Source organism: Leucopleurus acutus (assembly GCF_964270905.1).
Source record: "Leucopleurus acutus genome assembly, chromosome: 1".
Classification (NCBI taxonomy): Eukaryota; Metazoa; Chordata; class Mammalia; order Artiodactyla; family Delphinidae; genus Leucopleurus; species Leucopleurus acutus.
In genome coordinates this window covers 59216557-59288645 of record NC_139142.1, presented here as the reverse complement: position 1 = coordinate 59288645, position 72089 = coordinate 59216557, and the positions used below count along the sequence as shown (strand labels likewise).

The window sequence follows — 72089 nt, the reverse complement described above, 5'->3', positions numbered from 1 at the left end:
AGAAGAGAAAACCTGCACGCCACAACTAGAGAGAAGACTGCGCGCTGCAATGAAAGATCCTGCATGCCTCAATGAAGGTCCCGCGTGCTACAAGTAAGATCTGACGCAGCCAAAAATAAATAAATAAATAATAAATAAATCTTTCAAAACATAAAATAAAATTTGAAAATCATAAGTAGCATTTATAACATTATCATCATTAAATGTTGTTCACCAGCAGGCCAAATCATATACAGTTAACCCTTGAACAACATAGGTTTGAACTGTGCAGGTCCACTTATACCCAGATGTTTTTTAATAGTAAATACTACGGTATTACACAATCCACGGCTGGTTGCAATTTGCAGATGCAGAACCTCGGATATGGAGGAACCTTGAATATGGAGGAACTGCGGATAAGGAGTGCTGACTATAGGTTATACATAGATTTTCAACTGCATGGAAGGTCGGCACCCTTAACTGCCCCCCACCCCTGCCACCCACATTGTTTAAGGGTCAACTGTACAAAGGTTGCATTTCCTTCTCTATGAATGCCAGTATCATAATTTCTGGGCCACTCTGAAGAGCCTGTTTTTTAAACATCAGGGTCAAATGAGTAATTTTTTCTTACCTATTCTCTCTTCCCCCGTTTACCAATAATATCCTAAAATAATGACATATTTTGGTTAGTTTTATACTTGGGCCAAGAATACAATCCCCCCGCCCACTTTCCTAATGTAGTTTTTTCCCCCCTCATATTATTTGCCATTATCATACCCTAATTAAAAAAATTCCCTTTCATATCTTTTCTGTTGGATATATTATTCTATATGCATTTGTTAAAGACTTTTATTTTGCAGGCCTTTGTCCTCCTGCTGCAAACCACACTGCCTGCTCTCTAGGCCTGGGAATAGAGCCTGCGTTTTAACTGATTTCTTGGGGTTGCTCCTGTTTTATAAACCCTCTATCTTGCCGTTTTTTAAATTTAAGTCTTTTGTTTTGCTGGAGTTCACAAGTAATTTCCTAGGAAAGGATGTAGGGACTGTAAAATTTGTGAATCCTTGCATGTCTGAAAATTCAGCCCTCCAACCCCTTTTTTGGGGTTAGTTTATATGGGTATAGAATTCTGTGTCAGAATTTTGAATGTATTGTTCTTTTAATATCAGTTAATTAGTATCAGTATATTGTAATATCTGTTGTTGCTGATGAGAAGTTTGAAGGGAATTTGATTCTTTTCTCTTTGTTGGTGACCTTTTTCCTGTGGAAACTTTTAGGATTTTTTTCTTTATCCTTGGTATTCTAAAAAATCACAGTTTGATGCATCTACAAGTGAGACTTTTTTCACTCATTTTTGTGTTCAGGTCCTCTGAGAAGCAGATTCTAAGATGTAATTAGACATAAAGAGATTTATTTAGGGAGAACACCTGTGAAGGATTAAGGGGTGAGAATGCAGAATGAGGTGGAGAAAACCTTCAGACTGTGGTTCAGATTGACATCTGTGAAAAGAGAGAAGGGCAGGAAGGAAGGTTGGGTAGGAAGAGCCTCAGATTACAGTGCAGCTCCGAGAAAGCCCGAGCTGGGGCAGTGGCAGTCCCCAGAGCAGAGACGGCCTATTAGAAGGGTTCCTCATTGGGTAGGAATGGTCTGCTCTAGTACCCCTGCGTGTTCTTCCTTGCCAGAAGCAGACACCAGGGAGGACCTGGGTTTGGCATGAATGCTGAAGCTGCATTGGCCAGAGGCTGTCAGCTAACTAGACTCCTCAAAGCAATCTCTCTCCTGGGGGCATATTTGACTTGTGCACTCCTGGCTCCCACATTGTTAGGCACGTAAACTCTGAAGACTCATGTCTCACATCCTAAAACCCTGGGAAATTCTTTATCTTTGGTAAATTCCTTTTCTCTCATAATTTTCCTCTCTCTCTTTCCTTTTTTTTTGTTCTGGAAAATTTTCTTAACTGTGTATTCCACTCATTTAAAATTTTTGTTTCCACCAATGATGTTTAATCTTTAAGAGCATTTTTTATTATACCTCTTTCCTTTTTCTTAGATTCTGTCTTTTTTGTAAGGATCTAATACCTTGAATTTCTCCATAGTAAATTAGAGGTTTCTAAAAGCGCTCTTCTGAATTATCTGTTTTCTCTGACGTTAATAGTTTTGTTTGCTTATCTTGGCCTTTCTCTCCTTATATGCCTCATAAAGTCGTCCACGTTTAATAAAGATGAACTGATCAGCTGATTGTAGTTTAAACCTTTTTGTATGTAAGAAAGACGGTTTTCTTGTTAGATCTCTTTCTTGAGTGAGGATTCAGACTGGGAGATCTTTGTGTGGAGGCAGGCAGGAGTGGAGACAGGGCATCTGTGACTGACGAGCTTTGTCTTAGGATGAGCAGATAGGGATCTGGCTGACTGTGTGTAGGCCCTCCAGATACCAGAATTAGAAGGGCTTCATCTAGGACACCGCCATTCACACTAGACGCTTTTGCTTGTTCCAGACAGTTTAGTATCTTTAGGGAATATCTATACATTATTTTAGCTGGAGCCAAATCTTGGCTTACTACCTTGTGCTTGGGATTGTGTCAGGGGAATGGCGGTAGCAACTATTAGTTATCTGTATACAGATTTTCAGCTAATCTCCCTGTTTTCACACTCATACCTCGGTTCTATACATAGTATATGGACTGGCTCTGAGCCCAGCTTCAGGTTCTATCAGGCAGACTGACTCCCAGCCCCTGATAACATCAGGACAGCATCTGAAGGGATAGTTAAAGGGATAAGGCAACATTCAAGATATTAAACGGAGCATTATTTTGGACAGATATGCAATAGGTTTGGACATTTCAAGAAAGAATGCTTCTTGGTCCTGGCTGGATAACTTTCCCCTGTGTATAATATTTTAAATAGAAAAGTAAAATGTGGTCCTATAAGAAAAGTTAGAAAATGTTCAAAAGCCGACGAAAAAACAATCATCCAGGGTCATCACCAAAACAAAATCACTTTTTGCCTTTATGTTGTAGTTTGTCAGGCCTTTTATCCTTCAAGTATCTTTTGTATTGTTGTAATTATGTCTATAATTTTATATTCTTAAATGTAATCTCCTAATATAAATAATTTTTATGTAGTCATGGTAAAGCTCATTTTTAATGGTTGTCTAAGTTTCCCTTTTGTGAATATAGTTTACTTGACTATTCTTGCTGAGCACTAAAGCTGTTTTCTTTCTTTTTCTCTTTAGAATTTTTAAAGAATTATATATGATAGTATAACATCTAAGAAGTATATACACTCTACCCATGCCCCCCGCCCTGGATTTAGGATAATTCTTTAGGGATATATTTTTAAAATATATTCTGGGACCAGTATTTGGGGCAGGGGAGAGAGGATAGTTAAGAGGAAGGATCACATTCTTTGGAACCAGGTTGGTTGAAAAAAAAATTGACTTTTTTTTTTTTAAACCCAGACAATTTGTAGATGTGGTTAGATGCTATAAAATTATTTTATGAGTATAGTTGGTGATTTTTAGTCTGTTTCTGCAGGTGTGGTTCAGGGTTCATCATGAGTTTACTTAAATAAGCATCTAGCTTGATAACCTTTTCAAATTAAATCTCCTGTTTCTTTCGAAGTAGCAGCTACTTTGACAGAATTTGATACAAGTGCTACAAAAGAGATGGTGGGTTTTTTCGTGGAACATGATAGCTCTCTGATAACTGTTTCTCTATATATTATATATATTATATATTCCTTCATCTGTCTATGGACACTTAGGTTGTTCCATATAGAGGCTATTGTAAATAATACTGCATGAACATGGTGGTACTAAAATCTCTTCAAGATACTGATTTCGTTTTCTTTGGGTATATACCATGATGTGGGGATTGCTGGATCATATAGCAATTCTACTTTTAATTTTTTGAGGGACTTCCTCATAATTCTTCCATAGTAGCTGTACCAGTTTATAGTCCCACCAGCAGTGTACACGGTTTCCTTTTCTCCACATCCTCACCAGCATTTGTTATCTTTTGACTTCTTCATAATAGATAGCCTAACAGGTGTGAGGTGGTATCTCATTGTGGTTTTGATTTGCATTTCCTTGATGATTAGTGATACTGAGCATCTTTTTATGTATCAGTTGGCCATTTGTATGTCTGGAAAAATGCTTGTTCAGGTCCTCTGCCCACTTTTCAAATTGGGTTATTTGTTTTTTTGCTATTAAGTTGTATGAGTTCCTTGTGTATTTTTTATATTAACTCCATATCAGATACATGGTTTGCAAATATTTTCTCCCATGTCATAGGTTGCCTTTTTATTTTGTTGATGGTTTCCTTTGCTGTGCAGAAGCTTTTCAGTTTGATGTAATGCCACTTGCTTATTTTATTTTATTAAAAAAAAATTTTTTTTTTTTTGCCGTACACGGGCCTCTCACTGTTGTGGCCTCTCCCGTTGCGGAGCACAGGCTCCGGACGCGCAGGCCCAGCAGCCATGGCTCACGGGCCCAGCTGCTCCGCGGCATGTGGGATCTTCCCGGACCGGGACACGAACCCGTCCCTGCATCGGCAGGCGGACTCCCACCCACCGCACCACCAGGGAAGCCCCCACTTGTTTATTTTTTATTTTGCTTGGCTTTGCTTTTGGTGTCAAATCCAAAAAATCATTCCGAGGACCAATGTCAAGAAGCTTACCACCTGTGTTTTCTTCTAGCTTTATGGCTCTAGGTTTATGTTCGTCTTTAATCCATTTTGAGTTGATTTTTATGTGTGGTGTAAAACAGGGTTCCAGTTTTATTTGCTTGCATATGAATATCCAGTTTCCCCAACACCATTTATTGAAGAGATTATCCTTTCCCTGTTGTGTATACTTAGTGCCTTGTCAAAAATTAATTGGCCATATATGCATGGGCTTATTTTTCTGGGTCCTCTATTCTATTCTATCAGACTATGTTTTTGTTTTTTTGCCCATACCATACTGATTTGATTACTATAGCTTTGTAATGCAGTTTGAAATCTGGAAATGTGATGCCTCCAGCTTTGTTCCTCTTTCTCAATATTGCTTTGACTATTCGGAGTCTTTTGTGGTTCCATAGAAATTTTAGTTCTTTTTTTTTTTCTGCTTCTATGGAAAATGTCATTGGAATTTTGAATAGGAATTGCATTAAATCTGTAGATCTCTTTGGGTAGTATGTACATTTTAACAGTACTAATTCTTTCAACCCATGAACATGGACTATCTTTCCATTTATTTGTGTCTTCCTCAGTTTTTTCATCAGTGTCTGATAGTTTTTGGTGCACAGATCTTTCATTTCCTTGGATAAGTTTATTCCTAAGTATTTTATTGTTTTTGAGGTTGTAAATGGGATTGTTTTCTTAATGCTTTCTTAATTTCCTTTTCAGGTAGGTCATTGTTAATGTTTAGAAGTACAACTGATTTTTGTATATTAATTTTGTGTCCTGTAACTTTACTAAATTTTTTTTATAGTTGTAACAGTTTTTTGGTTCAGTCTTTAAGGTATACTATACAGGCATACCTTGCAGATGTTGTGGGTTTGGTTCCAGACCTCTGCAGTGAAGTGAGTATCACAATAGAGTCACATGATTTTTTTTGTTTCCCAGTGCATATGAAAGTTGTTTCTATTATACTGTAGTCTATTAAGTGTGGAATAGCATTATGTCTAAAAACAAAGTACACACCATAATGAAAAAATACTTAATTACTAAAAAATGCTAACCATCACCTGAGCCTTCAATAAATCATAATTTTTTGCTGGTGGAGGGCCTTGCCTCTATGTTGATGGCTATTGGCTGATCAGGGTGGTGGTTGCTGAAGGTTGGTGTGACTGGAAATTTCTTACAATAAGGCAACAATGAAGTTTACCACATCAATTGACTCTTCCTTTCATGAATGTTTTCTCTCTAGCCATGCAACACTGTCTGATAGCATTTTACCCACAGTAGAACTCCTTTCAAAATTAGAGTCAATCCTCTCAAACTCTGCTGTAATATTCTAAATCCTTTGTTGTCATTTCAGCAATCTTCATAAGAGTAGATTCCATCTCCACTTTCTTTGCTCATCCATAAGAAGCAACTCCTCATCTGTTGAAGTTTTATCATGAGATTGTAGCAATTCAGTCACATCTTCAGGCTCCACTTCTAATTCTAGTTCTCGAGCTGTTTCCACTACATCTGCAGTGACTTCTTCCATTGTAGTCTTCAACCCCTCACAGTCATCCATGAAGGTTGGAATCAACTTCTTCCAAACTCCTGTTAATGTTGATTTTTTAAAAAAATTTCTTTCTTTCCTAAATATCTCAATTTTTAAAGTAATTGCCCTTAGGGAATTTGAGTCCTTTTCATGTAATTCTTATATATATATATATATTTTAAAATAATTTTTATTTATTTATGTGTTTATTTTTGACTGCTTTGGGTCTTCATTGCTGCGTGCGGGATTTCTCTAGTTGCGGCGAGCAGGTGCTACTCTTCCTTATGGTGCGTGGTCCTCTTATTGCGGTGACTTCTCTTGTTGCAGAGCACGGGCTCTAGGTGCGCAGGCTCAGTAGTTGTGGCTCACAGGCTTAGTTGCTCCATGGCATGTGGGATCTTCCTGGACCAGGGCTCGAACCCGTGTCCCCTGCATTGGCAGGCGGATTCCTAACCACTGGGCAACCAGGGAGGTCCTAATGTTGGTATTTTGACCTCTTCCCATGAATCATGAGAATGTTCTTAAGGACATCTAGAATGAAGAATCCTTTCCAGAAGGTTTTCACTTTACTTTGCACAGATTCATCAAAGGAATTGCTTTCTATGGCAGCTCTACCTTACAAAATGTTCTTCTTAAATAGTAGGACTTAAACGTTGAAATTACTCCTTGATCCATGGGCTGCAGAATGGACGTTGTGTTAGCAGGCATGAAAACACATTAATCTCATTGTCCATCTCCATCAGAGTTCTTAGGTGACCAGGTGTATTGTCAATGAGCAGGAATATTTTGAAAGGAATCTTTTTTTTCTGAGCAGTAGGTCTCAACAGTGGGCTTAAAATAGGCAGTAAACCATGCTGTAAACAGAAGTGCTGTCATGCAGGCTTTTTTGTTCCACTTATAGAGAATAAGCAGAGTAGATTTAGCATAATCTACCTCAGGACCTTAGGATTTTCAGAATGGTAAATGAGCGTTGGCTTCAACTTAAAGTCCCCAACTGCATTAGCCTCTAGCAAGAGAGTCAGCCTGTCCTCTGAAGCTTTGAAGCCGGGCATTGATTTCTCTATAGGTATGAAAGTCCTCTATGGCAGCATCTTCCAACAGAAGGCTGTTTCATCTACATTAAAAATCCTTTGTTTAGTGCAGTCACCTTCATTAATTGTCTTAGCTAGATCTTCTGGATAACTTGCTGCAGCTTCTATATCAGCACTTGCTGCTTCACCTTGTACTTTTATGTTATGGAGATGGCTTCTTTCCTTAAACGTTATGAACAAACCTCTGCTAGTTTCAAACTTTCTTCTGCAGCTTCCTTTCCTCTCTCAGACTTCCTAGAATTGAAATTAGTTAGGGTCTTGCTGTGGATTAGGCTTTGGCTTAAAGAAATGATGTAGCTGGTTTGATCTTCTTTCCAGAGCACTAAAACGCTCTCTATTACAGCAATCAGGCTGTTAGCTTTCTTATCATTCGTGTATTCACTGGAGCAGCAATTTCAATTTCCTTCAAGAACTTTTCCTTTGCCTTCACAACTTGGCTAACTGTTTGGTCCCAGGAGGCCTAGCTTTTGGCCTATCTCATCTTTCGACATGTTTGATTTAAAGTGAGAGATGAATGACTCTCCCTTTCACTGGAACACTTAGAGGACTTTGAGGCCTATTAATTGTCCTAATTTCAGTATTGTTGTATCTCAGGTAATAGGAAGGTCTGAGGAGAGGGAGAGAGATAGGGGAATAGCTGGTCTGTGGAAGAGTCAGAACACACATTTATCAATTAAGTTTGCCATCTTTTATGGGCACAGTTCATGGCACCCCAAAACAATTTCAATAGTAACACCAAAGATCACTGATTGCACATCACCATACAAATATAATAATGAAAACGTTTGAAATATTGTGACAATTACCAAAATGTGACACAGAGATACAAAGTGAGCAAACGTTGGAAAAATGGCACAGGGTTGCCACAAACCTTCAATTTGTAAAAACTGCAGTGCCTATAAAGCTCAACAAAGTGAAGTGAAGAAAACAAGGTGTGCCTATATATAATGTCATGTCAATGCAGAGTATTCTTCCTTTCTGATTTGGATATCCTTTATTTCTTTTTCTTGCCTAATTGCTCTGGCTAGGACTTCCAGTACTATGTTGAATGGAAGTGGTAAGAGTGGGCACCATTGTCATGTTTCTGATCTTAGAGGAAAGATTTCCACTTTTCACTGTTGAGTGTGATGTTAGCTGTGGGCTTGTCATGTATGGGTATTTTAAAGTTGAGGTACATTCCCTCTAGTTTTGCTTGGTTGTTCCAATTTTTAGCATATGTTCTTTCATTAACCTATAATTATATTGATTCTCCTTTATTTAGAAATGATATAAATGATGTTCTAAAACTTTTATTACCACTTCTTTGTTGGAACTTGTCATTTTGAATTATGGTTATTTCAACCAAAGTTAACTGATTTTCTCTCAACTTAAGTTCAAGTCCTTTTTGATAGTTTTTCAAATTGCTAGATATTTATGTTAACTTTATGTTTTGAAATAGTTTGCCCTCAGAGTCTGTTTTATTTTAGTCTTTAAACTTATATAAAGAAATCTTAAAGTCTCACTTAACTAACTGATACTTTCATAAAGTTATACTTATTAGTATAATAGGAAGTATTATCAAAGAATGCACTATGATAAAAAGAGAACTTAATTTTCTTTTTTTGGTGAAAGGAGTCAGGTAATTACCTAGGTCTGAAAAATTTGGATCTGTGAATTTGTTGACCCCTTGGATTACAAAATGTCCAAATACTCTGTTGATTTTATTAATTTAATGGAAAACATGATCAAATCATTGAACTGATAATGTGTTAATTACCTGGTTAAAATCATGCTTGGCACACAGTAAATATTCTCTGTCAGTCATGATATTTCTTAGCTAATTTATCTGTGTTTTCTCAGAAAATTTCACTTAAATGAATGTTTCTTGATTAACTAAAATCCATTCTTTTAAACACAAATATTTATTTTAACCATCTTATGTGAAAAGATTTCTAAGATGTATTAAATGCTCTGTTAACTCATTGCAGAGATATTTTGAATATACTTTCCTGTTGATTCAGGGTCATTACAAACATTTATCATTGCTGTGTATTTCAAGCTTGTTATAGGGGTATTTAATTCTGTTTCAAGTTCCTTTACAAATGGCTTAAGATTAGTTATGTTCTCTTTTTAGGATTGTAAACTTCTATGCCTTTCAGTCACCTCTCTCCATTTCTAATCTACTGGAGACTGAGAAACAAGACGAACAGGCGTATTAGAATTATGCTGAACATAAGAATAAATGAGCTAAAAGGAAACAAGTGGCTGTTCTGAATTTGATGCCTTTTAAGCATTAATGCAGGGAATAATCTGGTTCCACAAGCCTTTTTTACTTACTTGTGTATTCTTGGCCACACCCCAAATAGCTGAGGTTTTTTCCTGTAATGTTTTCTGTAACAAAATAATATAAAGAATACTCTTTTACTTATTACCTAGAGAGCAAATTTAACATTTGCCTTAATTTTTTTCAAGAAAAAACATTACAGATAGTTGTCCTCATGCTGCAGAGGTAAGTACTCTTGTGAAAACGATGTGAATATTTTTTGTCTCCTTTAGAAGTCAGCTTTTTTTACTCAACATTTTTTTGAGATCCATCAAAGTTAAGAAATGTATGTCAAGTTAGTTCATTCTGACCACTGTGTGGTATTCCACTGTGTGGCTTTGCCACAATAACTTTATTCTGTTATTAATGGTCATTAGGTTGCTGCTGACTTTTTGTTATAAATAATGTGGAAATAAGCCTTTTAATATTTGTCACAGAAGCAGTTTTCTAGAGCTGTAGTTTTCAAAGTGGGGTACACCCCCTCAGAGTATGCAAAGAATTTCCGAGCAGTATACAGGTATGCTTCTAGGAAAATTCACAGAATTTCACCTTCCATGTATATTCTTCTTCAAAGTTGTTCTGCCTAAGGAAGAACTTGTGAACAAGGTGCAGATTCTCCTTTCCTACTGTTCATTTTGCAGTTACCCTTCTCGCATGTATAAAATGAGCACACACCTTTAACCTGGTCCTAGTCTTATGATGATGCATCATACTAAGGTGTGTAAACCTCTGGAGCTCAAGAGACAATATGAAATATTGGTGTCAGTGCTGAGAAAGTGAATAACTCTAGTGATTGCTTTCAACCAGTTGACTTATCTAAAATAATTTTTGGTAATAGACCAGTGCTTTTTTTGGTCCTAAAAGCTCAGAAGTTCGAAGAATGGGTGACATTGCTGTAACAAAACTTTCTCTTCTCATCTACTTTATGTGAAAAAGCTTTTTAGCACTTGTTTTTATAAAAATGAAAATAGGAATAGAATGAATGATGGACCTGACTCATGTCAGGAACAAGTAATATTCATCCATGGAATATGAACTATTTGGGTAAAAAAAAAAGATGGAGCCTTATCCATTTCATTAAGAAATGCAGTTCTAATAAGTTTCTTTATACTAATTTAAATTTATAATATTTTTGATCAATTATATTTAATATGTATAAAATCTAGTAGGAGAAGAAATTTAACATGGCTTTTAAGAAAATAATCACACATTTAAAATTCTATGGGGTTTTTTTGCAGAAAATATGTAAGTAATCAATGAAAGACTAACAAAAAGCATTACATTTGCATAAAAAGCTGTGGGATAGTTGGAAAGGATATATGTAGCAGTCTGGGTCAAATCAGGAGACAAAGCACACAGTAGTTCAAACTGGGAAAGTTTAATATAAAGAATTATTAACTGTGGTAAGAATAATTACAAAATGTGAGGAAACTGTATATAACCCCCTAGAGCTGAGGGAGGTCACTCATGGTAGGACAAACTTGGAAGGGGTTCAGCCCTCTTTGGTGAAGGTGTACTTCAACTCCCAGGATAGCAGAGAAGATCGCTGAATCCACAAGGCCTGAGCTGGTCTGGAGATGCTGAGCAAGCAATAGGCACTGGCCAGGGTGCACGTGGGGAGCAGGTGAACAGCAACCGTTGGCACTGGGTGTGCAGTGGGAGTGTGGATGCCAGGGATGGGGAGGTCTTCAGAGCCAGTGGGAGGGCCACACATGACATGCAGGCTGCTCAGGGCAGGGAATGGGAGTCTAATGCAGGCAGGAGGCCTTCAAAGCATATGAGCTATATAGCAGCTCTAGTTTCTGTGTGAAGGAAGGTCAGGCTGAGGCTGCAAGGTGGCAGAGGGACCATGGCTGGGGGAGGCTCCACCGCAAGTCTTATATCCAGGCTGCCTACCCTGGCCTACCTTGGCCTGCCCTGGGAACTACAGGAGAACCTCTGCCTTCTACCATATCCCCCATGGCCCTTACTGAAAAAACTTAACATTGTGCTGACTTTAAAGGTGTGTTACTTAAAGGAGTTCCATTATTGGAGGGAATATATTGAAGGGTGACTTCAGAGCTGAGGCAGTAAATTAATAATTGATACAATATATGGGTTTAAGGAGGAAAATGATATAAAATTTCCAAATGATCAGGAACTTATTGCATCTTTAAAATAGATGATCAGGAGCTTAGGGCATCTTTAAAATAGATGAATGGTAGTAAGTATGGAATGACTATGGCAATGTAATCATAAGTGTACCAGAGTGATGTGTACTTGTAATTGTACCCAGGCACTCACTTCTCCCTTGCCAGATGCAGAGTGTTCCACTGTCCATCGTGGACAACGGGGGTCTATGAAGCTGTGAGAGAAGTATGCTGCAAATGTTTGAAGAGCAGGTAGGAAGCCCAGGTGTGAAGGTCCAGATGGAGCTGGTGGGTGTGAGGGGGTCGCAAGCTGGAGGGGGGAGCAGGGCTCCCTGCAGGCCTTGAATTGCTTGCATATAAATCAGATACTTCTGCATGTTGGTGGCTGATGTGTGTTCTCAACGGTGGCTAAACTAGCAGCAGGGTTATGTATGTAAAAATTAGAGCTTCATCGTTATTTCGAAATATTTGTAGTGAAAAAATCACTTGAATTTGAAATTAATTTACATTACATAAGAAATCTCAACATTACACTTACCATTACATTTAAAGCTGTTAGATTTCATAAGTATAATTTCAGCTGCATAAATTTTTGAATGTTGTGGACAGAAAGGTTTAAAAATTATCACCCATTTGTGGGGTGTTTCTCTTGGTAGGAATGTTAAAATTTTTAATAGGTTATAAGTTAAAACATTTGACAAGATTTTATTTGAAAGTTTTATACAAATTCAGCAATTACTTCCTCCAAGCCTCTGCATTTTATTTTTCTCATCAATTATATAATAAAGAAAACAATGTTTTTTGGGGTTTTTTTTGCTTCAATTCCTTCTAGTTTAAACGAGTATGCTGCATAATATTTTCTATGTGTCAGGACATGAAAAAGCTTAGGAAGCATTGATATAGACAATGTGGTGTGACTCTTGGGTATTATTCACACCTGCTGTATATTACTCCATCAGCACCATTTAATACTACTGGCTTCATAACAATCCAGTTTGGTTCATGCTATTGTATAAGCCTCAAGCAAGTTAGTTGCTGAATCTGTGTGTTCAGTCATAAGCACACTGTCCTTCCCAAGCCCCACCGTACCAGCTCCCTAACTTCTTTATTCCCAGGGTGGTGGAGGAAATGGGAAAGTAATTTTAGATACATAAATTTCATATAGTAAGCTGTGTTTTGAAAATATTTAATACGTTTGTTCAAAGATGACCTTGTACATTTCTATAAGCTGTCAGACTAACAGCTGAAACTTTCAATAAAGAATCGGTTTTAGGTAACCAAGGTGAATCCTTCATTTCACAGATGAGGAAAGTGAGGCTCAAGGAAGAGTCTGTGCTCATGTAGCATTAGAGTCAGAGCTTAGTGGAGAAAACAGAGGTTGACACTCCCAGTTTAGTGCTTTACTATGTGCAACTTCACTTGTATACTACATATATATATACTAATAGACTTTCTTTTTTCATATGTTTTGGGTACTGTTTTGGTATTTTAAATACACAGACATGTTTTTTTTAAATTAATTTATTTTTGGCTGCGTTGGGTCTTTGTTGCTGTGCGCGGGTGTTCTCTAGTTGCAGCGAGCGGGGGGCTACTCTTTGTGGCTGTGCGTGGGCTTCTCATTGCGGTGGCTTCTTGTTGCGGAGTACAGTCTCTAGGCGCGTGGGTTTCAGTAGTTATGGCACGTGGACTCAATAGTTGTGGCTCGCGGACTGTAGAGCGCAGGCTCAGTAGTTGTGGTGCAAGGGCTTAGTTGCTCCGCGGCATGTGGGATCTTCCCGGACCAGGGCTCGAACCCGTGTCCCTGCACTGGCAGGCGGATTCTTAACCACTGAGCCACCTGGGAAGTCCTTAAATACACAGACATGTTGATTCATCCAAAGGGGTTAGATATGTCCATGAAATAAGGGAGCAATAGGTATAATGACAGTTCTTTGTGAACACCAGATTATTCCATGATGAGGCAGTGCTTAGAAGAGGCAGTGTCTGGAACGATTAGGGAAGAAGAGAAGGAAGAAAGAAAAGCAGCCATTTTCTTTCTCATCAACCACAGCAGTTTGCCTCAGCAACCAAGAATGGAGATGACAAAGCCAAACTAAAGGAGTATAAGGGTTTAAGAACTATTTAGTACTGGCATACTGAAGTACTTTCTTCACCCAGTAGAGGAATTTTTAAAAATAAGAAGTTCCTATAGTCTATAAATTAAGTTTTACAATATAAATAATGTACTCTAAATGCATAATACACTTGGATTTTGTGCTAAACAGTCTGTTGTTTGCTTTTAAGCTTATGTTTTGCCAGTGAGTTAAAAAAAATTAAAACCCTCCAAATTATTCTGCCTATAGGTTTTATGATATATTCTCAAATTTAAGCTTTGCTGCATCAGAATACAATAGGAGCTAACATGATTATACACATTATAAGGATTACTGCAGTTTATTTAACACTAAAGGTTTTCATGCTTCATGAACAATAAAATGTTACAGTGATCACTTTTTAATGCTTTATTCATTGATTAAAAGAATATACATTTAACATAAACCATACAACAACATCAGTCATCAGGTCAAACATTCAGCTGGTTTCCTTACAGTTTCTGTCAGGAGTTATTTTATCTGATCACATTTATAAGATAAAATCTCACCACATCTGGCATTTACACACACTGTGCCAGTGGATTCACACTACTGATGTACATATAAAATCCGCATGGTATGTGCTCACTGGAGACAAAACAGTGCACACCTGTCAAAAGGTCATTTTAATATAAGATGGTAAAACCATTTGTAAAATACATATAAACTTTTTCCATAAATAGAATCATATCTGGACATTTGTTGCATAAATTGTGTTTCCAAAGCTTACACTAGAGCAGCCAGGTCTCAGCACTGCTGGGCACCCACGTTGGCTACTTACTTTATTATTGCAGACTGTCCTTTAACATTAAATGCACAACATTCGTACCACTTAAAACTGGGGTCAGGTGGAAGTCTCACAGAGACCACGTCTGTACCGCGGTTGCCCTGAAACAGTTAAGTCGGCTTTTAAAGCCTCTCAGATATAACAAGGTTTTAAAACATACTTCATGGAATGTTCTTCATGTAACATAGCAGCTCATACCTGTGATAGAACAAGCCTTCAGTTTTTCCTTTCTTTCCTTTACATTCACTATTCACAGTGAAACAGGTGCATGGTTTTTTTTTCTTTTTTTTTTTTTTTTTTTTTTTTTTCCAGAGTTCTGAGGTTGCTGACTGAGCCACAGCACAGCTGTGTACCACAGGTCGAAATTCGACCTTAAATATTACAATCTAGCAGTATCTGGCTGGCCAGAGTGGGCCAGCCCCTGCCAGCATGTGGGCACTTCTTCAGTTAAATCTATTCTTTGGCAGCTGACACGCGCGCTGACAGAGAAAAATCCAGTGACTTGTTGCTAGGGATTTCACGACTAATGTTTGTTTGCAAGCATGTGTGTTTACAAACTCTGTGTTTTGATATTCATTTAGGAGGTTTTACCCTGGAATATTGTTTCGTTCTTCCTCCACTATTTGAAATCTTGGCTAAAAAGCTAACTTGAATATATGATGTAATTGATGAATTAAATTATGTCTGACATAGTTTAAAAAATCCAATAATTTGAGTATTTGTATTGATGTAAATGCATTTAAAAAAGGATTCAGCAGTGTTCTAACCTAGTACTATACAAAATTGAGAATGGTAATTGGTGATATCAACTATTATATATGTAATGAAAGTTAAAGGCTTGGCTTTTCTGTTAAAGATAACTCATTTGCGATTGTATTATCCTCCCTCCTTCCATTTCAAAGAAAAATTAATGAAATGCTATCACACAATGAATGAATGCAGTGCATTGCATACAAATCCACCAGGCTATGGATATATATCTATATATGTATAAAAATATTTTGGCTCCTGAGCTCTGACACACAAAGAATAAAAACATCAAAAGGCAGAGTAACTCAGTGAAAAAATAAAGTTAGCCAGCAACCTCAGACAACCTTCGGTTGTATATTCTTAAGGTTTGGTAACAAGTCCATTAACCGTGAAAGCCCTATACATTGTCACTTTGAACTTCTAAACCAATACCTGACTACGTTCTTTGATCAAGAAGTAGAATATACATATATAATTCTATAAAGCTAATACTGATTAAACACAGCACAAAGGGATTAATTCACACTACTGAAAGAAAAAAAACGTAATAGGACCCTACTTGCATATGTAACCACAGGAATTGTACATTTAAAAAAAGCTAAATGTCTTCGCTGAAGCTTTGCATCTCTCTGTAAAAATGACGATTTGGTTCAGTGAAGACACTGAGTGATTCGATGTCCATGATCGCGTGCCAAGGTTGACCTAGGCCCAGGGATACCTGCTCAATAAGGTTATGTACTGGATCCACATCCTGGTCGGCCAGTTCACCTTGGTCAAAATCAATGCTTTCTTCAGTGACTTCAAGTACTTTTAGATCAGAGCCACGAAGACGAGCAATGGCAATGAGGTTGTGTGCCCACACTGTGTAACCTTAAAAATAAGCAAAAGAGAAGCAGTCATTTCCTTGCATTTTATTTTGTCTGTTTTATAAGTTAGTCTTTTCCACAAATTTGTATCTCACTTAGCACTTTGGGGGTCCTTTGCCTTTAAAAATATGCTGAAATTTGAAAGGAAGTATGATTGCTTAGCTCAGGGAAAAAAAGACTAGAAACTTGATACTGTCTTCAAGAATATTACTGTGACTGGTGAACAGATAGGTGCTGTAATCGTATTCTGATATCATTTTAGTTAGTCAAACTGAAGACATTTAAAGTTTAAAGTATCATTTTATAGCTTCTGACAGTGTCGTATCAAAAAGAAGAGTTTTATTTCATATGTATGTATCTATTAACAATACACAGGGGACTTCCCTGGTGGCGTAGTGGTTGAGAATCCGCCTGCCAATGCTGGGGACATGGGTTGAAGCCCTGGTCCAGGAGGATCCCAAATGCCGCAGAGCAACTAAGCCCGTGCGCCACAACTACTGAACCTGCGCTCTAGAGCCTGCGAGCCACAACTACTGAGCCCACGAGCCACATCTACTGAGCTCGCGTGCCTAGAGTCCGTGCTCAGCAACAAGAGAAGCCACTGCAATGAGAAGACCGTGCACCGCAACGAAGAGTAGCCCCTGCTCACTGCAACTAGAGAAAGCCCATGCACAGCAACGAAGACCCAATGCAGCCAAAAATAAATAAATAAAATATATAAAAATTAAAAACAAAACAATACATAGTAAACTGGTATTTTTCATTAGTAAAAGTCATCTCCTATGGTGCTTCACAGTCCAAAGTTATAAAGTGATACTTTAAAGATAAACTGTTAATTGTCAGTAGCAAATATGTAAAGTATAAAACAGATATAGGAATGATAGGTACTAACTTTAGAATAGTGGTTACCTCTGGAAAGGAATAAAGTTGACTAGATGGAGGAGCTTTAGCTGTAGCTACATTTTACTTCTTAATAAAAGAAAACAGCTTTAGGAATTTGGACCTGTTACCGAGGCTGCTGTCGCCATGTTCCTGTCTGTGGTCACCTTTGTCAAGACCAAGTCAGAAACAATTCTGGTGAAAATGTTGAGCCAAGCTGGAAGAGGTTTTTCCTTCAACACTAAGAGAAGCCGACTGCGGGAGAAACTGACTGTCTTGCATTATGATCCACTAGTGAAAAAAAAAGTCCTCTTTGTGGAACAGAAAAAAATACGCTCCCTCTAAACAATGGATTGAAAATGAATTTGATTTATAAATGAGAAGACTGAGGGCGGGATACTGATTCAGAAATTCTGCAGCGTGTAATGAAAGAAGAGGAAATGGCATGGAATCACTGCCTCCTGTGATTTGAAGGCCATTGTGAAGGAAAACAATGCAGTGAAAGAAAGTTCTTCATATTAGGACATATATCATTGCATCACATTTATTTATCTTTCTGGATATTTTTATAGCCCTTAATAAAAATATTAAAATAGCCTGTTTAAAAAAAAAAAGAAAAGAAAAAAGCTTTAGGGAATTCTCTGGTGGTGCAGTGGTTAGGACTTGGCACTTTCACTGCCAGAGTCCGGGTTCAATCCCTGGTTGGGGAACTAAGATCCTGTAAGCCTTGTGGCACAGGCCCCCCCCCCAAAAAAAAGGTTTAAAAAGACTGGCTTAAATTAATTTTCAATAACCTGCCATTTCTTCATCCTATTAAAAAAATCCTTATTTATTTATTACCTTCAATACTGATCTATTCTTTGCTATTACCTCTGATGACTGGCCAAATTATAAAGCAAAACTTGAAAAGCAAAATATACTCCCACTCAAATGCAGCTAAAAGATTAATTCAAAAATAATGAAACAGAGATAATAAAGTATGTTTAAGATGTTCATAGAGACTTCCTATTTTGTATTCTTTAAATGTCTTATAAGTTACAGAAAGGAAGTAATATGTTCTTCAAACTTGTAAGAAGAGGAATGCTCCAAATGAAAACAGTTCACAGCAAGATGACAGGCCCGCCAGTAAGAAAAGAACATATCCCAGCCAAGAGAACCATCATTTAAAAAATACTGTACAAATTAACATGTTGATACCTAGAATCTAGAAGATTAGGCAGTGAGCATGAAAGAAATCATACTTTCTTCTTCCTTCTGTGTTATATTTTTGAGAGCTCTTATGATTAGAGAAAGAAATATATCTACTGCAGGTGGATATGTATGTATATTTTCTTAGATAATTTCAAATGCCATTTTTGTGAATACCATCAATCACATGGTAAAAGAAAAAAGTAACATGAGAGCTGGAACAAAACACTACACTTAGGGTAAAATATGACTTTGCACTTGTAAAAGTGGTATATCTTATACACGTTAAAAAGTATAAAAATCTGTATATCAACTTGTTAGTAAGAGTTCTTGACAGTATAAATGCCAGTGCTATCTTTTTACTGGTATAAAATGTTTTAGGTGTAATATCAATATCAAATTATAGTGAACAAAAATCACCTACCATGAATTGCCAGAAGAGAGAGCTTTGTGCACCTCCATGCTAATAAAACCAATGGATCTTCATTTCGGTTGTCACTAAGATCTGGAAAACCAGATGTGTCAATCACATCATTCATTAATATAAAATGAGTGAGGAACTTGTCATACTGCCTAGATATAAGATCAACAATAGCTCCTGAAACACAAGTGATGTAGCTGTCAAAATGAATCCTCTCTAGTGGTATACTGGGTTTCAGAATCTTTAACATATCTTCACTCTTGATATCAAAAGCCATTATATAGACTCGGAGGTTGGTGCTCTTTCTTGACAAGGCTTTCCAATGCTCATCATTTGGCATGTTGTCCAGAGACTTGTGCATCACGGAAACATTGTGGACCAGGAGAGAAAGTCGCTGCAAAGGCACATGGTTGTTATCGGTTAAGACTCTTGCCATCTCAGCTGTAAAGTCACAGAAATCCAGGGCAAGTGAGCGTAGATTCACGAATTGCTCCAGTTCTACTGCGGTGATAAGGGTGCTGTTACCAGGAATATTGTTGTCCAGTAAACTCAGGTGCTCCATGGTGTTGGCAATAGAGTTTGAGAGAGATGACAGTGATGTTGGGGTTACTATTTCCAGCATAAACCCACAAGACAGCCACTTCAGTTGCCTACTATTACTAAGTATTTCTTCAAACAGCTGCTGAATTCTGTAAGGAAAACACATGCCACACGATCCTGTTAAAACTTAGCTCTAATCTTTAACACTGATTTTTTTTTAACACTGATTTTTGAAAATAGGGAATTAAATGGCATACAATGTTGAGATCCATTTGCTCTCATTAGTTAATTTCTGTTCAACCTACAAGTAATATTATCATTAAAATTCACATAAAAATATAATGGGGGGCTTCCCTGGTGGCGCAGTGGTTGCGAGTCTGCCTGCCGATGCAGGGGACACGGGTTCGTGCCCCGGTCCAGGAGGGTCCCACGTGCCGCGGAGCGGCTGGGCCCGTGAGCCGTGGCCGCTGAGCCTGCGCGTCTGGAGCCTGTGCTCCGCGGTGGGAGAGGCCGCAGCGGTGGGAGGCCCGCGTACCGCAAAAAAAAGAAAGTGATAAAATATAATGAATAAGAAGTACTAAACAAATAGATATATTAAACATATACTTGTTCTTCAAGTAAAGGAGCATTTTACACCAGTATGTCAGAAAAGACTGATGATTTACAATTTATGTTATAGCAAAGACAAGTAGAGTAATAACAGTCTTAAATAGCAATAATTACCCAGTAAATTCTTTGATATGTCTGAAAGATTTATGACATGGAATGGCATGTATTGATCACTGTATTTCATAGTTAAGACATTTCCAGGGTAGATGTTCTTTTCAGAAACAAGTATCATTACTCTTCTAATTGTATCTTCTAATTTTTCAGAAAAAACTGAAATTGTTATTAATATGAGTCCCTTTCCACTAACTATATAACTTACTGTTTAATTTTTTTGCCATCAGGGTCCACCTTGCTGAGGTATGTATTTGACAAACTTCCTTGCTGCTGTAGAACGCTTATGTCTCCAAAAAGGCTAAACTTCTGGAGGTTCCTACAAAAGAAGTAACTTAAAGTAATTGTCTAAATAATTAACATAAAAATATAAATGTTAAAAATAAAAATATGCAGAAGGGATATTCTAGAGATGTTTCTATCTTATAACTTAGAATCCAATATTCTAGAGATGTTCCTATCTTATAATTTAGAATCCAATTAAGTACTTTCAGATTGCTTTTAACATACAATGAAAAGCAATGTGATACAAGAGAAATAGCATAAGCGTTAAAGAATGAGGCATAACAATTAGTTCAGAAACTCAAGGTTTTAGTGACCAGGAAAAAGTCTTCTTAAAGTCTCTGGGACTCAATTCTTTATCAGTAATAATACTAGCTACCTTAAAGGTTTAGGGTGAATAAATAACAAAATGACACATGAAAGAACTATTTAAGCTCTAAGTTTTATATATATGTTAACTGTAATATAAAATTTCCCCAAACCAGTTAACTTAGTGTGTTAAATGCTCAAGGGTGGGGCACTGCCCCGGAGATATCGTCTCAGTAAGAAATACTCTTTAACTAAAATCTAGAGAACCTTCCCCAGTTTTATGACCAAATGTACAGCTTATCAAAAAAAAAATATGTAAAAATCTTTCAATTTTAGTAACTTTAGCTACAAAACATATTTTTCTAACAGTAAAATTCTAAATAAAGTAGGAGAAAGTTGGTTACAGAATAAAGATTAAAAATTCCTAAATGCTAATAATAATGGTTAAACAACAAAAATTCAACTGAGTAAATTTAAAGATCAACTTGGTTATTAAAAGATTCATGGGGCTTCCCTGGTGGCGCAGTGGTTGAGAGTCCGCCTGCCGATGCAGGGGACACGGGTTCATGCCCCAGTCTGGGAAGATCCCACATGCCGCAGAGCGGCTGGGCCTGTGAGCCATGGCCGCTGAGCCTGCGCGTCCGGAGCCTGTGCTCCGCAACGGGAGAGGCCACAACAGTAAGAGGCCCGCGCACCGCAAAAAAAAAAAAAAAAAAGATTCATGAATCGGGCAGCATCCTATGTAGCAAACAGAAAGGAGCTCTGCAGAGCTGTAGAAAAGGAAAGGCTTTTAAAGGTGGAAAGAGGGCAGAAAAAGTAAATTATTAGCAAATAATGCACTGTTGCAGGCAATGGTCACCCTCCTAAAGGGAACTGAAGGGCCTATAGGGCAGATTACCTTACTAATGCTGACCAGGTTGACTGATTACATTCCTGGGGTAGACTGAAACTGCAATTGCGCTAGGTATTAAGTCTTAGTTTGGTGACACAGGGTTTAGCATAAGTGACTCCATTTTGGGTCTGCTGTTTCCTTTTTAACATAAGCACTAGAGATTACATCTGTAACACAGAAGTTTGGGATAACTTTAATAAGAAATGTATAATCACAAGAGTGACAAAAGAAGATTTAAGTAAACGAAAGATAACACTTCTTGATAGTATGTCACATTTTCCCAAATTAATAGCCTTAGTTTCACTAAAAAACCTGATGATTCTAAAACTTAGCTTGAAGAATAAATCATTAATTCATTTATTCATTCAACCAAATTTTCTGAGGGCCTACTAAATACCAGGCACTGTGTGCTCCATCAGAGACATGACAGGGATCAAGCGCTGTGAAGGACAAGCACATGGTGTCACATCTTAATGGGGGTATCTGACATTGTGTAAGTCAGAAAAGGCTTCCCTAAATAAACTGATGAAAAACGGGACCTGAAGGAAATGTGGGAGCTAACCAGGAGAAGGAGCATGAGGAGAGGCTGTTGTAGGGAAAAGGAAAAGCATATGCAGAGCCCCTGAAGTTGAAAGGAACAAAGTGAGCTTCAGACACTCAAGGAAAGGAATCTAGAATACAGAGTGTGTGAACATAAAGTGAAATAAGGTTGTAGAGGTAGACTGAGTTATATGCTAAATAAAAATTTCTGGTTTTTGCCTTCAAAATAATGAGATGCCCCCAAATGATTTTAAGCAGGAAATAATAATGATTAAATTTGTGTCTGGAAAATATTGCTGTAGCATTGGTATAGCCTGGCAGGAGGCAGAGTCTAAGTGGGGAGACTGGTTAAGAGAGTATTTTAGTAATAGAGATTAAAAAATGGTATCCTGAACTGGATTTTTAGTGGTAGAGGTGAAGGAAAAAAGACAGTCTCAAAACTATATTTAGTTACTAAAATGGACAGGAAAAGGTCCTGGATTAGCTATAAAGGGGTGAGGGAGAGAGAAGTCAAGAATAACTCCTAAATTTTTGAGGCTGTGGAACTACATAGCTGGTAGAGCTTTTCATTCAGACAAGGATTCATAGAAATGAATCAGAAATTAATTAGGGTTTTGGGGGGCTTACGGGGTGGAGGTGAGGTGGTAGAATAGTTAGATTATGAGCTCTATTTTGCACATGTTGAGCTTGAGTGCCTTTAAGATAGTCAAATTAAGATGTCAAGTAGGCTATTCCAGTTCTAGAGCTGAGCAGTTATCTGGATGATAATTGAAGTCATGGATGGGGGGAATGGGGCTTAGGAAAAGAGCATAAATGAGAAGAAAAGCAGGCAAAAATTTAAGTTATGAGGAATTCCAATAATTAGAGAAGGATGAGGCTCAAAAGAAGAGGTCAGAAGTTGGAGAAAAGCCAGAAATACGGAAGTAACAGAAACCAAGGGATAAGTATTTTACAGAGAATAAAGTGATCAACAGCAGAGTCATGAGGTCTCATAAGATGAGGACTAGACATGTATGTCCCTTTGGCTTAGCAACATGGTGATCAGAATGGAAGTTGTTTTGTACAGTGTGATGAGAAGAGGTCAGATTGGATGTTTAGAAATAGAGATAGTGGATACAAATATTTTAAAAAATATGCTATGAAAAGGAGTAACAGAAGGGACTACAGAATACATAAAAGCCTCCAGATGAGAGGTAAAGGTAGAGGAGAATGGAAGTGGCTCTTGATTAGCAAGATAAGGAAGGATGAAGGACTTTCATACCAGATAGTGAAGCGTACTATGTGGCCAACAATATCAAAATCAGTATTGGTATTAGCAGAAAAACAAGAAGACAAGTCAATGGAATAGAACACATAGCTAAAAGTAGACCCTGTTACATGAAAGATTTTAATAAATGATAAAGAAGGTATTACAAATCAATAGGGAAAGGCATATTTAATAAATGGCATTGGGATAAGTGATTAGCAGTTTTGGAGAAAAATCAATTTAGAGCCAATTCTGACTCAATAGACCAAAATAATTTGCAGAGATATTATTACATACTAAAAAGTCAAGGTAAAACCGTACATGAAAAGTACATGAAAATGTAATGAATTTTAATCTAATTTCTGAGATAAGGCTTTCTAAGCCTAGAAATAATAGAATAAATCAGAAAGGAAGAGGTAAAATTTTGACTATATATAAATAAAAACCTTGATATTTAATAGTATACTAAAAATGGCAAACCAACATAATGAGAAAAAAATTTGTAACAAATGCTACAGTCATTATTTAAGATATAAGAGGACTCCACATAAATCAAGAACAAAAGCATTAAGAATCATACTGGTAAATGGGAAAAGGTTATAAAATAACCAATGTAGAACATGTCAAGGAATATATTAGGATTGCTAATGGAAAAAATCTAATATTTTCTTGACTTAAAAAAAATTTAATCACTCTAAAAAACCTAATGAACTTTCCATGTGATTACCAAAGAAACTGTATTCTTAAAAACATTTCAAAGGAAGACACCTACTTAAATCTTTTTTCCCATTTAAAAAAAGGTTATAAAACTGTTCCTGAGAGCATGGCTACCATATCAGACTCCAAAGTACACTGCTATATATATAATTATGACTACTTTTAAAGTATTTTCCCTTTTACCCTTTCTTTATTCTGAAGTTGCCACCACATCCGTGAATTATAAAGAGGTTGATTTGCTTCTCAGAGCAGATGTTGATAGCCTCTTCTAGAAAGGAAAATTTAAGACCTTGTATCTAAAAGAATATTTATTTTTGGAGAACAAGTTTTTATATAAAGTAGAAAATAAAGATATCACATTCGATTTCTAATAATGTTCAGAGAGTCCTAAACAAGTCACACAATCTTAGTATTTTTCTCCTTCCAACCCAGTTTCCATTAATTATCACTGTATAACCATAACACTGTCCTTTGTGGTATTAAAACACATGTGTGAGAAGCTTTTCTTCCACAAAGGATTAAACAGCTACAAGAACTGCCTTCCCACTGTAAACAACAAGAAAAGTGGACAAAATATGAGAGACAGCTGTTTTCACACACTGGACAATAAACAATATAGGACTGTGATCACTGAATGATGGAATAAAATGAGATGAGCACTATGACTGCTTCAGATAATGGCCTGGAAAGGGTTTCCAAGCTGCTGTGGCTCTGTCATATATGGCCTTTATTGTGTTGAGGTATGTTCCCTCTATGCCCACTTTCTGGAGAGTTTTTTTTTTTTCCATAAATGAATGTTGAATTTTATCAAAACCTTTTCCTGCATCTATTGAGACGATCATATGGTTTTTATTCTTCAATTTGTTAATGTGGTGTATGACACCGATTGATTTGTGGATATTGAAAAATCCTTGCATCCCTGGGACAAATCCCACTTGATCATGGTGTATCATACTTTTAATGTATTGTTGGAGTTATTTTGCTAGTGTTTTGTTGAGGATTTTTGCATCTATGCTCATCAGTGATATTGGCCTGTAGTTCTCTTTTCTTGTCTGATACCTCTGTCTGATTTTGGTATTATGGTGATGGTGGCCTCATAGAATGAGTTTGGAAGAGTTCCTTCCTCTGCAATTTTTTGTAATAATTTCAGAGGATAGGTGTTAACTCTTCTCTAAATGTTTGGTAGAATGCACTTTTGAGGCCATCTGGTCCTGGACTTTTGTTTGTTGAGGGTCTTTAAATTACTGAATCAGTTTCAATACTGGTAATTGGTCTGTTCATATTTTCTATTTCTTCCTGGTTCAGTTGGGAGATTGTACCTTTCTAATAATTAATGAATTCAGTAAAGTTGTACAATACAAAATTAATATACAGAAATCTGATGCATTTCTATACACTAACAATGAAATAGCAGAAAGAGAAATTAAGGAAACAATCCCATTTACCACCACATGAAAAAAAAAAAAAACAACTTAGGAATAAACCTACCTAAGGAGTCAAAAGGCCTGTACTCCGAAAACTATAAGGAGCTGTTGAAAGAAACTGAAGATGATACAAACAGATGGAAAGATATACTGTGTCCCTGGATTGGAAGAATTAACGTGGTTAAAATGATCATACTACCCAAGGCAATCTATAGATTCAGTGCAATCCGTGTCAAACTACTCATGGCATTTTTCACAGAACTAGAACAAAAAATTTTAAAATTTGTATGGAAACACAAAAGACCCTGAATAGCCAAAGCAATCTTGAGGAAGAAGAACAGGGCTGGAGGAATCAGGCTCCCTGACTTCAGACTATACTACAAAGCTACAGTAAACAAAACAGTATGGTACTGGCACAAAAACAGAAATATAGATCAATGGAATATGACAGACAGTCCAGAGATAAACCCACACCCCTATGGTCACCTAATTGATGACAAAGGAGGCAAGAATATACAATGGAGAAAAGACAGTCTTTTCAGTAAGTGGTGCTGGGAAAAATGGACAGCTACATGTAAAAGAATGAAATTAGATCATTCTCTAACACCTTATACAAAAATAAACTCAAAATGGATTAAAGACCTACATGTAAGATTGGATACTATAAAACTCTTAGAGGAGAACATAGGCAGAACACTCTTTGACATAAATTGCAGCAATATTTTTTGGATCCATCTCCTAGAATAATGGAAATAAAAACAAAAATAAATGGGACCTAATTAAACTCAAAAGCTTTTGCACAGCAAAGGAAACTATAAATAAAATGAAAAGACAACCCACGGAATGGGAGAAAATTTTTGCAAATAATGCGACCCACGAGGGTTTAATTTCCAAAATATGCAAACAGCTCAATATCAAAAAGGCAACAATCCAATCAAAAAATGGGCAGAAGACCTAAATAGACATTTATCCAAAGAAGACATACAGATGGCTAAGGGGCACATGAAAAGATGCTCAACATTGCTAATTATTAGAGAAATGCAAATCAAAACTACAATGAGGTACCACCTCACACCGGCCAGAATGGCCATCATTAAAAAATCTACAAATAATAAATGCTGGAGAGGGTGTCAAGAAAAAGGAACCCTCCTACAGTGTTGGTGGGAATGTAAATAGGTACAACCACTATGGAGAACAGTATGGAGATTACTTTAAAAAACTAAAAATAGAGCTACCATATGATCCAACAATCCCACTCCTGGGCATATATCCGGAGAAAAACCTTACTTCGAAAAGATACATGCACCCCAAATGTTCACTGCAGCACTATTTACAATAGTCAAGACATGGGAGAAATCTAAATGTCCATTGACAGATAAATAGATAAAGAAGATGTAGTACATATATAAAATGGAGTATTACTCAGGCATAAAAAAGAATGAAATAATGCTATTTACAGCAACATGGATGGACCTAAAGATTATTATACGAAACGAAGTACAATGATATCACTCATATGTGGAATCCAATTAAAAAATGATACAAAAGAACTTATTTACAGAACAGAAACAGACTCAGATTTGAAACCAAACTTATGGTTACCAAAGGGGAAACATCGGGTGGAAGGATAAATTAGCGGCTTGGGATTAACATACACAATTATATACAAAATAGATAACCAATAAAGACCTATTGTATAGTATAGGGGACTCTACTCAATATCCTGTAATAACCTATATAAGTAAAGAATCTGAAATGAATATATGTATATATACAGCTGAATCACTTTGCTGTACACCTGAAATTAACACAACATTGTAAATCAACTACACTGTGATAAAAATTTTTAAGAAATATAAAAAAATACCCCCCAATATTACATAAATAAATACATCCAAATGATACAAAAACAAGGATTTATAGGCTCTTAAGCTGAAGTCCATCCTAGAAACTGTTGACAAAACATTGTGTTTATGTGCACTTTCTGGAGAAGGATCACTAGCTTTCATCAGCTCCTCAAAGATTAACCAAAAAAGATCAGGAACCATTGACCTAGGCCTAGAGTCCTATGGGGATGTTAAAAAACACAACAGTAAAACAACAAAAACAACAAAAACTCTAGACTTACATACATGACCCGTCCGCACTTGAAATGTAATACTAACCACATTTACGAATGTATACCCCTTCTCACAACTGCCAAGCCCTAAGAGCTACTTCTCTCTGTAAGTTAAGAAAGAACAAGCAGCCATCGGCTAATGACAGAGATTACTATAGAGATTAACACAAAAGTAGTAAAAGGAGAAGCAAAATTTAAGTACATTTATGTTAGGACCAATACCTAATTTGTTTTGGGCCTAGAGTGTTGAGTGTTTGTCAATTTTGTTGGCAAGCCTTCAAATTCTAAGAAAAAGACTTTTTTTTTTTATCAGAAATGCTACTTTCTAATCAACCTAAGTCAAAGCTGTCAAAAACCAAAACCGAAACCAAAACCAAAACAAAAACCCATAAATTACATGGAGTTTCCCCATTTCTGGTGAAAGTTAAAATGCTTTACTTTGGAAATTCTTCAAGAACTTTGTCATATATATAGTGTTTAATCATCCTCAAAAAATTCTAGCCCAACCTTTTCTTCACAAAAGTGCTAGACTGTCTGCCCAGTTAACCTCTCAAAGAAAATAAGGTCTCTTAGTTACTTCCCTGCTGGCGCAGTGGTTAAGAGTCTGCCTGCCAATGCAGGGGGAAACGGGTTCAAGCCCTGGTCCAGAAAGATCCCACACGCTGCGGAGCAACTAAGCCTGTGCGCCACAACCACTGAGCCTGCACTCTAGAGGCCGCGAGCCACAACTAGTGAGCCCGCATGCCACAACTACTGAAGCCCGCGCGCCTAGAGCCTGTGCTCTGCAACAAGAAGCCACTGCAATGATAAGCCCACGTACCGCAACAAAGAGTAGCCCCTGCTCACCACAACTAGAGAAAGCCGATGAGCAGCAACAAAGACCAAAAAATAAATAAATAAATAAATAAAACGGCCTCTTAAATTTGGCACTTTCTTTTTTGGTACTGTTCATACTAGCTCCCAGGGTGATTTCAATTTAGGATTCTCTAAGGATAATTTATATTTCTAGGCTGTATTTTCCTGTAAAACCTACATAAATACCAAGTAAAACTCTAAGCAAATGGGCAAATTTCATTTACTTTGTTGGATTCTTTCACAGATAACCTGGTATAAGATAAATATAATAATGGAAGCCTTAATTGTTTCCCATTTTCTTTTCTTTATTTTTTAAGATTTTTTTTGAAGTGGACCATTTTAAAAGTCTTTATTGAATTTGTTACAATATTGCTTCTGTTTTATGTTTTGTTTTTTTGGCCGTGAGGCATGTGGGATCTTAGCTCCCCGATTGAACCCTCACCCCCTGAATTGGAAGGTGAAGTCCTAACCACTGGACCGCCAGGGAAGTCCCCCTATTTTCTTTTTAATGCAGAATCTTCTTGCTTCTGAGTCAGAAGCCCTTCGCATATGAAAATAATTATAACTGCAAAGGAGTACTGCTGAAATAGAGGGTAATTTGTTTCAGATTCAAGTGGGGAAGTGGGTGGAAAGCATATGGAATTTATAAATTTCTTTTGTCTATTAAGAACGCAGGCTAGTTAAATCCTGGTATTTTAAAATCCCATAGTTTCTTCAGATAAAACCAAGATAATTCTCATGTCATGGACTAATACACAAAGTTGACTGCGATATAAACAATATCAAGGCTAATCATGCTTTGGTATACTAAGTTTAATTCTCTGAAAACAAACTATCAGAAGATGCTTTATTGGTCTAATCATCTTTTAGAGAAGAATTTTAAACATACATACACATCTTTTTTTATTTTTAAAGTAATTTTAGATTCACGGCAAAATTGATCAGAAAGTACAGATTTCTCACGTTTATACCCCCTACTTCCATACACACATAACCTCCCATTATCAACATCCCCCACCAAAGTGGTATATTTGTTACAAGTGATGAATTTACATTTAAACATCAATATTATCCAAAGCCCATAGTTCACATTACAGTTCACTCTCCATGCTGTACCTTCTATGAGTTTGGACAAATGCAAAATGACATGTATACATCACTACAGTATCATTCAGAAAAGCTTCACCACCCTAAAAATTCCTCTGTGCTCCACCTAGTCCTCCCTCTATTCCCTCTAGCCCTTGGCTACTACTGATATTTTTACTGTCTCCATAGTTTTGTCTTTTCCAGAATGTTATATAGTTGGAACCATTCAGTATATATCCTTTTTAGACTGGCTTCTTTCACTTGCTAATATGCATTTAAGTTTCCTCCATGTCTTTTCACAGCTTGATAGGTCATTTTTTTTTTCTAGTGCTGAATATTATTTCACTGTCTGGACATACCAGATTATTTATCCATTCACCTACTTAAGGGCATCTTGGATGTTTCGAAGTTTTGGCAATTAGAAACAAAGCTGCTATAAACACTTGTGTGCTGGGTTTTGTGTGGACAAAAAAAGTTTTTAACTCCTTTGGGTAGCAACATGATATTTGGATCATATGGTAGGAGGAGAATTAGTGGTGTAAGAAACTGCCCAACTGTCTTTCAAAATGGCTGTACCATTTTGCATTCCCACAAACAGTGAATGAAGAGTTCCTGTTGCTCCACATCCTCATCAGCATCCATACAAATTTTAGAACTATTTATTCTAGTTCTGTGAAAAATGTAATTGGTATTTTGATAATGATTGCACTGAATCTGTAAATTGCTTTGGGTAGCATGGTAACAATACTGAGTCTTCCAATCTATGAGCATGGTATATTTTTCTCTTTGTGTCATTTTTCAATGTTTTTCATCAATGTCTTATAGTTTTTGGAATACAGGTCTTTCACCTCCTTAGTTAGATTTATTCCCAGTTATTTCATTTTTTCTGATGTGATGGTAAATGGGATTGTTCTCTTAATTTCACTTTCTGGTAGTTCATTGTTGGTATATAAAAAAGTAACATTTCTACACATTAATTTTGTATCCTGCAACTTTACTGAATTCATTGATGAGTTCTAATAGGTTTTGGTGGTGTCTTTAGGATTTTCTATATATAGTATCATGTCATCTGCAAACAGTGCCAGTTTTACTTCTTTTCCAGCTTGGATTCCTTTCATTTCTTTTTCTTGTCTGACTGCTGTGGCTAGGACTTTGAATATTATGCTGAATAAAAGTGGTGAAAGTGGGCATCCTTGTCTTATTCCTGATCTTAGAGGAAATGCTTTCAGCTTTTCACTGTCTGATGATAAGCTGTGGGCTTGTCATATATGGCCTTTACTTTGTTCCTTCTATACCCACTTTGTGGAGAGTTTTTTACCATAAATGGATGTTAAATTTTGTCAAAAGCATTTTCTGCATCTATTGAGATGATCACACGATTTTTATTCTTCAATTTGTTAATGTGTTGTATCACGTTGATTGATATATGGATAATGAACCATCCTTGCATCCCTAGGATAAATCCCACTTGATCATGGTGTATGATCCTTTTAATGTATTGCTGAATTCAGTTTTCTAATATTTTGTTGAGGCCTTTTGCATCTATGTTGATCAGTGATCAACACAGAAATTTGAAAATTACTGTGGCCTGTAATTTTCTTTTCTTGTGGTGTCACTTTCTGGTTTTGGTATCAGGGTGGTGTCTTTTTCTGACTTTGGTATCAGGATGCTGCTGCCCTCATAGAATGGGTTTGGAAGTGTTCCTTCCTCTGCAACTTTTTGGAACAGTTTGAGAGCATAGGTGTTAACTCTTTTCTAAACATTTGGTAGAATTCACCTGTGAAGCCATCTGGTCCTGGACTTTTGTTTATTGGCTGTTTTTTAAAAAAATGAAATTCAGTTTCACTACTAGTCATTGGTCCTTTCATATTTTCTATTTCTTCCTGGTTCAGTCCTGGGAGAGTGCACATATATAGGAATTTGTCCTTTTCTTCTAGCTTGTCCACTTTGTTGGTGTATAGTTGTTTGTAGTAATCTCTTAGGATCCTTGTATTTCTGTAGTGTTTGGCTGTAACTTCTTTTTCATTTCTGATTTTATTGATTTGGGCCCTCTCTCTTTTTTCTTGCTGAGTCTGGCTAAAGGGTTATCAATTTTATTTATCTTTTCAAAGAACCAGCTCTTAGTTTCATTGATCTTTTATATTGTTTTTTCAGTCTCTATTTCATTTATTTCTGCTCTGACCTTTATTATTTATTTCCTTTTACTAACTTTAGGTTTTGTTTTTTCTTCTTTTTATAGTTTCTTTGGGTGTAAGCTTAGGTTGTTTGAGATTTTTCTTGATGAGTCTGGCTAAAGGTTTATTCAAAACCACATATATATTATTTTTCCAATTTTGTAAAAGGATGTTTCACATTTTACTAGAATTACCTCTGGTGAATTTTTACTTTAGATTAGCTTTACATAGCTTTCACCTTCATAAAAGCTTAATTCACATCAAAATCTTAAAAAAAAAAATTAACGCCCTGCATGTTAGTAAAATTTAACAAGTTAATATAAGGAGACTGTCTGGAAGATCTCTGTTTTAGTTCCAGGTATACAATACTGAGTTCTTTCCTGCACAATGTCCACAACATGCCTTTGCTCAAAAGGCAGGTAACAAAAACATACTGGGAAAATAGTTCAGTTGGTTAGAAATATTTTCTTTCATTTTAATTCTTCAAATCAACTTAGCTCTGTTCCTATGGTAATATTAATAGGCTACAACCTACTTAATAGTCCCTTTGCAAATCCTAAGATGTGCTGTGAAAGAGCACAAAATCATAAAGTGTTTGATAATCAATCTTTCTAATACTATTGCAAAAAGAGAATGAATTTCTTCAACCTAATTGCATTCTTCTTTAATCCTATTTTTAAAAGTCATCAGTTTCAGATTCAGAGTGAAGTCAGATTGTTAAGTACTTATAATTTAGAAACAGTCTACAGACTGCTCTCCTACTCTTTGCTCATTCAGTTGTCAAAATATGTATTGTGTGCCAATTACATGAAAAGTTATTGTGATTAAATTACAAATGTCTATGAGTTTAGACTCTTGGAGTGTAAATAAAGGTTTTAAAAAGACTAATTAAAAAAATCAGGTGAGACTAAAGAATTATCGACAACTTTGTTAAGTGTATTAATGCCACTGTGGTTATATATAAAAATGTCCATAATTTTCAGAATTTTATATTGAAGTGTGCAGTATAAAATGACATCTATATCTTGGATTTCCTTTCAAATACTTCAGTACAGATAAAAGAAAGTAAACATGGCAAAAATCTTTAAATACTGAATCTGGATGATAGGTTGTCTAGTTTTTGCGTGTGTTCAAAAATTTCACTAAAAAATTAGAAAAAAAAAGGCAGTCATTTTTCTAATTGTGTAAATGGCAAGCTCACTTAACTACTCTGTGTCTCAGTTTCACCATCCTTAAAATAGAGATAATACTGCTGCCTACCTCATATGTTGTTCAGTACTGCTGTTTCTCTGGGAGAACTAGTTTAGGATTTTAAGGACCATCAAGAACACATCCACTCAGCTCTCTGCAGTACTGGCAATATGACTGGACCTTGCCCTGCCCCACGCACATGGTGGTGACTCTACTAGGACTTTGTTACGGAGAAGGTGTGTGGCTTGAGAAGGTGAATCTAAGATACATAAGATCAAAGTCTCTTGCCTCAGGTGAAGCCTTTCTTCTTTGCCTTGAACCAAAGTTGCTTTTTTGAGGTTTCTAAGAATGAGATTCTTTTTGGAAGTTACCAGCAACATCTGAGTAACAAACCAGGTTAAAAGTTAGCTCAAGTGTGGCCCCTGTTTCCTGCTTTTTCCTTGTCCACTTAAGAGATGTAATAGAAGAGTACACATGATGAGTTTCTCGATAGAAAAACAGATTTACCTGACATAGCATTAACAGTGATAAGACCAGTGATTTGGGACAAAGGAAGGGAAGAAGGCTTGTGCAGAGTACCACTTACTTATTCTTTTCCACTTAGTCCTACCATCTTGAACCCACAACCCATATGTGGGCCAGACTTAGGCAAATTCCCAGGAGTAATGGGTTCACATGAAGCAGGAAGGTGAGGGAGGAGAAGAGGAGAAAAAAAAAAAAAATCCAAATGACTGCAGTAAGGAAGGCCAAGAAGTTTCTGAGGAAATTCAACAAACTGATTCTAATTTACCTAAGGCCTATATGAACCGGGCCCTGCTTGAAAGTATTCGGTGGTAAAGGAGCTAAATATCAAAGATAAGCCATGCTTTCAGAAAATAAACTGTGTCCAAAGCCTAGGTATTTCCTTTTTTCTCTTTTCTTCTTCTTTTTTTTTAAACACAAAAGGAAAACAAAATGAATAAAAACAGCCAAGGAAATACCTTTATAGATATATTTAGGGAGTAGCAATTAAAAGAGCACTGTAATGTTAGCTGAACAATTGTATCTAATTTTTCATACTTACATTCTACTTCTAGAAGGCCTCCAGATAAAAATAAATAATCAGACTACTTATCACTTCCACTGCTCCCACCCTGGTCCATGCCACCATCATGTCTTGTCTGGGTTACTGCAATAGCCTCATAACCAGCTCATTGCTTCTACCCTTGTCCTGCTACAAACTATTCCCAAAACAGCAGCTAGAATATTCCTTTTGAACTATTAGGTCATGTCACTCCTTGTCACAAAACCCTTTCATGGCTCCTCATGTCAGTTAGAGTCAAAGTCTTTATAGAAGCCCAATAAAGGCCTACTGATTTCCGTATCACCTCTCCCTCTTACTTGGCTGCCTTTTCTACATCTCATTGGTTCTATGCTGTTTTACTTAACCATGCCAGTCATAGTCCCACTGCAGAGCCACTCCTCCACTTACTGCTACTTCTCCCAGGAATCACCTTCCAGAGAGAGACACACACATGGCTTAGTCCCTCCCTTCCTTCAAATACTACTTCAGCAGTTAAGACCTTCCTTAAATTCCCCATTTTACACAGCAACCCTCCTTCCCACCTCCACCGTTCCCATCTCCCTTCACTGGTTCATTTTGTGTCATAGCATGTATTACCAACTGTAATACTATATATTTTATTTATTTGTCTTGTTTTCCCACTAGAATAAGCTCTATGATGGCACAGCTTTTTAATTAATGCTGTATCCCCAGTCACTAGAACAAGGCCTGGCATTCAACAAATATGTTGAATAGTTTATTTACCGTAATTCATGACAAAAACTAGGGGCTTTTTATCTATACCTCACACATCATGGATTTATAGTGTAGATCAGTTTTCAGGTACATTATATACTAGGAATACCTCTAAAATAACATATTTGCTCAGAAAAGTGAAAATTCTCTTCTCAAGACCTGTGATTTGCACTTATCTTTTCAACCATAGTTTTTATACACATAGTATATTAATATACATACTTAAGTACGAAAAACATACAACTTAAAAAATTGGACAACCTAGAAGAAATGGGTAAGTTTCTAGAAACACAGAGCCCGCCAAAATTGAGCCAAGAAGAAACATAATTTGAACAGACTGATCACTAAAAGTGAACACAGAACCTGTAATAAAAAACTCCCTGCAAACAAAAGTCTAGGACCAGACAGCTTCACTGGAGAATTCTACCAAACATACAAATAAGAACTTATACCTGTCCTTCTCAAACTATTTCACAAGATTGAAGAGGAGGGAACACTCCCAAGTTCATTCTATGAAGCCACCATCACCCTGATACCAAAACCAAACAAAGACACTACTAAAAAAGATTACAGGCCAGTATCTTTGATGAATATAGATGCAAAAATTCTCAAAAAAAATTAGCAAACCAAATCCAACAACACATAAAAAGGATCATACACCATGATCAAGCTGGATTCATTCCAGGGTCACAAGGATGGTTCGATGTATGCACATCTATCAACGTGATACACCGCATTAGCAAAAGGAGAGACAAAAACTACATGATCATCTCAATAGATGCAGAAAAAGCATTTGACAAAATTCAACACACATTCATGATAAAAACTCTCACCAAAATGGGTATACAGGGAACTTATCTCAACATAATACATGCCATTTACAACAAACCCACAGCCAACATAATACTCGACAGTGAAAAGCTGACAGCCTTTCCACTAAATTCAAGAATAAGACAAGGATGCCCACTCTCACCATTTCTATTTAATATTGTACTAGAAGTCTTAGTGACAGAAGTCAGACAGGAAAAAGAAACAAAAGGTATCCAAACTGGAAGAGAAGAGGTAAAACTGTCACTATTTGCAGGTGATAAGATACTCTACATAGAGAACCCTAAAGTCTCCATACAAGAACTATTAGAATAAGTGAATTCATCAAGGTAGCAGGATACAAGATTAATTTACAGAAATCTGTTGCATTCCTTTACACAATGAAATATCAGAAAGAGAAAGTAAAAAAAATCCCATTTAAAATTGTGACCAAAAAAAAAATCTAGGAATAAGCCTAATCAAGGAGGTGAAAGACTTATACACTGAAAACTACAAAACACTGATAAAGGAAACTGAAGTTGCTTAAAAGAAATGGAAAGGTATCTCATGCTCTTGGGTTGGAAGACTTAATATTGTTAAAATGGCCACACTATCAAAGCAATCTACAGATTTAATGTGATTCCTATCAAAATACCCATGACATTTTTCACAGAACTAGAACAAATAATCCTAAAATTTTTATGGAACTACAGAAGACCCAGAATTGCCAAAGCAATCCTGAGGAAACAGAACAAAGCTGGAGGGATAACCCTTCCAGACTTCAGACAATACCACAAAGCTACAGTAATCAAAACACAATGGTATATACACACTAACAAACGTAGTAAGGTAGATAGCTAGTGGGAAGCAGCCACATGGCACAGAGATATTGGCTCGGTGCTTTGTGACAGCCTGGAGGGGTGGGATAGGGAGGGTGGGAGGGAGGGAGACGCAACAGGGAAGACATATGGGAACATATGTTTATGTATGACTGATTCACTTTGTTATAAAGCAGAAACTAACACACCATTGTAAAGCAATTATACCCCAATAAAAATGTTAAAAAAAAAAAAAAACACAATGGTAGTGACACAAAAACAGACATATAGATCAATGGAACAGAACAGAGAGCCCAGAAATAAACCCATGCACCTATGGTCAATTAATCTATGACAAAGAAGGCAAGAATATACAGTGGAGAAAAGATAGACTCTTCAACAAGTGGTGTTGGGAAAGCTGGACAGCTACATGTAAATCAGTGAAGTTAGAAAACTCCCTCACACCATACACAAAAATAAACTCAAAATGGTTTAAAGACATAAGTATAAGACATGACACCATATAACTCTTAGAAGAGAACATAGGCAAACTATTCTCGGACATAAACTGTGGCAAAATATTCTCGAACATAAACTGTAGCAATATTTTCTCAGATCAGTCTCCCAAGGCAAAGAAATAAAAGCGAAAATAAACAAATGGGACCTAATCAAATTTAGAAGCGTTTGCACAGCAAAGGAAACCATAAACAAAACCAAAAGACAACCTGTAGAATGGGAGAAAATATTTGTAAACGATGTGACTGACAAGGGGTTAATCTCCAAAGTATACAAACAGCTCATACAACTCAATATCAAAAAAAACAAACAACCCAATCAAAAAATGGGCAGAAGACCTAAACAGACAGTTCGGTAGAGGTCTTCTTAGACCTAAGAAGACATCCAGATGGCCAAGAGGCACATGAAAAGATGTTCAACATCACTAATTATTAGGGAAATGCAAATCAAAACTACAATAAGATATCACCTCACACCAGTCAGAATGGCCATCATCAAAAAGTCTACAAACAATAAATGCTGGAGAGGGTATGGAGAAAAGGGAACCCTCCTGCCCTGTTGGTGGGAATGTAAATTGGTACAGCCACTATGGAGAACAGTACGGGAGGTTCCTTAAAAAACTAAAAATAGGGGCTTCCCTGGTGGCGCAGTGGTTGAGAGTCCGCCTGCCGATGCAGGGGACACGGGTTCATGCCCTGGTCTGGGAAGATCCCACATGCCGCGGAGCGGCTAGGCCCGTGAGCCATGGCCACTGAGCGTGCGCGCCCGGAGCCTGTGCTCCGCAACGGGAGAGGCCACAACAGTGAGAGGCCCACGTACCACAAAAACAAAAACAAAAAACAAAAACAACTAAAAATAGATCTACCATATGATCCAGCAATCTCACTCTTAAGCATATGTCTGGAAAAGTGAAAATTCCAATTTGAAAAGATACAAGCACCCCAATGTTCATAGCAGCACTATTTATAAAAGCCAAGACATGGAAACAACCCAAGTGCCCATCAACAGATGATTGGTTTAAGAAGATGTGGCATACATACACAATGGAATATTACTCATCCATAGAAAAGAATGAAATATTGCCATTTGCAGCAACATGGATGGACCTAGAGAATATCATACTAAGTAATTCAGACAGAGAAAGACAAATATTATATGTTGTCACTTACATGTAGAATCTAAAAAATAATACAAATGTATCTATATATAAAACAGAAACAGGGCTTCCCTGGTGGCGCAGTGGTTGAGAGCCCGCCTGCCAATGCAGGGGACACGGGTTCGTGCCCTGGTCCGGGAAGATCCCACATGCCGCGTAGTGGCTGGGCCCGTGAGCCATGGCCGCTGAGCCTACGCGTCCGGAGCACGTGCTCCGCAACGGGAGAGACCAGAACAGTGAGAGGCCCGCCTACCACAAAAAAAAAACAAACAAAACAGAAACAGACTCACAGACATAGAAAACAAACTTATGGTTACCAAAGGGGAAAAGGAGGCGGGGAGGGATAAATTAGGGGTATGGGATTAACAGATACAAACTACTATACATAAAATAGATAGGCAACAAGGATTTACTGTACAGCACAGGGAACTATATTCAATATCTTGTAAAAACCTATAACGGAAAATAATCTGAAAAAATATACAAGTGAATCACTTTGCTGCACACCTGAAACTAACAATATTATAAACCAACTATACTTCAATAAAAAAATTTAAAAAATAAAAAAACACACACCACTTCAATATATATATATAAATTTCATATGATATTTCTTATATAATGGAATCTAAAAAAAAGGGTACAAATGAACTTATCTACAAAACAGATATAGAGTTACAGATGTAGAAAACAAACTTATGGTTACCAGGGGATTGGGGGGGGGCAGGGATGAGTTGGAAGACTGGGATTGTCACATACACACTACTATATATATTCAGTAAAATAGATAACTAATAAGGACCTACTGTATAGCACAGGGAACTCTACTCAATACTCTGTAATGACCTATATGGGAAAAAGAATCTAAAAAAGAGTGGATATATGTGTATGTATAACTGATTCACTTTGCTGTATACCTGAAACTAACACAATATTGTAAATCAACTAAACTCCAATAAAAATTTTAAAAAAAATCACTGAAAAGAGATCTTATTCTCTTTCTAGCGTAAGAATTTCCCTGTGAATCAAACAACCAACACAATTTCTGACAGCCTTTTACAAAAACCTACAACATATAGATTCAATGTGTTAGATTGGACTATTCTTTGAAAACAATATTAACATCCTATGAGCTTAAGAAAGATTCCTCAAGGTCTAACTGCAGAGTGCTGAACACTCTTCATCTTTCTCTGGGATTTCTATTGGACTGTTTAGTACAACTGAGACCCAAAGGCTTCTGATGTCTTGGTCATGAAGACCTTTTCTCTCTTCTGTGGTTCAGAATTGGCAAACTTTATCCGTGGCAGAAACTCTAGTATGTTTCCTTTCATTTCAGAGGATCCAAAATTATTTATTTGATGTAATAAGTAGTATCAGTGTAAAAATGTGAAACACAGCCACCTTAAATTAGAGTTAATACAGCTAAGTTTAATTAACTACGGAAAAGGAGAATATATAAGAAATTGGTACTTTAAAAAGATGCACTTAAAACGGTTGAAGTCTTTCTCAATGATGTAAAGGAGCTCACAGAATGCAATTTTTTCCTTTTCTGAACTGAAAAAAGCTAAAATAATCTACATCATTGCATGAAATTCTTTCAGATCACTTCTAATTTTCTTAGTCTATGTTCAATATCAAATGTGTTTACAGTCACATAACACTTTTTGATAACATATTTCCTCCTCTCAGAAACGTTAATGAATGACCACAGCCAAATCAAACAAAGAAAACAAACACTTTAGAGAAGTGCTGTCCAACAGAACTTTCTGCCACGCTGTAAATGCTCTATTCTATGCTGTCCAAAATGGTAGCCACTAGCCACATATGGCTATGGAGCACTTGAAATGTGGCAAGTACAAATAACTGAATCTTTAATTTTATTCAAGTAATTAAAATTTAAATAGCTATACGTGGCTAGTGGCACAGCTTTAGAGATTCCAGAAATCAGTCACGGGCCTATAATAGTATTCCTTATTAGCTTTCTTAAGATCCATTAATTAAAAGTAATTTCCCAGAATTTGCTTTACCAATTCACTTACTCAATTACCATCTAAGAATTATCATCATCCTCAAATCCCAGATGTTATTAAAAAAAGGTTTACTTAAATAAGACTGACATTTAAAATTGTTATTTAACATATTATTAAAAGATAATTTTAACAGTACTAAGGACAACAAAACTGAGTGCATTTTACAGAGAAATGATGAAAAATATTTGATTCTTCCCTTCCTCTATCTACATCCCAGCAGCAAGTCTTCTTGGCTCTACTTCCAAAATATATTCCAAATCCATTCACTTTTTAAAATCTTCTTTTCCTCCACCATACTCCAGGCTACCATCATCTCTTGCCTAGATTATTGCAACAGCTTCCCTTTAGTCTCCCTGCTTCCTCTCTGTTCATTCTTAAAATTCATTCATTACACAGCAACCAGAGTGATTGTCTTAAAATGCAAATTAGATCACCTTATGCTTGTCCTTAAAATTTTTTCAATGACTTCTTCTATTCTTAGGATATAGTCCAAACTTTATTCCACAAGCCCACCTAACCAGCACCATTCCTTCCTCCTGCTACATCTTAGAGCTCACTGTGACACCACTTTTCACCCTTCACATGGTCCTGCCATACTTTCTTTCCTAGTGCTCCAACAGGCCCAAAATTTGTCTGGCCTAAGGCGTTGGTGCTGTTTTTTTCTGCTTGGAATGCTATTTTCTCAGATCTTCAGATAGGTGACTCTTGTCATTCAGGCTGCAGCTCAAATGTCCTTTTCAGAAGAGGTTTTTCCCTCACCACTCTATCTCATTTTGCCACCTAGTCACTATTACACAGTCCTCTTTTATTTTCAGATTTTCTTTTACTTTCACAACCGAAATAATCTTTGTTTACTTGTTTCTGCCTATCTTTTCCCTCTGGAATGTTGAATCCATGGAAACAGGGAGCTTGTCTTCACTGCTTTGGCACATAGTAAGCTCTCAATATTTGGAGGGAAAAAAAACAGACTTTTTTATAACTATCATCTTAGGTCATACATAAATTGATCAAACTGGGTGAACTCTTTCAAGGCTGCCTCAGAACTAACACATTAAAATGGAAATAATTTAATCCCTTCATTCAAAAGCTGCTCAACAGCTTCTTTTAACACAAAAAATATTTTACTTTGACAATCTTTTGTTGAGTTTTATCTTCCTATCCTCTATCAGTTCTCAGTCATGGTAAGAATGGACCTATAGACTAAAGAGAGCCCTAATTCCTCTCAGCAGCCCTCAGAGGAGATTAGTTTCTTCAGCAGGTTAGTCTCCTTCCTTCTCAATGACCTTGAAGCTGTCCCCATGGAGCCACTTTAAATTTGTCAGTTTTAAGGTAAGGAGTCTGTTGGGTATGGTATCTCTTCTCTAAAGGCAACCATTTCTCGGAGTGTGAGGACGGGTCAGAATCCCAATGTTTTAGTATACATATTCTGTAAATGGGCTTTTTAAAGCAAATAATAAAAGTAAGCTCTCAAAAGTGAAATGTTATTATCACATGTTATTTATTACCCCATGATGGGGAAAAGTATTTCAAGAAAAATAAGGCTCAGGGTTGCTGGAGATAATACCTTCAAGACATTTCCTACCTTCTTAGGTAGTAATATGAAATGTCCAAACAATTTTTAATCTATTTTAAGATGTATTTTTAAATTGCCTTATCAGCTGTTGGGTCTTAGTAGACTGATGTTGAAAAAACAATACAAAGGTAAGACTCTCCGTCACTGCAGGTGCCAAATCAGCAAAACAAATCTAAGAATTATTAATAGACCTGTACTACTAAGAGGGGATATAGCAGGCAGTCGTAAAATTGGTCAATCTAGATACATGTAGTTAGAGTTGTAACAAGAAACCCTTATACAAAATCTCTCTAGCCTGCATCTTTTAAAAAAGTACTGCCCCCCAAATAGTATTTCATCCAAAAAAGGTTCATGCAAAATATTTATATAGTCCAGGAAAGCATAAATCAGATGATGACAATGTACCTATGCCTACTGTTTAAGAATAAGTATTTTTAGTGACTGAGTGAGTCTATTAGCTATTATTATCATAAATCTTATTGTCCATGAAGTCTCATTTTTCCTAAGGAGTCTGAAATACAGCATTTTAATAGGCAGTACTCAACTTGACAGGTTAAATCCTAAAAATGCATATTTAAATTTGTTGTTTTGAACTTCTAAGTACAATTTCCTGTAGAACAATTATAGAAGAAACTCAGCCGATTTAACCTCTAATACAGTTGAATGAGTACTTATTTAATTTCTGCTCTTACTGTTGTTGATCAAGAAGGTAGGTATCCTAGCCCCCTGTAGAGAAGTGAGCTCTGAAGGTAGAGGACTGTATTTTACCCTCTGCGAGGTATTTTTGTACCTCTTTGATACTCATCAGTTGTTCCCAACACCTAAGATATTGGTAAGGTGGCTATAGTCACTCTTGAGAGTACGTGTGTATATGAAACCCAGGAATCAAGCAAAACAAAATGCCAATTATCCTCTCAGAACAGTGCCCTTGAAAAGTTCCCACAATTCAAGGTTATGGTTTTAGTTCTTTTCTTTAAAGACATGAAAATAACTGAATACAACAAAATAACAGTCTGAATTGTATGAATTGTTTAAAGAAATTCAACACAAAGCCTGGAAACATAAAGCTTGTGACTTGGTAGGTTTCATATCCCCCATTACTACCTACAAAATGGTAGAAATCATAAAGAAAAACCACTGTAAATTTAACTTGGAAATGTAAAGAACAATGTCAAATGTTGATGTGGTGTACCACTATTTTGCCTATATAACCTATCCATCCAGTTATTAAAACACTTAAAAGGAACCAGGCACTTTGCAAGACTTGTTCTTACTTGGTCAAAAGACACGCATTTTTAGATGGCTGCTCAGAACTGCTATCTGATCTCAAGAAAAATCTAATTGATACTTGCTGAATTCAAACCACACCCCCCACCCCCACATTGGTCTCATCAGTAGTAAGTGCTCCCTGACTGAATCTTTCTAACTTCTAGGTCAGTTGGGCCTCGAGCCATACATTCAACTCTGACAAAGAGTCTCCAACCTGATCAAGACCAACTTACAGCCTTGAACAGCCTCTTTTGCCACATAAAATCAAAGTAATAAAATGAAATGGCTTGGTGTGAAAAGCTGGGGAAATACACAGCCCACTGGAATGATGGGGCCATGCTCCAGATACAACTTGGAGCTATATGCTTATCTCCCACCCTTATGATTCAAACACAGAATTAAGAATATCTATCTATCTATCTCACCTAGCATTAAACCAGGACCTTCACTCCACCCTGTTCAACATAATGTATTTATTGCAAAAGGAAGAACACTGCTCTTAGAGAAAAATAATGCTGTATGACAATGTGCACGTCACTTGTTTCAGTTTCCTTTCTATAAAATAGGGATAATAATAGCTGTCCCGACTAACTCACAGGGTCATTGAAAGGATCAAATAAGACAGTGAATGTGAAAGTACTTGCAAACTGCTAAACTATTATTGCTAAGTTGCTCCTTTTTTGAACTTCTGAGCTTTTCTCTACCTCATAGTTTAATTGCAAGGTTGGTTAGAATATCCAGATACAGAAAATCTACATTAATAGGATTTTGGAGAGGGCGGTAGATAAATAATGGAAAATACTGATTAGGACAATGGGCCAGAACATAGGAAGTTAGCCCCAGAATTACAGTAAAGTCTTGATGCAAAACCACTACCGTTAGGGCTTACTCTTTGCAGACACCGGCCAGTTCCCCCAACACACACAAACACCAAGCTGTACTGTGCTACTTTTAGGTGAATCACTGGGGATAAGCTGAGTCTGGAGGTAAAACGGGGAGGGACTTCCAGTCCTGATGATCAGGCTGTTCCCCAATCCCTTTAACAAACACTCCTCCTACTCTTTGTGCCTGGCCTAGTTAATCAAAACTATTCCCGGTAAGAAAATGGCTGTCAAAGATTTTTTGCAAGGAGAGTCTTGTAACTATGAGAAACCAGTAGCATACCTACTCCTTCCTCCACCACAAACTATTCTGAATGGATAGATTCAGAAACAAAAAAAACGGATTATGGTTTGTTTCTCCCAAGACTCACTCTGGGCCTCACCCTCCAAGCTTCAGCTCTCCCATCTGTAAAAAGAAGAATGACGGCGCCTGTCAACTCCATCCTACTGCTACCGAAAGGATGGATGAGACAGTGCCTGGAAGGCGCCAGGAGTGCTGTCTGATAAACACTAAGTCCTTCACTGTTTATAAAGTATTATGAGTCCCATTACGCCCTCCCACCTCAAAGGAATCGCCGGATTAGAACTGACACCCCCAGTCACTGAAAAGAGCAACGGGCAACGCTGAAGCGGGCGGGGCGTATCCGCACTGAATCTGTTTCGAGGTGTGAGGAAGCAGGCGACCCTGCGCCCCGGAGAGGAGGAACGGGGAGAGAAGGTTGAACGCAGGGGCCGCGAAGAGCCTACCTGTTGTTCCGGATGCTGACCAGCACGCACAGCACCAGCTCTAAGTAGGTGCGTAGCACTTCCAGCCAACGGGTTGAGAGCTGCAGGGCTTCGACTTCTTCCCCGCCAGTCCTGGTGTCGACGCGGCCTCCATCGCCCGGGCCGCCTCCGCCGCTCAGGTAATTCTCCGCGGCGAATTCAACGCGCAGCTCTCGCACAAACCAGCCGCACTTGCGCATGAGGAATTCGAGCCGTGGCTGCTCCGAGGGCGAGACGCGGAGGCAGATGCGGAGCTGGGGCCAGAGAGCCGGATAGAAGAGGCACTCGCGCCAGTGAGAACAGGAGGCCGAGGCCCGTAGCCGGTCGGAAGCGGACAGGAAGGAGAAGATGTGCACGATTAGCTCGCTGGGCAGCGACGCGGCGCCTGCCGCTTGTCCGCACAGAGCCATTCGGCCCCGCCGCAGGCTGCCGGTCCTCGGCCGCCCCCGCAGTCCCCGGAGCAGCCCCCGCAGCCGTCGCAGCTGCTGCAGCCGCAGCCGCTGCCGCCGCCACCGCGCCACCCGGGCGGCCCCGGCTCGGGTTCGGGCTCCCGGTGGTCGGGGCTGCGGCACTGACAAGAACAACAACATCAATGACAAGGAAGAAGGGGGCGGAACCTTCGTGGGTCTCGGCGGAACCAAGTGCAGCACAAGTTGCGGAGAGGGGTAATGGCCTCTGCGGGGGTGGCCTCCAGATAGCCAGGCTCTGGCCTCTCAACCTCTACTCATGCGCATCCGGGGCCTGCACACTCAGGAACTTCAAAACCCTCGCTTGGACTGGTTAGGGGCCCGGAAGCGGCAGGATTTATTGTAAGGAAACGGCAGCCCTCCCCGCGCCTGGAGGCGGAGGCAGAGCAGTGGTAGGAGCTGAGTTTGACGTCACCGGTGGTGGGAGGAGCCCTGCGTGACTGGGCGCGACTTCCGGAAGAAGGGAGCGCCAGATTGACGGTAGGGAAGGGAGACGCAGCATGTGACCCCTGACGCAGGCAGGCAGACCGGCGGGGCGGGGCGGGGCGGGGCGGGAAGCGCTGGTGGTGCCGGCGATGGGCGCCCCCTCCCGTCTCACAGAGGCCGCCGAGTTCCGTCAAGTCTGTAAGTCGGTTAACTTGGGCGCTCAGGCGGTGGAGGTGGCGGAACTCGCGTTGGTGCAAGGGCTCGTGACGCTTCTCATTATACGTTTCTCTGTTGCTGGGCTGAGGACTCAAGAGCCAGAGTGGTGGCTTGGGTCTTTCTCAGCCGTTCCACCTGCCCGGAGTATTGTTGGGAGTTTCTGAGAGAGAGCCGCTAAGGATGGGGGGCGGGCGCAGTCGCGGGCTTCCCCGGAGGGGCTGGGTCGCGTAGAGGAGAAGCGCGGGGCGGGGCGGCTGGAGGCCGGACGGAGGTCGCGAGTGGACACCCCCCATTCCTTGTTCGGACCTCGAACTGGACTTGCGCGTACACCTGGTGTGTGGGGAAGGAGTGAGGACAGCGCCACCCTTTGGATTTAGAGGGAGAGGAGAAAAAACAGCGAATGAGTTAGGTTTGTTGGTTGATAATCGGCCTCTTCTCCGCGGTTTGAGGGAGGCTCCGAGTTCCCGATTTTGAGGCCCTAGGTGTAAAGAAGCTGATTGTTAGGGTAAAGGTTTTCTTTAGCTTGGCGCCCCTAATTTGAGAGAGGGACTTTCGAAAGAGTGTATCTTAACTTCATCGCAACTTGGGAAGTAGTTAACTGATTGTAAGGGTCAGGGAAGTCAGAAAAGGAGTAAGTGATTTTATGTAATAATTGAGGATTGCTTCAGTGAGGCTGCCGCTTCAAAGCCTTAACTATGATCTTGGAACAGCCTGGTTTTCTAGTGATTAACTCCAATAAGCTGTTCTACTGGGTATTTTTAGCTCTTTGAAGGCAAAACTCTCCATTCATGTTGCTTTGATGACTTTTGGTGTCCTGCACATACCACGTTGCCAGTGATGTGTTATCTTCATTTTGGTACCAGTAGAAAAAAAAAGAAAAAAACTAGCCTTCATGGTAGCTCACTTCTCTGAACCTCTTGTCTGCAAGAGATTCTTCTATGTAATTATTATATTTTTATGAATGAGCACTAATAGAAACAGCAGTGAATTAGGAAGTTGAGACTTGGATTTAAATTTTTTATATTTTAAACTCATGAAATATTTTGAAGTGAACCATGGACATCTGGATCTCCCACTTATAAGTACTTCAGTATGCATCTCTAAAAGCATATTACTATATAACAAAAATAATATCATTACACTTAAATAACTTCTGTTATCTAATAACCCATCTTCAAATTTATCTAGTTATCTCCCAAATGTTCTTTATAGCTCTTTTGTCCAAACCAGGATCCGATTAAGGACCACACTTGTTTTTGTTTGTATTTCAAGTCTCTTTTAATCTAGAATAGTCACCGCCCAACACACAGTTTTTTCTTTTTTTTGTCTCTCTGATGAGCTAAAGAGGAGGCTTATTGTCCTGTAGAATATCTCCCTTTCTGTAATTGTTTGACTACTTTCTCTTGGTGTTTAGCTTACTATTCTAGTACCTGAATTTCTAATAAACCGGGACATTAATGCTAAAGGCTTGATTAGGTTAATTTTGATCTTCCTCCATATAAAGTTCTGTGTTTTGTTAAACCTTAAAACAAAATCTATGAGATGTTATTTTTTACAAATGTCCAGTTTCTCCATCAACCATTCACTTAATGGCCTTAACAATAATTGATAATTCTTGCCTGAATCTTAATTGTATTATGGGTTCCAAAATGATAATTTCTAATTCTTTCATTCCATTTACATTTATTAATTTGCATTCTTCTGTATAGGAGAAGCTTTCTTTCACAAACTGGCAACATTTAGTTACCCTGAAATACAGCTCCTATTGAAAAGGCAGAAAAAATGCTTAATTCTTTTTCTTTTATTACCAGTTTTGAAAGTAAGTTATATGGCTTCAAAGAGTGACAAACGAGTTTTTCTAGCTTTTATTTTTTCTGAACATCACATTCTCATAACATTTTTGTTATGTTTTAATCAATCATTCTTTTCAGTTCTCAGATATTGATACTTCTAGAACTCTTCACAAAGAAATCTATGTAATTATTATTATAATTTTAAAAAAATTCCTTGAGCATTTTTAGTAGAGGTAACACTGGACTGGGTGGGAACGTGAGGCTGGATTTTGGTCTTTTTTCCTTTACTTCTGTCGTGATCTAGCTGGGTGACATTAAAACAAGTTGCTTAACCCTTTGAGGCCTCACTTTCTTCATCTGTATAAGTAGAGAGTTTTGGCAAGGTTCCCTGCAACTGTGATGTTCTCTGACTTTTTAAAAAAAAACTATTTTACTGAGATATATAATTCATTCATTTCAAGTATACACCTTAACAATTTAGTAATTTTATCAAATGATACAACCAACACTGTAAATCGGTTTTAGAACATTTTCATCCCTTTAATAAGATTCCACATACCCATTTACAGCTAATCCTCACTTCTTCCTCCAGGCAGCCACTAATGCACTTTCCATCTCTATAAATTTGCCTTTTCTGAACATTTGATATAAATGGATTCATACAATATATGATCTCTTGTGTCTGGCTTCTTTCACTTAGCATAATATTTTTGAGGTTCATCCATGATGTAGCATGTGTCATTAATTCATTCCTTTTTATTGCTGAATAGAATTTCATTTTATTTATTTATTTATTTTTGGTCTATTTACCAGTTGATTAACATTTATTATTATTATTTTTTTGGCCGTGCTTAGTTCCCTGATCAGGGATTGAACCGAGGCCCTGGCAATGAAAGTGCAAGTCCTAACCACTGGACCACCAGGGAATTCCCTGATTAACATTTAGGTTTCTAGTTTTTGGCTATTATGAATACCATTTCTGATATTCATGTCCAAGTCTTTTGTGAACATATGTTTTCATTTCTCTTGGGTAGATACCTAGAAGTGAAAATGATAGGTTGCTTGATAGTTCTATGTGTAACTTTTGGAGAAACTTCCAAACTGTTTTCTAAAGTGATTGTATTATTTTCCAGTCCTAACAGCAATGTATGAAGGTTCCTAGTCTCTGACTCTTTGATGATTTGGAGATTTTCTCTGATTGATTTGAGACCGATATTTTTCCTTATTCTTAGTGTTTTACTAGCAACAAACTACCTTCTCCTTGGATACCATTAATAATTAATCTTTAAGTATTAGGAGTAGTTCCTAAAGGAAATAAAAATACAGATAGTCTCCAAAGTAGATGGTTCTACTTATGATTTTTCAACTTTACAGTGGTGCAAAAGCAATATGCATTCAGTAGAAACCATACTTAGAATTTTGATCTTTTCCCGAGCTAGTGATACGTGGTAAGATACTCTCTCATGATGCTGGGGAGTGGCAGTGAGCCACAGCTCCCAGTTGTCCCCATGATATTGAGGGTAAACAAGCAATAGACTAAAAAACTGTTCTGTTTTTCACTTCAGAACAGTATACAATAAATTAAATGAGCTATTCAACACTTTATTATAAAAGAGGCTTTGTGTTAGATGATTAGCCAACTGTAGACTAATGTGTTCTGAGCGTGTTTAAGGTAGGTTATAGGCTAAGCTATGATGTTTGGTAGGTTAGGTGTATTAAATGCTTTTTGACATTTTCAATTTATGATGGATTTACTGGAACATAACCTCATTATAAGTCAGGAAGGACCTCTATATCAATCTGCTATAAAATAAAATTAAGCTTCTCGGTGTTGTTTTTGAATTTTTAAAACTTCATTTAATTTTCATATTAAATGAAGGATGGTAGGAATACTGCTATTAATAACAATGAGCTAAGACATGAATTAATAAGTTATGATCTTGCTCAGTTACAGTTAAAACACAGTACGTTTCAATGATGGCATACAATTTATTTTATTAAGCCAACATCTTTAATATTATTCCATTAAGTACTTATTGAGTATGTATATTCTTAGCATGTTAAGTGAATTAGGTTATTTCTCTTTACGTTTATTATACTATGTAAATTATAAATTATTTTTGGTAAACTTTTTGATAAAGTAACAAAATTGACTTCTTTAAAGGACAGAATGAAATCACATTTTGTTAAGTTATAATGTCTGAGCTATGATTCAAAGTGTGGGAGGAAGTACTGACGTTATGAAGACCATAAGTACTCAGTAGTACTAAGCTTCTGGTTCCAAAAGTGGCATATTGTCACTATAGCAACTACCCATGCTTATTTGGATTTGAAACCCAGGCAACAAATGGTGGATAAGAGTATAACATCAAGACGGATATGTACCCTGGTGGGTTGATATGCGTGCCTGTTGGTGGTCAAGTGTTCGTTCCGTTTTTCTTGTTATGTTTATTATGATTGATTCTTTTATAGAGATACCTTAATTCCTGTTAATGTATTTTTCTGGAGAGAAATCAAACATTCAATATTCTTATGTTCTTCCTTTTCTAACATACTAAGCTTAGTGCTTTTTCCAGTTTGGTTATTAGGATATTAAATATATTTTTACTGTAGCTTTCTCTCCATTGCCAAACAATAGTTATAAAAATATAACTTTTATTATGCTGAATCACTTGACATTTCATAACAGAAAAAACCTGTGATACAGATTTTATTTTAGCTACATCATGAAAAGATGTTCAAGGCTACCAATAGACATGCAAACTGCCTAAATTCAAACATTTTTTGAAAGAATGGTTTTTTTTTTCTGAGCAGGGTGTGGGTTTCAGACACTTTCGGCAGGTAGAGATGATGTCCTTCCAATTATCTATTATCTGCACCCATAAAGTTACTTAGAGGCACAGGAGCCTCCTGGGAGAATAGAACTGGGAACTTGATTCTTTCTCTCCACCCTTGTCTGACAGATTGGAATGGTTCCTAGTGAGGTCATATTACAGGAAAAAGAAATGGAGGATTGAAAGGCATTTGTCTTTAGGGTAGGGAAAGTCTGCACTGGTGAGCTGGATGCAGGACAAAGGACCAAGTCTGTTGTTTTTTTTTTCCTAGTTGCACCAGGTTGTTGATGTCAGAACTGATCTTAAGCAAGCCACTCACAAGTTGGTTGTGCAAATTTGTGAACTGGAGGATCTATATCAATAAAGCAGGGATTGATAGCTCATATTCTAAAGGAGACAGGAGCAATAAGAGAAGAATTGGGTCCTAAGCAATATGATAGGTAGTGGGGATGACTGCGGCTTACCAGAGGATGCTTTTCCCAGTGGGAAACTGGGCTCTGTTTCCAAATTTCCTAGTTTTTCAAGAGAAACTAAAATACTAATTTTTTAAAAGATGAAATGTCCTGATTGCTAGCTTTCACATTAAAAATATTCCGTGGGCAAACAAAACCAGATTCAAACAAAACCAGATTAGTCTGCAGGATGCCTGGTTACAACTTTTTAACCAAGGAGCTCTCATACATGTGGGCTGGGGCCACTTTGTGTTCCAAGAGCTAGGCCTGCTAGCTAATTCCTGTGTTTTAAGTCCACTCCCAGAGCTATTTTTTTCATTTATTCCTTTCAGAGTTTAAAGAAAAAGAAAGAAAAAGGGTTTAACTTGAATGTCTATTTTATAGCATAACTGTTTTCTTGCCTTTTATTCAAGAGGATGGGTATTTTTAGGGGTACCTTTTATTATTAAAAACTGAATATCACTATCTTTAATGCAGCTGATACAGCCAGTAGTGTTCCTTGACTTCTGGTCAAAATCAGTAATTGCCTGATTTTAATGATCTTGGTTTGAGTTGTACAGCTTATATTACATATAGGCAGTATCCCACAGTGGGGCTCATAGGACTGTTACTCCAAGGGTACTGTCTCTAAGCAGTCACTTTAACTAGATTCCTTTAGTTTCTTAACTAGCTTAAGTAATGAGGGGATTTTTTTTTCTTTTTTCCTGGTTACTTTAGGGAGTTTTGAGGACATCCATACACATGCATTAGAGCACACCTGATCCTCACAGGGACTACATGGGGAACTAAAAACAGGAACTAATTGTTCCATAGTCTGTCTCTCCTTTTCAGTAGGCTTCCTTTGCTTTTTCATTTTGCATAGGGCCCAACTGCTGGCCCTTACTAGTCTACATGGTCTTCTAGTTCAAGTATCCAGTATCATTTGTAAATTTGTTCTTTGTCTCCTGTTGAAATTCTTGTGAGGATCTGACTGGGTTATTTTTGGGAGATAGGCAACAAAAAAAGTTGATGGTATTCCTGTTGATTGGCTGCTTTAAGGTAAAGAGTCCTGCCCTAGTCCAATTAGCTGAATTTGGGAGAATGGAGTAATGTGCTGAATGCTTTGGACAGATGGATGTAGGGATTTGGATGAAGAGAGGAAGGAGCTTTGTTCCGAACAGGGTGTGAGCCAGCGACCACTCTGAAATCTATCTACTAGATACCATGGCTCAGTAACTTTTTATCCAGAGATGCCTAGAGCTCTGTATAGAACAAAAATGGCCTAAGCTGTCGATTGATCTTTTAAATAGTTGAATAGTGTTCAGGCAGTCTGTTTGGCTTCCCTTACTCCTGGAGTACTCATCAGACTTCCAGGTTATCCTAGTTGAATAACCATGAGACTGTCATGAAGAGATATATTCTTCATGGTCAATTACCACAATGTTCTAATTGCAGAATTTGATATTTAATCCTTTGGAAAAATCTCTTAAGCCTTTTAAGTGCCAAAAAGGTGAAATGAAGTGAATATTTTCATACAGCAAACATTAATTGGAGTGTTGCTTTGCTCTAGGGCAAGAAAGTTTCACTTGATATGCCAACTCTAAACAGTTTTGGAGGCTAAGTAGTACTGTGTTGGGAAGGATTTTGGAATTTGAGATTGTTCTCTTGTTCTGCTGGGAAGAGTGCCATGTTTGATTTGTGATGTCTGCTGTGGTTGGAAAGAATTGTTGACCTGAATGACCTGTATTTTCTATCTGCAGTCTGTAATTATTGTTTAAATAATATATTAGTGTTTGCTTTCTACCTTCATTTTGTTGTACCTATATACTTTTCAATGGGTAGTATTCATATCAATTCCTTATATTGTGAGTAACAGCAGATAACTCAAGTTTTATAAGTAAGTTTTTCCATATTAAGAATTTTTTAAAGCCAAAGTGATGTTAAGTATATTTCTAAATATTAAAATTTATCAGCTCCTGACTGCATTCTCTAAGAATGTGAACTACTTCACTTATATTGAATATTAAGGGGGAACTCATATGCGTTTGCCCCACAAGGAAAATATAACAAAATTTCCCTTCACTTGAAGGATACAGGGTTTTTTCCTCATGGTATTCAGTTTATATACAGGAATATTCTCTCTAAAATCTAGCCTTTAAGCAAGAAGCATCTAGTAGAAATTCATTACTTTTTTTTCGTAGAGTATTACATGAACATGGCAACAAAAAAATGTAGTACAAATGTACTTTTGATGAAAAGCAACAGTTTTTCATTCCTTGCCTCCCATTGTTAGGCCTGCCCCCAGAAACAAACATTTGAACTATTTTGTTGTTTGTTCTTTAGGTAACTTTAAATTATATGCTTTTACCTACACTCCTTGATTGATTAAACACTATTTCCTTCCTTTTATAAAAGATGAAGATTTAATTCAGTTACTTCCCCTTCCTTCCCCCAAATTCCTACCAATATTTGATAGTTAATTGTAATTTTACGTTTTTCTCTTGGTGTGTGTGTGTGTGTATTTATTGATGTAACATTGGTTTATAACATTACATAAATCTCATGTGTGCAGCATTATAATTTGTCGACTTTATGCACAACAAAGTGCTTACCACCGAAAGTCTGGTTTCTATCCATCACCATACACTTGATCCTCTTTATCCATTTTGTCTCCCCACCACCGCTTACCTCTGGTAACCACCAGTCTGTTCTCTGTATCTATGTGTGTGTGCTTTTTGTTTTGTTTGTTATTTTTAAAATATTCCACATGTGAGTGGAATCATACAGTATTTGTCTTTCTCTGACTGACCTGTTCACTTGGCACAATACCCTCAGGTTCCATCCATGTTGTACCAGATGGCAAAATTTAATCTTTTTTTATGTCTTGGTTCTTATATTAATCAGCTTTTACTGCATAGCAGTCACAATCTTCTGTGTACAAGAGAGTGGATTATGACAGATTAGGTAACTTTCAGCAGATGTTTACTCCTTGGTCTTGCGACTTGCTTTGGCCAGAAGAACTTGGGCAGAAGTGACAGTATGCCAGTTTTGAGCCTAGGGCTTAAGAGGTATTAAATGTTTCTACTTGGCACTCTGGGAGTTTCCAATCTTTGCATAATAAAACAGGTCCCAGGCATCTGCTGGCCACTGTAGAGCCCCAGATGGAGAAACAGAGAAAAGATGTCAACTTGACCTACAGCCTGAAACAGAAATGCCCCAATTGACCTAAAGAACTTATTTCTAAGTGAGAAATATATGCTTATTTTTCATATGTTACTGAGATTTTTGTGTTTGCTTGTTTTGCAGGAAAAGGTTGATCAATTTAAAAATGGGTACCTAGGAGTGGGGTGCTGCTATAATGAAAACTAAAAATGCATGCCCATTGGCTTTGGAACTGGGTGGTGGTTAGCAAGGAAACTATTATAGGAGGCTGGAGAAATGGCTGTGTTATGTAGTAGCAAAATGTTTGATAAAACTTGTCTGTGGTAACATGGAAGACAGTTTAATTAAGTTGCAGTATTTGGCAAGGAACTTTCAAGATGAAAGCATGAGCTAGTTGCTGTTAGCTGCATAGGATAAGGTACTACAAGCATAATTCAATCTACCACATCTGATCTCTTGGTGATAATCATTCATGTCCCTTTTGTTCCAATGACGTAGTTCTTCATCTTCATATGTATGTGTGATGGAACATGCCAGCTGTCAGGCTTTCCTTTAGCGTGGGTGGATAGCCGACTATCAGGCTGCTGGTCTTCCAAATGCCACAAAGAGGAAGGCCTGGCTCTGGGTCACTAAAACCATAGCTTAAAGTTAATTTTTCTGGTGATGTTTTCCCCTCCCTCTCTTTCTTATTTCCTTTTTAAAAAGGGGCTATAATTAATAAGGATGCTATTTGCTGAAACCAGTAAACCTGAAAATTTCAATGGCTAAACAAAATAGCATTTTTTTTTTTTACTTCTGTATTAGTCCAATGAAGGTCTTCCTCTCAGCAGGCAACTTTCCTTCGTGGGATTTAGTGCACTGAATTTCTTCTGTCTTGTGATTCTGCCATCCTTAAAATTCCTTGTGATTCTCTGTCTCCTCCTAGCGGAAGGGGAAGAGAGCAGAGAAGGCACTTCTTAATTGCCTTGTCAGGGAAATGACACATTGCTTTTAGTTACATTCCATTGGCTAAAACTAGTCTTATGGTCGTGCCTAGATACAAGAGGGGTCTAAGAAATGATGTTTTTGGCTAAGTAGTTATTTCTTAGGGACAACTCTATGTTATAGGAGGAAGTGTATGAATTTTGGTCGACATTTGGCCATTTTTGCCACAAAGGAGAGTTACCCTCTTGTTGTTTTCGGCTGGGGGTAAATATTAGGCTCCTTGTGTGCTTTGTGAGCAGAGGTGGAAGAGGAAGGTAGACATGGAATATTTGACTTGGTACAGTTTTTCTATATTCAGATCTTCAGTTCATCTCTGTCCTTAGCTACTTCCTTTCTTAATGCCCCTTTAAGACAGTTCCTCAGGTATCCCTGAGCCTAGAATCCCTCTAGGGTTCCAGTGGGCAGATCAGCTTTCATCTCAATTGCACCTTCCTCCTAGTGTAGTCTGTTCTGTTTAAGTTGTCAATACACTTCTATTTTTGTCTTTCAGAAATTTGTTGAAATCTCTTGCTGGCCAATGATTAGCTCTTTCCAAGCTGAGTTTTCTTCACTGTTATACAGGCCTAAGTATCTGTACATTGTTTTTTGTTTAAGTTTTAGGAGTCAGTTGAAATAAATATAGAATATCTTCAGTTAGTACCTCTAACAGAATTTCAATTATTTTTTAATACCTGCTGCTTAATGAAGATGCTTTACTGTCTACCATGTGCCGAGCACTTTCTCCAGGCTCTGGAGGACATGTAAAAAGGTATAATATATAATCCCTGTAAGTGTAGAGTCCACACTCACTTTGTCCCAACTTTGATTCTACTACCGGCTTACTTTTTCAGACAACTGATTCTATCATGGTACTTCTTTAGAAATGTTTGGTGCTTTTTCCTTGCTCATCTTTCCCTCTGTAAACCCTCCCTGGTTTTCAATTCCCTCTCTTAACAGTACATGCCCCTCAAGTGAGAACTGTTCAGTTCATTGTGTCATCAACATGCCAGTCATTTCTCACCTCTGTGCCTTTGTACATGTAGTCTCTACTTTCTGGAGTTACTGTCCCTTTCGTATCTGAGTCCTGCTTAGATACAAATGCTGAATTCAAATTTCACTTTTTTTTCTAAATAAATATTCATTGATTGAAGCTTTAAGTCGTTTAGACCAGTGCTATTCAAAGTGCAGTCTGTTCTTTTCCCATTTAGGTTATTACCTAAATTGAGCAGAATAATGGAATCACTTTGCCATACACCTGAAACTAACACAACACTGTTAATCAACTATGCTCCAATATAAAATAAAAATTTAAAAACAAACAAAAAAACCAAAGTGCAGTCTGCAGACTGATACTGGAGCATGAACTGTTACCACTATGCTGGAATATAAGTACGGAAATTGAGAATAAGCTTTAGAAACTTTTATAGAAATTTGACAGAGAAATTATGTCTGTCAAATTTATAATAAAATTTAGTTTCTATCTTACATGTTTAAAAAAATTCTGGTAATTCATTTAAATTTCATTTTATAAAGGGCTCTGTCCACAAAGGATTAGAAAATTTAAAAAAAAAGACATCTCACCACAGTTCAAGAAGCACTTGTTTGTTTGTTTATTTATTTATTTAAGCCGTACCTCATGGCTTGCGGGATCTTAGTTCCCCAACCAGGGATTGAACCCAGGCCACAGCAGTGAGAGTGCTGAGTCCTAACCACTGGACAACCAGGGAATTTCCAAGAAGCACTAATTTAGACTACAAAGCATATGAGTATTTAGCAGTGAAGAGATCAGTATGTTTTGGACCAGTAGAAGAGGATTTCACAAAGGAGATGAGAGCTCTTCTTGAAGGGTGCATAGGATTTGGATGGTTGGAAAGCACTGTGGCATTTCCAGTAGGGATAACAGGGTTTTGGATTACAAATGGAGGAGAGTTGTGCTAATATGATCTGGAGAGAAAAGAATCCTAGCAGAGTTAAAAATTAAGTCCACAGGGCTTTCCTGGTGGCGGAGTGGTTAAGAATCCACCTGCCAATGCAGGGGACACGGCTTCGAGCCCTGGTCCGGGAAGATCCCACATGCCGCGGAGCAACTAACCCCGTGTGCCACAACTACTGAGCCCGCGTGCCACAACTACTGAAACCCATGCACTTAGGGCCTGTGCTCTGCAACAAGAGAAGCCACCGCAGTGAGAAGCCCGCGCACTGCAACGAAGGGTAGCCCCCACTCGCCGCAACTAGAGAAGAGCCCTCGCGCAGCAATGAAGACCCAATGCAGCCAAAAATAAATAAATAAATAAAATTAAATAAAAAAAATTAAGTCCACAGAGAGCTGACCAGTTACCGGAGCATTTATTTGGTAACTGCTTGAGCTACTGCATGATGAAGACCTTTCATTCCCATATGTCTGTTGCTGATTTTCCATGGGACTAGTAGTAGTGAGTACATTTTACATTTTGCCTGTTTGAAACATTTCTTTTTAATTTAGCCTTTATGGTTGGCTTATTGATACTTTAGTTGTTGCTGAATTTATTGTAGATTTAATATGAATAAGTAAATAAGTAAAATATAAACTAAAAGAATAATTGATAATTGATAAAAATTATTTAAATTATTTTTAAAGCCTAAACAATATAAATTTATTTTCTCACAGTTCTGGAAGCTAGAAGTCTGAGATAAAGGTGTCTGCAGACTTGATTCCTTCTGAAGCATCTCTCCTTGGATTGTAGATGTCCTTCTTCTCACTCCTTCTTCACATGGTCTTTCCTCTCTGTGGCTGTGTCCTGATTGCCTCTTTTTATAGGGACATCAGTCATACTGGATTGGGGCCACCTTAATGACCTCATTTAACCATAATTACCTATATAATGTCTCCTGTCTTCAAATATATATAGTCACATTCTGAGGTACTGGGGGTTAGAATTTCAGTATATGAAATTTGGGGGAAACAGTTCTGCCCATGAAAAGGGGGAATTTGAGGCTAGTTTTTCTTATAGTTTTAATCACTCAGAATCCTAAGGTGGTGGGTTTGGAACTCACAGCTTCGGTAGGGGAATTTGTACTTATTCTTTTGGTAGAAATTGCTGCATCTGAAGAGAAGCCTTAGTATCTTACTTGACTCTGGTCTCATTATATTTCAGGACTACCATGAAGATGCATTGAAAATTCTGCTACACTGGAGGAGTGAAGTATCCCATTCAGTTGGTGATCTTCCTGTCATGGAAGTTGCTTGCCAGCTCTCATTTTGAGTGAACACAGTAAACACAATGGTGAAAATATCAATTAAAAAATATCAATTAAAAAAATCTACTCTCCATACTATGTATGTCTGTTTCCCTATGTATTCTGAACTCGCTCATAGCTACCTACACATAGTTGTCTGTAGCTTCGGTTTTGCCAAACTATTAAAATCATCTATTTTTTTCTACTGTTCTACTTTGACTTTGCCTTCAGCTCTTGCTCCTCAAGATTGAGATATGAAAGGATCCTTCTGTCTTTTACCACACAATTCCTTTGTCAGGAATTTCATGATTTCCTCCAAGTTTGCAGTTAGGTGTTTGACTTTATTCCCTAATTTTAACACTGACTGTTTTTCATTTATCTTTTCCTACTTTTGTAATTTGGGTTGGTTCTTTTAAAATATTTACTTATTATTTTTTTGTTGAAGTATAGTTGAATACAATATTATCTTAGTGTTTAGTGTAAACATACTGATTTGACATTTATATACATTAACCAAATGTCACCATACAAATGTATTAGAATATTATTGACTATATTCCCTGTGCTGAACATTACGTCTTGGTTACTCATTTATTTTATAAATGGAGGTCTGTACCTCTTAATCCCCTTCACCTATTTTACCTAACCCCCACCTACTTCCCCTCTGGTGTCCTCCAGTTTGTTTTCTGTATCTATGCCTCTGTTTCTGTTTTGTTTTGTTCATTTGGTTTGTTTTTAGATTCCATATATAAGTGAAATCATGTGGTATTTGTGTTTCTCTGACTTATTTCACTTAGCGTAATACTCTGTAGGTCCATCCATGTTATGGGGCTTGTCTTCCCAGTTCTGGTCCCCCAGGCTGGGGAGCCTGGCATGGGACTCAGACCCCTTACTCCTCAGGGGGAATGCCTGCAGTTGTGATATCCCTCCTAGTTGTGGGTCGCTGCACTGGGGTGTGGGTTCTCTGCCCCTGCTACCCATCTTGATGTGGCCTTTTCTTTATATCCTTAGGTGTAGAAAATCTGTTCTGCTAGTCTTTAGACATTTTCAGAGATAGTTGTTCTATGTGTAGTTCTATGTGCGTCCATGGGAGGAGGTGAGCTTGGGATCTTCCTATTCTGTCTGCCATCTTGATCTAGATCCAATCTGATAAAAATTATTTTAAATTAAAAAAACTTGTTTTTATCTTGTTCTCTATTTTCCTTTGTCAGTTTTATCTTAGATTAAAGCTTTTCTTCCTTCTGAATTACAGTCATTAATTTAGAGATCTGGGATTAAAAAGAATATTGAGGTAAACATTGCTCCTGAAGAATTAACATTTAGCTTATAAAACAAAATATGAGCTGAACTAGTTTTTTTTATTATAGTAAAATATACATAACATAAAATTTACCATTTTAAGCATACAGTTCACTGGCGTTAAATATATTCACATTATTGTGCGACTGTTAACCACCATCCATCTCCAGAACTTTTTCATTTTTTCAAACTAAAATTTTATACCCATTAAAAAATAACTCCTCATTTCCCATCTCTGCCCTGAACTAATTATTTTAAATTTACCTATTTTTGTGTCTTCTTACTTGTTCTGTTTGCTATCATTATAAATGAATACATATTGAATACTCCTTATATATGTGGAACTGGGCCAGATGCTGACCAGGGTTGAGTTACATTTAAAAAGAAGGCTGAGCAATTTGCCATTAGGTGGTATCCTGGGTGACAGTGTCTTGTTGTGTCATTTTCTTTATCTTACATCCACACTCCAATCCATTAAATGTGCAAAAGTACACAAGCTGCTTTTTGTTTCAGAGATTACCAGGAAAATGCCTAATTTCACCAGTCTGACAATTCTAAGTCCAGATTGAGCTGAATTATTGCTTTGATTTTATCAGATATTTTGAGTACCTAAATGAACATTTGCAAAATTACTAAATATAAAAGTGGATGGTAGCTTGGTTATTTTTTTAAAGCCTGGAGAAATTTTTAATAGCTATATATATATCTTTTGAGGTGTCATTGTTTTATTTCTTCCTCTCTAACTTCTTTTTCTTTGTTATGTTCAGTTGTACCTCTTCCTTCCCCTGCCCTGTAGGTTATCTATTTCTCATGGTTTTTGCCTTTAGTTTTTTGCTTAGAAATCTCACCTTTGTCAGTTCGGTTATCTCTCTGTGAGAAAATAACTCCTAAGTCTATATAGTTGACACTTGAACAATATGTGTTCAAACTGTGTGGGTCCACTTATATGTGGGTTTTTAAATAGTACTACACAGTTTGTGGCTGGTTGAATCCACAGGTGCAAAACCATGGATACAGAGGGCTGACTATAAAGTTATACATGAGTTTTTGATTGGGTGGAGGATTGGCACCTCTAACCCCGTTTTGTCCAAGGATCAACTATATTCTTAACCTTGAGTCATAGTTCTCAGTCTAGAACTGTCCTGAAATTTTCTCTTATGTGATCTGGTGTTACCTCAAACAAACATGTCTAATGTTGGACTTAACATTTTTTCATCCACTTTAAACCTCCTCCTCTTTTCTCTCTTTTTTTTTAATAGCACTACTATTTTTGTCATTACCTAAGCTTGACGTTTAGCAGTGGTTTGCTCTTTCTCTCCGAATTCAGCTAGTCACTAGATCCTACCAACTATTTTTGTCTGTTATTATGATCATTGTCACATATGACCCTTCTCATTCTTATTGCACTCTATCCAGTATAGGGCCTGATCAGCTGATGCCTAGGTTACTGTAGTAGTCCCGTGCCAATAGAGTTTTTCTCTTGAGTCCCTTATACCACTTTTTTTTGTAACTCTCATGTGAAAGTTGTGAATATCTATTTTTGATTATAGTTAACTATGTCTCACCATTGTCTTTTTCATCTTTGTACTCCCCAGAAGCCTTACATCATAGTTGGTACTCAATAAATGTTTTTGAGAATATGGTATTCTAATTTCTTATTCTTCTAATGTATTTTGTACAGCATTGCCATGTTCTTTCATTCATTTAACAAATATTTATTGAGTGATTATTTTGTGCCAAGGACTTTTAGCTGCTAAGGGTATAGTAATCATATAGTAATCAACAATCAAACAAAAACTTATGACTGGTGGCTTATATTCTAGTGAGGTAGAACAATGACAAAGTAGGAAAATACATAATGTCTTAGATGGTGATAACTGAAAAGGAGAAAAAGATAAATGAAGGGGGGAGATAGGGAGTATCGAGGGTGAAAGATTGATATTTTGGATAAGGTGGCCAGGAAGGCTCTTTTGCAAAGGTGGCACTTGAGTAAAGACTAAAGGAAGTGAGTGGGGAAGGCAGCAAATATCTGGGGAAATAAGGTTGCAGGCAAAGGGAGTGGCAAGTGCAAAGGACCTCGAGTGCAAGCGTACCTGGCATGTTTGAGTATTGGAGAGCAATAGAGTGAGCTGAAAAATGGGTAGTAGGAAGCAAGGGTGTGTATTAGGAGGAGAAGTATAGAGTGGGAAAATACAGATTGAGTAGTGCCTTGTAGGACACGATGAGGAGTGTGGTTTTTTTCTCTGAATGAAATGTTTAGCCTTGGGAGGATTTTGAACTTACAAGTGACATGATCCTTCTTGTTAATGGAATCATTATGGTAACTATAATTGAGAAGAGAGAGGAAGCAGGAAGATCAGTTACGAGCTTTGACACAAATCTTGGTCAGAGATAATAGTGGCTCAGACCTCAGTGATAGCATTGGGAGTAGTGAGAGGTATTCTGGTTTGAGATGTAGTTGAAGTAGAGCCAACAGAATTTTCTGATGGGTTGGATGTGAAGCATGAGGGGAAATGAAGAGTCATGGATTATCTCAAGGTCTTTGGCCTGAACAGCTGAAGAATGGGTTTGCCAACTGAGATAGAGGTGCTCTGAGAGGAGCAGGTTTGGTAGTGGGTTTGTTAGGAGTTAAGCTTTGGACATGCTAAGTTTGTGATTCCTGCTTGACATCCAAGCAGAGCAAGATTGTCTAGGTTCATGTGGGTATATTAGACTGAAGTTCAGGAACGAGATCTGGGAGTCATCAGTATTGAGATAGTGTCTAAAACTATGAGACTGAGTCATCGGGAGAATGAATGTAGAAAGAAAAGATTAAACTTTTTGAAACACCTTACCCCATATCTCTGCTTAGTACATACCTGGAAAGGCTCCAGGTTCTCCATGGCCTTTCACAGTGTAGTCTTAAACAAATCTCTTATGCCAGTCACATTGGATACTTATGTTTCCTAAGTTCTCCTTTTGCATTGCTGCCTTCCTAGTTTTGCTCATCCTTTTCCTTTTACTTAGAATGCTTTCTTCTTTCTACCCAACTGAAATCTAGCTTTTTCCAAGCATCTTTATCTTTTTTTTTTTTTTTTTTTGATACGCGGGCCTCTCACTGTTGTGGCCTCTCCCGTTGCGGACCATAGGCTCCGGACGCACAGGCTCAGCGGCCATGGTTCACGGGCCCAGCCGTTCCGTGGCATGTGGGATCTTCCCGGACCGGGGCACGAACCCGCGTGCCCTGCATCGGCAGGCGGACTCTCAACCACTGCGCCACCAGGGAAGCCCCAAGCATCTTTATCTTATCACCACTGAATGATCTATTTCTTTTTCAAACACCACTTTTTTCATTTTGTGAAAAGTCTGCGTCTTTATTCCACTCCCCTCTTACCTTGTCTGTATTGTGAAGTTCAACATATTTTTATTATGTGTCCTTTTTTTCCCTAATGATGTAATGAAATCTGTGGCAGGGACCATGATTTTTAATGTCTTCTGCAGTGATCAGAACCCCAGTTCTACTCCTCAGGGTATATTTGTGGAGAAACAGTCTTTACAAACACTGGAAACCTGGAGGAAGCAAGGCTGTTCAGGAACATCTGGACATTGATTCTGCTTTCTCCCATTAGATAAAAAGTTGTGGCCTTATTAGCAATGAGTTTGGCTCAAGAACTAGCAGGAGCCCAGATGTTTATAATTTCTTCCCGTTAAAGGGCATAAATTCTTAGAGCTTGTTTTTACCAAAATGGTAATGTAAGCCCTAAGCATAAAAGAGAAGTGGAACCATAAGAATTGATCTTGCCAAATATTGCAAGACCCTACCTTGTTCTTTCACTGGTAGTGCATGACTTTAGAGGCCAGTGGAAGCTATGCTGAGATATACTACATCTGTCCCTGCTCTTAGTGGCAATCTGACTGCTGACAAGATTTGGATCCTTGGCTAAGTCAGGAACTAAATGTAAACTTATTTTGTGTGTGTGTGTGTGTGTGTGTGTGTGTGCGTGCGTGTGTGTTCTCTCTAATTCATAGCTGATAGCTAACATTTATTTAGAGTTTACCTACTATGGGCCAGTTAGTTCTAATGCTGTACCTGTATTAACTCTCTTGATCTTCATAACATCATGTAAATTAGCTATTTTCAGCATATAGCCATTTTTAGATAAGGAATTTGAGGAAAAGAAGACCAAGTAACTTTCTTTAATAGCACTATTAATACTAAGTGGAGGAATAGGGTTTGATCCCAGGAAGTTTTGATCCAGAGCTTTTATTTTTAACTGCTGTACTATACTAGCCTGTCTGAAATACTGCAAGCCAATTTTAATTATTTCTTTTTGTCTTCTAATAGGTGCCTCTATAATTTAAAATAATATACCACTATTTCTTGATTTATCATCTAAGGCAATACCATTGATGACCTGCCATTAAAGATGAGGCTTTATGGAATTCCCTGGTGGTCCAGTGGTTAGGATTCCCCTGCTTCCACTTCAGGGGGCCTGGGTTTGATCCCTGGTCTGGGAACTAGATTCCAGAAGCTGTACGGCATAGCCGGAAAAAAAATGAAAGATGAGGCTTTAGTTCATTTATACTATTCTTGTGCTACTCTACTCTCCTTCAGATTTTATATGGTTATATATTGTTGATGTTATTTCCTCTATTTTTGCAACTCGAGTATAACTAAGCCCCTATTTCATGTTCCATTAATTTTGAGCAGTATCTCTTATTTCCCTTTTTATAAAGTGAGGATATTATCACTCATATCCTTTACTTCAACTCTTTTACCTTTTTTCCTGTCTTTTATTTTATTTATTTTTAAAATTTTATTTATTTATTTATTTTTGGCTGCATTGGGTCTTTGTTGCTGCGCACGGGCTTTCTCTAGTTGTGGCAACTGGGGGATATTCTTTGTTGTCGTGTGTGGGCTTCATTGCAGTGGCTTCTTCTGTTGCAGAGCACGGGCTCTAGGTGCACGGGCTTCAGTAGTTGGGGCACGTGGGCTCAGTAGTTGTGGCTCCCAGGCTCTAGAGCACAGGCTCAGTAATTGTGGTGCAACGGCTTAGTTGCTCCACGGCATGTGGGATCTTCCTGGACCAGGGCTCGAACCCGTGTCCCCCGCATTGGCAGGTGTATTCTTAACCACTGCGCCACCAGGGAAGTCCTGTCTTTTAACTTCTGACAAATATTTATTTATTTTAAAATTATCAAAGTTGATAATATTTATATTCTATTTAAAGAAGGCAATATAACATTGTGGTTAAGAATGTAGACATTGGAGCCAGGTTGACTGGATTCAAATCCAAGGTCTACCACATGCTAACTTTGTGAAGTTGGCAAGTTATTTAATCTCTCTGTGCCTCACTTTCCTCAACTGTAAAATGGGGATAATAATGGTACTTAGTTCACAGGATTATTGTCATAATTAAGTGACTTATTGTATGTAAAGGATTTAAAACAAGGCCTGGTACATACTAAGTACTATATGAATGATTGCTATTAGTGTTATCATAATTATTCTGTAATCATAATTAACTCTTCCATGCTTTCAATTTATTCTAAAAGTTAATAAACAACATTTAACTGTTTAACTTATTATGATCACAGTGCAGAAACAAATAGTACATTGTGATTATATTTCTTTATTTTGGGGTCCAGAATCATAACCTTAGCAATAGGTTTTTAGGACCAAAGTCAAATGGGTTATATTTTTTTCTCCATATGTTTTTTACTCCATATATTTAAAAAAATATGTAATATTTTAATTTTATTTATAAGTGGATAATGACTTTCTTATAGAGCCCTACCCCACCCCGCCAGAGTTTGGAATTACTTTTTTCCTTCTTATTGACAAAAAATAAGATACTTTGATCATATTCTCAGAATTACCTGGCTTCTGTGTTATACTTGGTTATAAGAACTCACTTCCTTCTTGGAGATGGTCCTTTCACAATCTATGAAAGATAAAATTGATAAATTGGACTTTACCAAAATTAAAAACTTTTGCTCTACAAGAGATACTGTTAAGACAGTGAAAAGCCAGGTTATACCTGGGAGAAAAAGTTTGCAAATCACATATCTGATAAAGAACATATATCCTGACTATATAACAAATTTTTAAAGCTCAATAAGAAAACAACCAACTGATTAAAAAAATGGACAAAGATCTGAATAGACACTTCAAAGAAGATTTATGGATGCCAAATAACCATGTGAAAAGATACTCAACATTATTTGTCATTAGGGAAGTGAAAATTACTTCCCTAATGACAAATAATGAGGAGCTACTCAGTGAGGAGCTACTACACATTTATTAGAATGGTTAAGATCCAAAATATTGGCAGTACCAAATGCTGGTGATCTCATACTTGCTGGTGGGAATGCAAAATGGTGTAGCCACTTTGGGAGACAGTTTAGCAATTTCTTATAAAGTTACACACAGACTTACCATCAGAAAGAGAAAAAACAAAGACCGTATGCTAACACATATGTATGGAATCTAAAAAAAAAAAATGGTTCTGATGAAGCTAAGGGCAGGACAAGAATAAAGATGCAGAGGTAGAGAATGGACTTGAGGACACGGGGAGGGGGAAGGGTAAGCTGGGAGGAAGTGAGAGAGTAGCATTGACATATGCACACTAACAAAAGTAAAATCAATAGCTAGTGGGAAGAAGCTGCGTCGCACAGGGAGATCAGCTTGGTGCTTTGTGACCACCTAGAGGGGTGGGATAGGGAGGGTGCAAGGGAGGTGCAAGAGGGAGGGGATATGGGGATATATGTATACATATAACTGATTCACTTTGTTATACAGCAGAAACTAACACACCGTTGTAAAGCAATTACACTCCAGTAAGATGTTTAAAAAAACAAAAAACACAGACTTACCATATGACCCAGCAATTGCACTCCTAGGTACTTACCAAATTGATTTGAAAATGTATGCTCACACAAAAACCTATGTGTGCTTTATTCACAACTGCTAGCTTTATTCATAATCATCAAAAAACTGGATGCAACCAAGAAGTTCTTCAATAGATGATGGTACAGCCATACAATGGGTTATTAATCAGCGAAAAGCAGGAATGAATTATTAATTAATGCTACAACATGGTTGCTAAGTTAAGGAAGCCAGATTGAAAAGACTACATACTAAATGATTCCATTCATATGGTCTTCTAGAAAGTGCAAAACTATAGGGATGGAAAGCAGATCAGTGGTTGTTGGGGTTTGAGGAAGGGGGAGTGTTTGACTTGGGCAAGCACATGGAAGTTTTTAGGGTGATGAACTAAACTGTTGTGGACATATGATGCTATGCATTCTTTAAAATCCATAGAACTTTATAGCATAAAAAGGTTAATGTATGCATATTTAAAAAAATCAGCCAGGAGTTTGAGGGATTCCAAAATGGAATGCAGACTGATAAAAGAATCTAACCAATGTATTAGAAATGTATATGGCATAGCCTCACTGAAGGAATGGGTAAAAAGATGCTTGACTTGAATAACTTTGGAAAAGAATGCTTTGACTCGGAAACTGTAAGACTAAAGACAAAGGTATACATAAACACTATACTCTGATAAAGTTGTGTCTCACGGGTACAGGTTAACAGTTCTGAAACTACATGTGTACTGAGAATGAACAAATATGTAAAAGTGTGGTGGCTGATAGGGGCCAGGTTTCTCACTATTGGAAAGGGAGATTGGAGATAAGCATGGGGGGGGAAGGCTAGAACGAACATAGTAACTAACCAGTACTCCTTGAAGCTGTTAAGGTCATCAAAAATAAGGTCCTTAGAAACTGTCACCAGAAAAAGATAAGACAACGTGATCACTAAGTATGATATAGTATCCTGAATGGGATCTGGAACAGAAAGGACATCAGGGAGAAATTAGTGAAATCCAAGTTAAATGTGTAGTTTAGTTAATACTAAAGTACCAGTGTTCATTCCCTAGTTGTGACAACCATGTCATATAGCATAAGATGTTAATAATAGGGGAAACTGGTATATGGGAACTCTCAGCACTATCTTGGTAAGTTTTCTATATATCAAGCAGTTCTAAAAAAGTTTGTTTAAATTAAAAAACCTCAATAAACGACATTTACCTAATTTATGATTATATAATAGGGAACCAAATAGTTTATGCTGTGATTACGTTTCTTTGTCTCTGTATCCAAAGTCATGACCCTAAGGAGAACGTTTCTAGGATCAAACTCAAATAGATTTTTTTTTAAACATCTTTATTGGAGTATAGTTGCTTTACAAGGGTGTGTTAGTTTCTGCTGCATAACAAAGTGAATCAGCTATACGTATACATATATCCCCATATCCCCTCCCTCTTGCATCTCCCTCCCACCCTCCCTATCCCACCCCTCTAGGTGGTCACCAAGATGATCTCCCTGTGCTATGCAGCTGCTTCCCACTAGCTATCTATTTTATGTTTGGTAGTGTATATATGTCCATGCCACTCTCTCACTTTCTCACAGCTTACCCTTCCCCCTCCCCCTGTCCTCAAGTCCATTCTCTACCTCTGTGTCTTTATTCCTGTCCTGCCCCTAGGTTCTTCAGAACCAGTTTTTTTTTTGTTTTTGTTTTTTTTTTTAGATTCCATATATATGTGTTAGCATATGATATTTGTTTTTCTCTTTCTTACTTCACTGTTTGACAGGCTCTAGGTCCATCCACCTGTGTTAGCATACGGTATTTGTTTTTCTCTTTCTGACTTACTTCACTCTGTATGACAGACTCTAGGTCCATCCACTTCACTGCAAATATCTCAATTTTGTCTTTTTTGTGACTGAGTAATATTCCATTGTATATATGTGCCACGTCTTCTTTATCCATTCATCTGTCGATGGACACTTAGGTTGCTTCCATGTCCTGGCTATTGTAAATAGAGCTGCAGTGAACATTGTGGTACATGGCTCTTTTTTTTTTTTTTTTTTAGCGGTATGTGGGCCTCTCACTGTTGTGGCCTCTCCTGTTGTGGAGCACAGGCTCTGGACGCGCAGGCTTAGCGGCCATGGCTCACGGGCCTAGCTGCTCCGCAGCATGTGGGATCATCCCGGACCAGGGCACGAACCCGTGTTCCCTGCATCAGCAGGTGGACTCTCAACCACTGCGCCACCAGGGAAGCCCACATGGCTCTTTTTGAATTACGGTTTTCTCATGTTATATGCCCAGTAGTGGGATTGCTGGGTTGTATGGTAGTTCTATTTTTAAAGGACCCTCCATACTGTTCTCCATAGTGGCTGTATCAATTTACATTCCCTCCAACAATGCAGGAGGGTTCCCTTTTCTCCACACCCTCTCCAGCATTTATTGTTTCTAGATTTTTTGATGATGGCCATTCTGACTGGTGTGAGGTGATACCTCATTGTAGTTTCGATTTGCATTTCTCTAACGATTAGTGATGTTGAGCATCCTTTCATGTGTTTGTTGGCAATCTGTATATCTTCTTTGGAGAAATGTCTATTTAGGTCTTCTGCCCATTTTTGGATTGGGTTGTTTGTTTGATATTGAGCTTCATGAGCTGCTTGTAAATTAATCCTTTGTCAGTTGCTTCATTTGCAAATATTTTTTCCCCCATTCTGAGGGTTGTCTTTTCTTCTACATAAATTTCTCAAAATTATATACTATAATTTTCTTTATAATTGAATCTTGACTTTCATATATAGCTTTTTTTTTCTCTAGAGTTTAGAATTACTGTTTTTTTCTTCTGACTGACAAAAGAATAAGACACCATTATATTCTCAAAATTATCTGGCCTGTCACACTCGGTTTTAAGAATCCACTTTCTTCTTGGAGACAGTTTTTTTCTTTTTAATTTTTTTTTTATTTTGCAGTACACGGGCCTATCACTGTTGTGGCCTCTCCCGTTGCGGAGCACAGGCTTCCGGTGCACAGGCTTAGTGGCCATGGCTCACGGGCCCAGCCGCTCCGCGACATGTGGGATCCTCCCGGACCGGGGCACGAACCCGTGTCCCCTGCATCGGCAGGCGGACTCTCAACCACTGTGCCACCAGGGAAGCCCTTGGAGACAGTTTTTTAGAGCCCTTTGTCAGTGTGGGATTTGTTACTGTCTAGGTCTGCTGCATGGTTGTCATTCTGGATCTTTCCTTTGCTGTGTTACTGGATTAGATATTCTGTTTCTTAGATCCTATGTTTTCTTTGTCTCTCACTTCATTTCACTGAACGACATCCTTGATGTCTTCGTAACATTGCTGAACAACAAATTTTAGGGCTGTTGTGTGTCTGAGAATGTTTTTGCTTGACCTTTATTGTTGATGGAGCTGTGGGTATAGAGTTTTAAGTTCAAAATTATAAACATTTTTTCCTCAGAAGTTTGAAGGCAAGGCACATTGCCTTCTAGCATTTTGTGTTGTTACTGAGAAGCCTGATACCTGCTTATTTCTTGCCTTTCTGGAAACTTTTGAAATATTTTTCTTTCTCTTTTTTAAAATATTTATTTATTTATTTTTTGGCTGTGTTGGGTCTTAGTTACAGCACATGGGATCTTTCATTGTGGCACGTGGGATCTTTCATTCTGGTGAACAGGCTCTTCATTGCAGTGCATGGGGTTCTCTCTAGTTGTGGCATGTGGGCTCATTAGTTGCAGTGCGTGGGCGCTCTAGTTGCAGCATGCAGGCTCTCTAGTTGTGGCATGTGGGCTCCAGAGCATGTGGGCTCTATAGTTGTGGTGTGTGGGCTCTCTAGTTGTGGCACACAGGCTCAGTAGTTGCAGCGTGCGGGCTTAGTTGCCCCGCAGCATGTGGGATCTTAGTTCCCTGACCAGGGGTTGAACTAGCATCCCCTGCATTGCAAGACAGATTCTTAACCACTGGACCACCAGTGAAGTCCCTAAAATATTTTTCATATACACCTCATGCTCAAAAGTCTCAAGAATGTACCTAGATAAGGATCTTATTTTTATTCATCTGATTAGTGCTTGGTATATAGTTTTTCAATATGAAGACTTGCATTTTACTTCAGTTCTCTGAAATTTTCTTCTGTTATTTATTTGATTATTTCCTCTCCTGTATTTTCTTGATTTTTTCTGTCTGGAATATCTGTTATTCAGATGTTGAATATTTTAGGTTTATATTCCATTTCTTATATTGTTTGTTCCATATTTTCCTCTTTCTTTTTGCTGTATGTTTTAGGAAATACCCCTGCCTTAATTTTCTAGTCCTTCTTTCGAAAAATGTTTTCAGCATTCTTTATGAGGGTGATGAGCTCTTGGCTGAGGCAGTGGGGGCAATGAGCCTTGTGTCTCTGTCATCCCGCAGCAGGCTAACCTAGACTTCTTCACATGACAGTTGCTGGGACTTAAGCAAGGTAAGCAGAATTGCAAGGACTTTTGAAGTACAGACTTAGGATTGGCTTAGAACTTAACAACATCCCTTTTGTTGGATGCTTTTGGGCAAAACAAGTCATAACGCCAGCCCAGATTCAAGGAATAGGAGAATAGACTACACCTTTTGATGGGAAGGGCTACAAAGTCATATTGCTGCAATGGGTATTAATTCAAAAAGGAGTAGGAAATTATGTTTAGGTATCCTCTCTGGGGTTTGATATGATACACCCTTTTGATGGGAAGGGCCACAAAGTCATATTGCAAAGGGTGTTAATTTAAAAAGGGGTAGGAAATTATGTTTAGCCATCCTCTCTGGGGTTTGATATGATACGCTATTTACTTAAATATTCTTTTACTTTTATAAATAGTTTTATGATTTCCTTTATATGTGTGTCTGTGTGTGTGTCTATATACACTGTATATAGAGCTTCATATTGTCAAAGAAACCAGAGCTGCACGTGTGTGAACTTGGTAAAAATGGATTTTATTCAGGAGCCATTGCTGTAGGGGAAAAAAGACCTAAGTATAGAACTGTGCTCAGTTCTGAATACAGCATGGACAAGTGGGCATTTATAGCCAAGGAGCAGAATGGAGATCAGTGGATGGAAAATTACTAAGAGGAAACATCAGGGATAGGGTGGATCCTGGTTAAACCAAGTGACAGGATTCTTGCTGGAGGCAGGCCAGAGTGATTAGATACCCAAGGTGGGAGATTCATGCTAAACTGACTTAGCAGGATTCTTGCTAAAACTGGGTGATACAGAGATTAATGTGGAAGGCCAAAGGTTGAGGCCTAGTTGAGAAGAGGGTTCAGAGGAGCTTGATTAAAATTTGGTCAATGTGAGAGTCTTTGTCAATGTATATATTTGTGTATATATATGCCAAAAACTCTGTGAATTTCTCAATATTTAAAAGATTTCTTAAGATTCTATTGTGAAGATTTCAGCTTGATGAAGAAATGACAAATATGTGTACAGCTTGTGTGTTGGAAAATTTCCTACAGACTATTACGATTTCCTTCCTTTGGAAAAAAATGAAGGAAAAAATACTATATTTAGAATTTAGATAGTGTATTTTTGTTTCAGATATATGATAAATGGTCAGTGAGGCCTAGTTAGAAGGACATTTTGATTTCTATACTTTTTTTTTTTTTGCCAACCTTTTTTCCTCCCTTAGTAAGATAAAACATTTGAATAGTAACTAGATTCTCTACTTGTCTTGCTGGGTTTTGGGAGGGAGCTGGCAAAAAAGTGATAATCCTCTACTTTTGATGCCAAATCTTGGGAAAGACAGTCTGGTGAGATGCAGGCTTTACTCTAAAGTCTCAGAGCTGTGGGATGGGGAGCACTGTTGTAAGAAGTCTAAGCCCTCATCTAGGGGTATTGGATTCTGTTACCTCCAACATGGGTAGATGGTGCTCGGAGATACAGCCGTATTCCTTCAGCTTACCCCAAGGCAAGAAATTCAGGGATCCTCATATCTGACCCATAATTTATGAGGAGACAATGCCACAACATCCCCATCAGCCATATCTATCTC

At 37.7% G+C, this 72089-nt stretch overlaps 2 protein-coding genes across 2 annotated transcripts; one reads left to right on the top strand and one right to left on the bottom strand.

Moving 5' to 3' along the window:
- Positions 1 to 12170: 12170 nt before the first annotated feature.
- Positions 12171 to 45009, bottom strand: FBXO33 (F-box protein 33; the record flags this gene model as incomplete). Its single annotated transcript, XM_082847436.1, has 4 exons — positions 12171 to 16227; positions 18715 to 19400; positions 20180 to 20290; positions 44402 to 45009. 4 exons carry the CDS (start codon positions 45007 to 45009, stop codon positions 15956 to 15958), a joined length of 1677 nt encoding a protein of 558 aa, XP_082703562.1. The 3' UTR covers positions 12171 to 15955.
- LOC309964451 (large ribosomal subunit protein bL33m) lies at positions 16727 to 18275 on the top strand. Its single transcript, XM_082843463.1, has one exon. The coding sequence runs from the start codon at positions 17250 to 17252 to the stop codon at positions 17445 to 17447; it is 198 nt and encodes a 65-aa protein (XP_082699589.1). The 5' UTR covers positions 16727 to 17249; the 3' UTR covers positions 17448 to 18275.
- Positions 45010 to 72089: the final 27080 nt, after the last annotated feature.

Bases quoted from the DNA above. Each gene is read 5' to 3' on its own strand.
- LOC309964451 (XM_082843463.1), top strand. From the start codon at position 17,250: ATGTTCCTGTCTGTGGTCACCTTTGTCAAGACCAAGTCAGAAACAATT.